Raw genomic sequence first — 72089 nt, forward strand, 5'->3', positions numbered from 1 at the left:
GAACATTGATAATAAGATAGACTAGCAACGTATATTTCTATTGTTTTTATCTTCTAGGAACACACAGACTTTTAATAATTGTGATTTTTACCAAGTGTGATGTTGTTCATCTTTGCAGTAACCACACAAAGCAAATAAATGGTAGAAATTAAAATCAAAATAAGCACAGTTTAAAAAAAATTTAAAGGCCAAATAAGAGATTCTAGAATCATTTGTCACATAATCTAGGGATTTTCTTTCTTATTAGATATATAGATGCCTAGGGAAGAGACCAGGTAGAAACAAAATCCATAGAAACAGGTGATGCACACACACATGCACATCCAAGGACATTTTTAAGTTTTCATCTAAAACTAAAAAATGTAATTTACATATTTTTCTAACATGTATTATATTAAACATCTCCAGTATGATCATTTTAGTAACAAATAAAGCAAATCACCATGCATTTTACACATTTAAACTATCAAAAGGTCTCACACATATAGATATCATTATAATAACATTACTCTTATAAAATTTCTTAACTGCTCGTTCGGAAAATTTTAGTTATATTTGATGCTTCAAAATTATTGGAAGTCTGTATTTTTACTATTATTCCTATGAATGTCCTTTTCTGAACGACCCTTTGTGAAAAATTATGCTATTTTACCTAATCACACAATGGTAGCCACATTTGTTTTATTAAATACTTAACATTTGTTGTACATTCATGAAATGAAAAATACGTCATATACATCTCAGAAATAATTTATAACTAAATAGTAACCCATATCAGAGAAGTCTATGAAAAATATTTTTTTAAAGTTCTGATTGTGATTATCTTTCTTTGGTTTGAAAATCTTAAAGCCTTTATTCTAGATGTTTTTAAAACAAATATGACTTTTCTGCCTTTCAAAACAAAATAAAATCCTATAATGATATGTTTGTAGTTCACATGTTAAAGTACTATAAAATATAATCTTGTTGAGGGAAATTTTCTGTTGGTTAGCAGAATCAAATTATTAAAACCTTTGAATTTCTCCTACGGCCAAAACTTTCTTCCCTAAATTTAAGCCATTGAGCCAAGCCCCTCTCTGCTCTACTGGATGTTAGGAGGAAATAAGTTATCAAAGAAAAGAACTCTACTTTTAATGTGATGGACCTGAGCCAAAGCCACATGGAGAGCTACCCTGCTCTGAAGGACAGCGGTGTTGGGACTCTGGTGAAGCCACTATCTGTCCAGGGCTGGCATTGACATAGAGCACAACTCCTTCTGTCCAAGATGGTTTAAGAGCCATCAAGAATCCGTGTCTTTTTCCTCATAAAAATGAGCCAAGTAATAAACAAAAGTGGAAGCCCAGCATAGCCACGGCCTACGGAGGTGTCCCTAGTATTTGTGCCTGAGAAAAAACATCCAGTCTACAGGACTCTTTTACTATGGGGTTTGGTGTGAGGATTACAAGAAGGAGTAATTAGTTCCATTTGCTTTATTTCATTTTCCTTTAGGTTACTTCCATGAAACTGCTTGGTATTTTAAAAATAGTGTTAACTAGATTGAAGTATGTGGTGAATGTGTGTAAGTTAAGCTCATCTGGAAACCATTCTTTAATCAGGATCAGATTAGGATTTATCAATACAAATACAATATATGTCATTGTGATTGAGCCAGCCACATTTCACATGTGTGAAATGCAAATGCACTGGAAAATTTCAGAAGCACTTTTACCAACCAATGCACCAACAACAGAGTTTGCCTTGGTATTACAATTACAAGCAGTTTGATATTACTTGCTGCAAACATCAACTCACATTTTATCTTTGGCCATCAAATATAGACTTGACAATAAATGGCTTCTAAGTGTTCACATGTTGAGGAAGATATTAAAGATGGCTTTTCTTATTCCACATCATTTTACTTTTCTTATCCGAACACTCCTGATTTTGCTACATTATACCCGACAGCAGGCTAATCTGACAGGTGGAAAACCTGGTGTGGCTCATGGGGTTTCAGTCTCTAGCCCCATGGTTCCACAACACTTGTAAGACTCTATATCTTTCATTTCTCATAGTCTGACCATTTGTTCTACTGCCTGATTGGACATCATTGGCCCAGTTCCTGAAGTTCTGGTTTTCCTTATTTTGTTTTGTTTTTGTTTTGTTTTTATATTCATTGTCAGACGAATCCTAGAAGCTGGCTCAATATATAGCTAATATTGGCTCTCAAACATATTTGAAGAATACATACATGAATTAATCTAGCAAGATCCTGAAATATCTAACTCATACTCAAGGCACATTATCAGTACCACTGACAAGCAAAGAAACTAATTAATGACGTATGGGGCACAGGCCTAATTTACGTACCTCCAGTGATTTCCTTCAGCAATAGTTATAAAAATCATTCTCTATGTCATTTTTCTGAGATTGCATCAAATATAAATCTCTAAAACGGAAAAACAGGCGTAAAGATGCAGCACACACATGAACATTTGTTAGAGTTGCAGACTACTAAACAGACCTGCTCATAATAAATGCATCCATTTGACATTTTGTTTGATTGGCCTCTCCAAAACTCACACCTCCGATTTTTGTTTTGCCTCTTTCTGAATATCTTCTAAAGGGAGGGGATCATATCCTATTTTTGCACTTTTTCTCTTCATAAAATTAAGTTACATCTTTGTGTTGACATTTCATTTTCCCCAAGGTGAATAACTGAAAATGGTAAAAAGCATGTATGATCAGGAAGCTCGTGAATTTTTTATAGTGTTCTGCACTGTTCTTTCTGTCTGTCCGAGTTTTTGAGTTCAGACCGACAGGAATTAAATATGGTTTATTTTCTGTGAGGAATAAAGTTCCCCTGACAATCACTTCCAACCAGAAGAGGAAACATGGTATAAGAATGGAAGTGAGGATTTTACTTTTGTTTCCTCTAGAAACCTTGTCTCCTAAAGGGCAAAAATACATTTCTGAGGAAACATTAAGAAAAATGATGTTTTGTTTGGTGCCATGAACTCAAAGTAGATGAATGTTGATCTTCAGTATTTGTATACACATACTGTCTTTAAATATAATCTGAAGTATAAAATCTCTCTATTCTAAAATATTTCACTGCGTGCCAAGAAATGTACTCAGATTTATCACTGTAAAGAGAAAGCTGAATATTTTCAAGAGGTTGTTATTTTGATTTGGCATCTGACTTTCCCTATCTGCGAAATGGGTAAATAATACCTTCTTTATAAAATGTTTGTGGCGACTTCATGAGAAAATAAATGTCAATTTAATGTGATATGTAGATTAAAAATGCCTAGAACCGGTCTTCAAAATGAGAAATTGTCCCACAAATTTTATTTTCATCTTTCCAGCTTTTTTCATTTTGAATTTAGTTCATTATTATTTTCTTTTTTAAATTCTACTTCATTTTTAACCTTTTGATTTTTCCTCTAGTCCCTGGGAAAACAAAAAGCATTAGAGATGTCACCAACTGTAAATCCGAAAGACAGAGAAAAGAACCTCCTACCAAGGTTGAGCTGCCAAGTGAGAAAGTGGTCAGTTAGGACAATGAGCCAAACTGACAGTAACAATCAAGCCTTTCTTCACTTATTGTGATCAAATAATTGAGAGGCAAAGATAGGCACCAGCTCCCTTGTGTTTCAATTTCCTGAGGGAACCGCACTGGTCGAGGGTCACATGACATGCAGTGTAGGAGCAAGAAATTGTCCCACTCTTCAGATGCAGTAAACAAAAGCCTGCTTTTGTTTTTTCTTTTTTTCCTTCTCTCTCTCTCTCTCTCTTTTTTAATGGACCCAGGGCATTAGTTCAGGGAAGAGGGGAAGTAAGAACAGGGGTATGGTGTAGGAGTGGAAAAAAAAGAGTAGACAACGGGGTGGGGGAGAGGTACTGAGTCCTTAACTGAGTCCAGAAGACATTAATACACTGGCTGTGCACCAAGTTTGGTGTGGGGAGAACAGCTTTCTCTAATGAGACCTGCCAGGCAAAACTTTATAATTGCCTATGGTCAGGTCTGAAAAATCGCACAAGGGATTTTTTCCTGAAGTCAAACTCCTCAGTTACCTNAAATCAAAAAGTACCTATAAATGACCTCAGGAAAAAAAACAACCCATGAACATGTCTAGTATTGTAACAATAGTTAAGTAAATTGTAGTATATCTGCATGGTGACATATTAAGTAGTGGCAATAAATAGTGTTTTCAAGAAATATTTAATGGTATGAGAAAACATTTGCAGTGTAACATAAGTAAAGAGCATAGAGTACCACATTTGATGTAGAACAAGATACTCCAATTTGTAGATATATCTGTGTGCATGTGTGTACATGTATGTGTGTGCATGTGTATGTAACCTTGAGAAAGCATATCTAATGTTAAGAATAGTTTTTTTAGGGGTGCCTGGGTGGCTCAGTTGGTTAAGCCTCTGACTTTGGCTCAGGTCATGATCTCACATTTTCTGGGTTTGGGGCCCATGTTGGGCTCTGTGCTGACAGCTCAGAGCTTGGAGCCTGCTTCAGATTCTGTGTGTGTCTCTCTCTGTGCCCTTCCTTCACTTGCATGCTTTTTCTCTCTCTCTTTCTCAAAAATAAACATTAAAAAAATAGAGTTTCTAGACAACTTGATTATGAAATGAATTTTGTAACTTTATGAGATTGGACAAATTCTCAGTTGTGAGCATATATAACTTTTATAGTTATAAAATATACAATTATGCAGACAAATAAAAATATTTCAAAGATGTGGTATATAAGCAAAAGGAAAATTGTTGTGAGGAGCCTACCTCAAGTACACTGGTCACTAACCTCAGCACAGGCAGATGGAGCGGAGAAAAGGAGATGTCCAATGGTAGAAAGGAAGTCATAGAAATCTGCCTCCCTGCGCTTCGTTAAGATTTTCGATTACCCTTTTTTTCTTTGAAAATATTATATATACAAATAATACTTTAGTAAGTCTAATGTTAATTAATTGATACTAAATAAATGCACAGTGATGTTTGTAAGGACCTGGGTGGAAGAGGGACACTTTTTGAGCTAAGAAGAGGAATTATAAGCATTAGTGATAGATCCACCACTTCTTTACTCATTCCTCATTTTCTCCTGGGCCTTTCACTGCCTCCGTTTTTAGTCACATGTGCCCTGCTGAGTAGCCTCCTGTTTCTCTGGGTGCACAGCTAAAAGACTTGCCCACACTGTCTCCCTGCAAATGTCACCTCTGTCATTTCAATTGTGATACATGCTATTGACAAGCAAGGAGATAGGAGAACATCACGGCACTTTTTCTATTTTACATCATCTTGACAACTTAAAACCTTACCAAACAGCACGATCCTTTCAGAATTCTACGTTACCTTTTGATTTTATAGGGATTTGTTTTAGAGGATTAAGGATGCTTCACCTTGGCCTCACCTCTTCCTAATCATGGTCTTTATCCTGACATTCAAACTTTATTTTCCTCATGAAATTCAAAGGCTGAATCACTGCCATTTAGCAAAGCAAGAGGAGCAGATCCTGAAATGAAGGAGGACAAAAAGCAGATTTTTTTCTGAAATATTGATGTAGAAACGGTGCCATTAATTCTTGTGTTTCTTTCTGAAATGATTCTTTGTTTACAGGGCTGTTTCCTTCCAATTCAAAATAATCCAAAGCAGAAGCAAGTAAGTTTGAGATTTATTGGAAAGCTCAGCCTCTAATTACCGAGCAAGTTAATCAAGAGAACACATTTATAACAATATGAATATAAATTTTTAACAAATTCCGTGTATAATAAATATGGACAAACAGGTACTCATTGACAAAGGCCAGAAGGTTGGATAGTTTCTTTTCTTTTTTTTTTTTTATTGCCTTTAATCTTACTAGTCACTGTTTATTCATCCTGATCAATACATAAGAATGGAACTTTTAATATTTTAATAGCTTTGATTACATATCTCTTTTCAGTCAACCATAGGGAGAAATTGGTGCTCCCCTCCAGGTATTTTAAAGGAAAAGTCCATCTCATAGATATAAAGACAAAATGGAGTCCTAGGCTATAAAGACAGGTGGAAGTGTGATATATTCGGTGAAAAGAAATAAAGGACTTATATACATACATAAAATAAGCAGCCCGTGTTCTTTGGTTTCTTTCTTTAATTTATCTCAAACCCCATTCTCTCGTGTAGACTCTGGTAGGTCGTATTTGGTTTTTGCTTTTGTTTTTGTTTTTGTTTTAATTTCAATTTTTTATTTAAATGTTAGTTAGTTAACATATATAATGTAATATTAGTTTCAGGAGTAGAATTTAGTTATTCATCACTTACATATAACACCCAGTGCACATCACAAGTGCCCTCCCTAATACCCATCACCCATTTTTGTCCCATCCCTCAACCCATCTCATCTCCAGCATGGTAGGTCATATTTGGAGCAAGCTTCTACTCTGGTTGAAGCACCCTTGCTTTTGGAAAGCCACATAGGACCAAGGATGGGGACTGAGATAGGTAAGAAACTGCGTGCCCATCTGTCCTGACTCCACTCTAAGCCAAGAGGGAAAAATATTTCTTAGACTCTTCGGTGTGGGATCAAGCCAATTTGGGGGATATTTTTTGTTTTTGTTTTGTGTTTATTTGTTTGTAGGGTGTGTGTGTGTGTGTGTGTGTGTGTGTGTGTGTGTATTTGAGGGAGTAAGCGGGGGAGTGGCAGCGGGAAAAGGAGTGAGGGAATCTTAAGCAGACTCCACACCCAGCTCCGAACCTGACTCGGGAGTCAATCTCAAGACCATGAGATCATGACCTGAGTTGAAATCAAGAGCTGGGGTGCTTAACCAACTGAGCTACCCAAGGGCCCCAAGCCAGTTTTCTTAAAGAAAAGATGAGCTAGAATTTAGAAGGCGAAAGCCACCTATCAATTGATCAATTTCTTAGCTTTCTAATTTGTTAGTTGGAAGGTGAATGAGTTCATACCCTGACTCTGCCACTTGTTAGTAGTGTGATGTGGGCAAGCTTTTAACAATTCTGGTCATCGAGTGTTTCATCTATAAAATGAGGCAATTACTTAGTACTTCCCACGTATTGTTGTTGAGATATTAAATGGGTCAACACATGCAAAGCTGGCTCTGACTCATACTGCGCACTGGATATGTATTTATCTTCTATCATTCCCTTTTTCTTTTTAGCTGTTTGAATAATCTGGTTCCTGACCATTTCTTGACTTGAAGAAGTGATAAACGGTTTTAAAATGTCAAGCAAATTGTCTCATCTAAGTCACTGTTATTTTACATTCAACTTGGGTCTTGTCTTTAGCTAATAGAAATGACATAGCCCCATAGACATTCTGTGGAGTTATCAAAATGCAGAGCAGTTGGCTCTCTGATCTCCCACAGATCAAATTTAAAACAATTAAGTGAGCATGATAGCACATTGACTGATTTAAAATCTTTTACTATATGAGGTTTCAGTCCATGAGTGTTATTTTTTATTATTTTTAATAATGCTATTGTTTTGTTATAGTTTATCTCAGACACACAAAGTTGTTCAAGGTGCACTATAGTCTTGGTCTGCGTAAACCTTAGCCCTCATGTTATTATTAATCATTTCAGCCTCCATTTTCTGTCTCCTTAGTTTCCCTCTTCTGTAAATGCCCTACATTAGTCTCAGATCCAACAGACCTGCTCTTCCCTCTGCCCTCCCCCTGGTCTGCTCTTCTCATCTTCTGTGAAATACACATACAGGCTCCCTTCATCTGCCGTCCAGTGAGGCTGAATCAATAGGAGGCACTGATGGAAGGAAGCAAGAAAGGAGATGTGGGGAAACCCAGGTTTCTGGGTTACTCCTGTCTCCCTGCTCTCAGCAGTGTTGGCTGTGATCCCAGATTCTGCTGAACAGCTGCCCCTGCATGGTTTTTGTTCTCACTGGCCCAGAGGCCCAGCGAGGGCCAGCTTCACGGGTATGAGGCTCACGCGGTTGCAAGTGCCTTGCACACAGAAGGGCCCCACCCTTGGTTTAATGCTGTGCTGTCACCATCTTAGAATTCTTAAATTTTAAACAAAGGGTCACATGTTTCCCTTTTGCTCTAAGCTCTGCAAATTACACAGCTGGTCTGTTCCAGCACCACTGGGGGAACCCCCTTCACATTTGCAGCTGCCGTCTCCTTAGGCTCCGTGAAAATACCTCTGAGTGCCTTTTCTTCTAAAGTTCCAGCTTCCCTATGTGGCCTGGCTCCTTGGCTCTGTACTTCCATCATGTCTGACATCCTAGGAGTAGCGGGAGTTTTTGCAGTGATTTCATTTTCTTCAGCGTTAAGTTCCTCCCTCTGACAACTACATTACCAGTCTGTGAATTCCTGTATTACATTATCTGACATGGATCCCATTCACTTGACTGGAGTCTGGCTTTATATGCACCAAAGCTACAGTATCTAAAATATATTTGAACTTATGCATGCATTTTTGACAAATATATTCTGATACATGTGGGTTTTCAAAATTTATATTAATAGTGTTGTGGGGGAGTCTGGGTAGCTCAGTCGGTTGAGCATCCAACTCTTGATCTTGGCTCAGGTCATAATTTCACCAGTTCCTGAGTTCAGGCCCACATCAGGCTATGCACTGCTTGGGATTCTTTCTTTCTCTCTCTCTCTCTGTCCCTCCCCTGCGAGCTTTCTCTGTCTCTCTCAGAATAAATAAATAAGATGAAAAAAATAGTGTTGTGCTGTACATCTTTGTCAGCTGCCGACATTAAACTTAATACTGTTCTTAAACTTTACTCATGGTGCTGTATACATTTTACTTTTGCTGGCTTTCTAGTATTCCCTCTTTTCCCAACACAGAATTTGTATTGTCATTTTCCCCTAGTAAGCGACATCTAAGCTTCCTTCAGCTCCCCACTACACATTGTGATTGCAGGAAATTCCCTATTCTTCATCCTAAGGCAATGCCTCAAAAGTCTTGGTACTCACAGACAGGGTAGGCTTTTGCTTTTTCAAAATGAGGATGTTCCTTTACTCCTTATTTTTGCTGTTTTATATGAGAGATTAGGATCAAACCTTATCAAATACCTTTTTAGTGCCGATTGAAATGATCATGCCATTTTTCTCCTTTAGTCCATTAATAGGACAATTTACATAGATGGATTTTCTGTTTCAACTACCGTTCCATCCCAGAGATAAAACCTACATAATGAGGTAGTATGTACTTTGTGTCTTATTATGTGCTTTTACAGCTGATTAATAAAAGTACTTCTTCGTAGGTAAATCCTATTCTGCTTCCAACTTTAGATGGACAAGCTTCCACATAAATCTTGATTTTCTACTTTTAGCCTTGTTAGTCATTCCTTATTATTTCTCTCCTTCTTGTCGCTTTCCTCATAGTTTCTTAAGTTGCACAAATATTTTCTTCAAAGTGTTAGCTATATCCCACATTTGTTAATTTAAATTACTTCATTTATTCATTATTTCATTAAGTATGTCTTCTTCAATGAAGTATTATTTAATATAATTTTTCCAATGTGTGAAATTTTTAACAGTCTTTGTTTTTATATTTGTTGATTTCTAATATTATTGCATTAAAATAATGTGTGTGTGTGAGTGTATGTGCGGGGTAGAGTATATGTGGTATATTTTGTGACCCTCTGCAGATTCAGTTTTTGAAAATGTTCCATCTTGGCTTCATATATTATTGCTCAATATTTACATTTTTGATAGATTAGCTTCCAGGTACTAATAGTATTACAATCTCTGAATTTGAACAGATATTGGTTTATTTATGATTTTATTAATAGCTTTATATATATTCATATTTTTAATAATCTCTTTTCTATTATTCCTTTAACCAGTGTAGCATTCCCCTTATTTTCTCTTTTTATGTTTTTTTACCTAAAATTATATTTTATCTAATATTAAAATTGCCGTCATGACTGACCCATGTATGGTTTATACAACCTGAGAGGCTTTATCTTCTTATTTTATAGTCTAGCCATTTTATATTTATTATAATCACTGTTACATTAGGACTTCTGCTTCTGTATACCACATTTTCTCTATAACATACAGATTTCTGACTCTCTAGTTACTACGTGTTCATTCTTTCCAAACTACATTGAATAATTAAAATTTTCTTTCTCTGATTTGAAAGTTTTTGTTTCTTTGATTTTTACTCTTGGAGACTCACACACATGTACAGCTTAATGTAAATGTATATGCATTTTTTCCCATGTCTTTTTTAAGGATTCCGATATCCATTTCTTTCTTCTCTCTTTTCTCTAACTGCTAAACCCTCAACCTTACCAACTCTTTCCTTAATTTGAGGACGCTGTTTATTTAGACCACTATATATATTTTTTAATGTTTATTATTTTTGAGAGAGACAGAGACAGAGAGCAAGCAGGGGAAGGGCAGAGAAAGAGGGAGACACAGAATGAGAAGCAGGCTCTAGGCTCTGAGCTGACAGTACAGAGCCCAACGTGCGGCTCGAACTCACAGACCGCGAGATTGTGACCTGAGCTGAAGTTGGCCGCTTAACCCACTGAGCCACCCAGGAGCCCCTATTTAGACCACTATAAAGCTTTGTTGACCTGCTTCTTCAATGTTATCTCCTAAATCTTGTTTCTTCTTGAATCCACTTCTATTTCTGTTTGATACATTCTCCAAGAGTGTTTTCAAGGAAAATTTTGCATAGTAAATTTTATGAAGCCTCATATGCCTGAGAATATGAGAATATTTTGCCCTCACATTTAAATTATAGCTTTACTGGATAAAAATATATGTTCACATTTCTCTTCCATCAACACATAAATATTATTTCATTACCTTCTGGTATGCAGTGTAGCCACTGAGGAATCTGATTTCAATCTGAAACTTGTACTTTTGTAGGCTATCTGCATTTTTCTCTTGAGGAGCTTTTAAAACGTCCCCTGTACTAGACTGTCTCAATTATTATAACAATATATACAGTGTGGGCACTTAACTTTCTGTTTAATACTACATATGCATTTTTCATCTTTTAAACTAAAGATATTTAGGGGCATCTGGGTGGCTCAGTCGGTTAAGTGTCCAACTCATAACTTTGGCTCAGGTCATGATCTCATGGTTTGTGGGTTCGAGCAGGGCTCGAACTGACAGTGCGAAGCCTGCTTGGGATTCTCTCTCTCCCTCTCCTCCTCTTTTTTTGCCCCTCTCCCCTCAAAATAAATAAATAAAATTTTAAAAAGATTGCCTTTAAAACTGAAGACTTTTTAAATTAATGTTTCAAATATTTCTTCCTTCCTATTTATTTTTTCTCTTCTTCTGGTATATGTCTGCTATAATAGGTAATGACACTTCTATGTTTATACTCCTTATCTCTAGATTTATCCCTTATTTTACCTTTCTTTCAATCTTCATGTGTGCCTTCTTTAAAGTGTTATTGACCTTATCCTCCAGTTACTATTTTCTTCTTCATCCTAGTTTAAGTTCTTTATTTCATATTTTATATTATTCATACCAGTATCTTCACAGGGTTCTTTCTCCTTTATACAGCTTCTGTGTCTGTTACCAACTTTATGCCTTATCTGTAAGAATATATATTCTGTTCTTAGTTTAAGTTCAAAATTTTCATGGTTCATTATTATTTACATTTCCTTTTTTTTTTCATAAGTTATTTGTCCTCTTCCATCTTTCTCAGATCTTGAGCTTCCAAATGTCTTGTCATTTTCTCCTGTGACTTCTTATTCTCTTGAGGTGTCAGCCCTCTTGGATTTATTATCAATCTGGAGAAAGGGTGGAAGCCGCAGTCCTACATTATATATGTCAGAGTGAGTTTAAAAAGAGTCTTCGGGACAAGAATTCAGGCCCAGGAACTTCTGGTGTTGCCATTGGGTCTCAGCTCTACTTCTGACAGGTGGCCTTACCCGTCAGAGAACAGCAGTACCTGTGCTCCTATTTCCCCAGTGCTCCTTCCTAAGATTGTCCTAAGACATCATGTAGCTCCCAGGGGTTGGGCTTGGAGGAGGCAGGACCCCTCAGAGCAATCCGTGGGTTCTCTCTCCCTGGCTGGACTGAACTGATGAATGCTGCCACTTCTTCCCCCTGTTCGCTTGCCATTGATGGGTTCCTGCCGCATGGGCCACAGGGAAACAAAGATCCAGCTAGCTTGCATGAAGAAAGAATCGAGCCCATGAGAAATCTCTTCCACAGCCCGTTTTCTCATTCAGCTCCTGGACTAGCTCCACCTTGGGTCCCCATTTTCTTCCTTCATGATGACCCTACCAATTTCCAGTTCCCCAAAGACATTTCACAATTTTTGTCTTATGTTCTGGGTTCCCTCAGCCTCCTGCTAACTTCTGTCATATATTTAAAGTTAGATTCTTTTAGATGTGGTTTATCTATACCATGGAATACTACATGGCAATGAGAAACAATGAAATTGGGCCATGTGTAGCAACATGGATGGACCTTGAGGATGTTATGCTGAGCGAAATAAGTCAGGCAGAGNTATATAATAATTTTATATTTTTATATAAATATAAAAAGATAAATATATATATAAATATAAAATATATACCATATATATATGTTTACTTATTTATTTTGAGAGAGGCAGAGACAGTGTGAGGGGGAGAGGGGCAGAGGGAGGGAGAAAAGAGAGAATTCCAAGCAGGCTCTCCACTGTCCGAGATGGGGCTTGAACTCATGAAATCATGAGCTCACGACCTGAGCTGAAACCCAGATTCAGGCGTTTAATGGACTGAGACACCCAGGTGCCTCTGTCTCTGGTACATATTGATAATATTTAGTTATGTGCCATATTCGTTTCCTAGAAAACTGGACATACATTACTGCAGACCAGAGCTCTGAAATTGAAATGATTTGTTTTTATATGAGGTACAGATTTATATCTAAAGTTGAATGATTCTGTGGTATTCAATATTTTCATTTTCTCCCTTTTTTCACGTTCTGAGTGTTTATAATTTGGAAGCTATTCAGATGAAACTTCAGAGCCCTGTTGACTTGTTGTTGGTAATTTATTGACAATAGCTCACTGGCTGTGCTCAGTAGCAGAGGAGAGTATACTAAGATACTCTGACAGTCTGAAAATAACTAATATTTGTTTTGCGTTTTGCAAGCATTATCTTAGAGACTGATAAAACAAAACTGTAAAACAAGCTTTATTATCGGTCTGATTTTATGGATGAGGAAAGCAGGGTTTAAGAAAAGCCCTTTGACTTTTTCAATATCACTCAGCCAAGAATGAAAGTCAGGTAACCAGCATACAGAAAATCATGGAACGTGGGATGCCACAAATGCTGAAATACGCAGGCACAGATACCAAGTATACCAGGAATAAGCCAAGCCAGCAAAAGGGAGCAAACGTGAGGAATAGATACCTACTTATGAATGCAAAACCTGAAAAGCAGTAGGGTGGTATGGCTGCCAGATTAGTCCTAGCTATACCTACCTATAACTCTGCTAAATAAAGGAATAACAACTAGAAACGTTAAGACAAAGAACATAAGCCTAGTTTCAAATGTGGGAAAGCAGTGGGTGGAAGGGAGTGGGCAGAGAGAGAGGATCTACTCAGGTGACTTCTTTACAACTTTCCAGAAGGGAAGAAGTTTTGGTTACTACACTTCTTTAAAAATTATGTCAAAATAATGGCAGTTCCATTCTCTCCATGCTACTCTGTTTTCTGTTTCTCTGCCTCTGCATTTCTTCCCTTCTACCTCTCCACTTCTTGATTCCAGACATTTCTTTGCAAAGATGTCTCTCATTTTTGCCTCTATCTTGTCTCTCGTCATTTTCTTATCCTCCTCCCTTCTCCCTCCCTTTTTCTCCCTAATTCTGTCTATGTCTCCATCATAATTATTATGCAATGTTATATCAGGATCACCAACAGCATAAAATTTATTTCTAGAAAAGGGAAGCTTCACAGTGTTTGGATATTTGAGTAAATTTGATATTTTTGTGTTATTCTTTCCAGGACTTAGATATTTTATTACTTTCTAAATAATACGGCATTATCTGACAGATTCTGAATGAAAGTCATGAAAAGGGACATCTTTATCTTCCCCTGCAATTTGACAAAAAGGCATATATTGGTTGTTCTGGGTTTGTTATAAATATCTAAAACTTAGAAATTGTCCTCCTATCCTTAGCTCAATAAGTCTTGTGAATTTTATTTAGCTGTAAGTTGGAAACAGGTAGATTTTTAATTCTTTCTTTATCATCTGTTAAGATAATAGTCTTTTAAAAATTTAATCTTGAGCATAGTAACTCATGTAAATAAATGTTTCATTCTTGAAGAAGAGCCTACTTGGTACTATTTGTAAATATCATATTTAAAAGTTCAGCTTCAGGGTACTGAGTGGCTAAGTTTGTTAAGCATGTGACTTTGACTCAGGTCTGATCTTGCAGCTTGTGGATTCCAGTCCAGCATCGGGCTCTCTTCTGTCAGGGCCAAGCCTGCTTCAGATCCTCTCTCTGTACCCCACTCTGTCTGCCCCTCCCCTGCTCATGCTCGTTCTCTCTCTCAAAAATAAATAAATATATAGAAAAATGAAAATAAAAGTTCAGCTTCTATGTTTATAATTTAGATTGATTTGCCGATTTTCCAATCAGTGCACTTTTTGCTCAGATTTGATTTCAGGTTTGCTTTAGCCTTTTGGAATAACTTGAAATTTTTTTTAAATTTCTGTTTTACTACGTTGTTTCTAACATTGATTCTATCTCTGTTGAAGTTTTGGTAAAACTCATTTAAAAATGGTCTAAAACTGGTCTATGTTAGAGGTAAGTTGTTTTGTTGTTAATTTTTTCCCCAAATTCTATGGGGATTGGTTTATTCAGGTATATTAACTCTCATTGCATTTATTATGTGTTGGTTAAAGTATATTGCATCAAAAATATTCATTTAACTGAAATTTACTGGCACTAATTTGCCTGTAGCATTCTCTTGTTTTTGATTACTGTTCTATATTTATACTTATGCCTTTTCCTCATTTCCAATTTTGTTGTTGTTTGTTTGCTTTGATCTTCCATTTTTCTTTATCAGATATCTTCATGGCTTGTCTATTTTGCTAATCTTATAAAATAAGTTCTTTTTATATTAAGCAGGTCTATACGTTTTAATTATATTTTTCATATGTTTATAATTATTATGTTATTTCCATTTTAACATGTATTTTGGTTTTTTTATCTTCTTAAGTTGAAATTTTAGTTGCTATATTTTTTATCTTTCTGGTTTTCTATTACATATGTGGAAAGCTCTACATTTTCTGAGTGCTATCCTGGGTGCTGCCAGGTTTAAATATGTAGTGATCTCACTGCCATTCACTTTAAAGTACTTTCTGATTTTTATTTCATTTCTTCTTTAGCCCAAGAAAAATTTAGTAGCATGTTTTATACTTTACATACTCATAAAGTTGGGAGGAAGGGCCAAAAACGAAATGTTCTTCTTTTGTGCAAATTTCCAATTTTTCTCATAATGTTCAGGAAAATGGCCTACATGTTTTCTGCTTTGGGAAAATTGTTCAATTTCTTTAATACCCAATATGTGATCTGGTTTATTGAGTGGTCTAAATTTACTTGAATATAAATTTATTTCTAGCATTTTGGATACTCATTTATATGTATCTATAAGCTGGTTAATTGCTTTAGTAAAATCTACTCTATAATTTCTTTTAAAATTTATTTTCTCTCCGTCTCAGAGGGAGATGAATTAAAGGAATCTCATTATAATAATGGATGGTCAATTAATTTTTGAACCATCCAAAAATTTTTAATGTATTTCACCCCTATTTTGTTAGGACCAGAGAGACTTTATCATTACTATCATTACTATTTATCTTGATAAATTAAAACTTTGATGGATACTGAATGATACCTGATATTTACTGAGCTTCCCAAACAGGAGGCAGTGTTTGAGTACTTGGCAGCTCTAGTTGGTTAATAGTGTTACTGGTGTCATTAGTATGAAAGTTTTCCATTGTAAATAGTGAATATCCAGTTACTCTCAGCGGACGAGCAAAGGAGCTGGCATGGCCAGAAACCCACATGGACTGGCTTTAGAGCCATGAGCCTTAAGGACCACTCCATATGACTTATCATCAACACCGTTCATAATTTTCTCTTTTTCTCAAATCCTATTATCCTTCCTTCATACAGGGTTTGGCCTCTATTTTCTCATTCTTCTGTTTTCAACTGCTCAGCACCGTGTTTCTTTTAGGCCCAATACTTGTTAATATCATTTAAAGCCTACTTGATAGTCCTTCCTTAAATCCACAACATAATTCCCCCCTCCACTCACACACATGCATTTTAATTATAGCTAGTTTTATTTGTATTTATATTATTTTCTTATTTATCATATTCTCATTAGTTCCTTATATTTTTTCTCTTATAAGTTTTCTTTACTAATTCTTTATTATTATTTTCACTTATATTAATTTTCTTTGTGACTTTATTTACTTGGGAGTCATCCACTCTCTCCCTAGTTGTCTAATGGTTATCCTTAGCATTTTATTGTATGTTTCTCTGAAAAGTCTAAAAGAAAATCAGCTTTCATTTCTTCCTCTGTACTAAGACAAGAAATTTAAAATGACTATTCCTACCATCATCCACTAGGGGAATTTCATGCCAGAGTTATAACTTTTTTTTTAAAGTATTGAATATTATCAATAATTTGTACATAATTTAAAATATTTCTTCTCACCCAGGTTTCTTGTGTATCAATTATATTTTTAGAGCTTTGTTCCTGTAGTGCTAGTTTAAAAATCTGAATGATTTCTGTGCAGCAAACTTTCTCACTTTTAACTATGAAGTTCACTTATTTTACTGCCCATATACTTGTTAGATAATATTTTCACATGAAAATTTTCAAGTTTTCACAAGCTTATATGTTACTATATCTCTTCGAAAAAGTAGATATAAGACTAATAACATTTTCTTATGTCATTTCTTAGATAACTGCTTCTCTTCTATCTGTCCTGTTCTACTCTGGGACTTCTAGTATATAATACTACATTACTTATGTTAGTTCTTCAACTCTGTCATCTTAAGGGCAGCATGTTTTAAATCTTTATTGAATTCTTTTTAATTTCAAGGAAAAGATATTGATATAATATCTACATTTCTAAATTGTTGCTCAGTTTCTTGATGACATTTTAAATTGTTGTCTTTAATCTCCAAGCAATTCACTTGTTCTTTCATGACTTCTGACTGCAGATAATATATAAATCTTTTTTTTTATGTTTTAGAGACTTTCTAAATTTTTACTTGTGTTGGGGCGCCTGGGTGGCTTAGTCGGTTAAGCGTCCGACTTTCGCTTGGGTCATGATCTCGCGGTTCGTGGTTTCGAGCCCCGCATCGGGCTCTGTGCTGACTGCCAGCTCAGAGCCTGGAACCTGTTTCAGAGTCTGTGACTCCCTCTCTCTCTGACCCTCCCCCTGCTCATGCTGTCTCTCTCGCTCTCCTAGAAATAAATAAAACATTTAAAAAAATTTTTTTACTTGTGTTTTTGAGTTAAGTCTTATTGGTAAGGGACTCATTCTTCCAATTGACCTCCTCTGACTTAGTATATCTTTTTATATGTCCAGTGTTTGTGTGTGTGTGTTCTTTTATTTTATATCATATGCATAATATATATATGATTTACATGTATGACTAAATGTATATATGATTTTACTAGTAAGAAGACTCAGCTGACTCTTTACCTAGATAGTGTGAACATTCAGTTCTTTCACATCCAGATCACACATGGGCTCTGAAAGAGAGAGATCTTTTGTTAATGACTGAGAATATGAATTGGAGAATGTGATAGGTAAGAGAGAGAGGAAAGAGGTCTGCAATACTCTGCATGTCATGAGGAAGGGCTATTTTGCATTTCTGGGCAATTGTGGCAATGTTTAGGGATATTTTGCTTGTCCCAACTGTAGTGAGGTACCATTTTCTAGTGGATAGGCCATGGATGCTGTGAAGCCACCTAAAATCCAATCAACAGTTCTCCACACAAAGATTTAACCAGTTTAAGATGTTAATAGTTTTGAATGTGAGAGATTCTGGTTCTAGAAATGCAAAGGAACTCTTGGTTTAGGCAAGTCAAGCAACAAAGTGGTCAAAGAAGGGTCAGTAAGAGAGAACAGAGTTAATATTACTGTCCCAACAAGGGTAAATATTGGAAATGATGTGTATAGGCAATTTTAAAGTTCTCCAATAGAGAGTAAAATATGATCCCCTTTTCATCTCTTCAGGAACATTTAGCAAAAGTCTGTATTGCTCAGCCTACTCTAAGTGTTGCATTTCTGTTATTTATTTGGCTTTACAACCGTGTACTAAGAATGACTCCCCAACAGGGGAAGCAGAAGCTACCAAGGAGTTGCTGTAACATTATTGTTACATCTAGACTGTAGTTACACTTAACCGTATCAGAACTTTCCTTGCCTGTGAGAAATAGCTGTGAAGCAATAGCTAGATAATATGGTAAATTAACTAAATTTCCATGTCTCAATAAAAAATAAGTGAATTTTTATTTAGAAACAGCACAGGTCAGCAAGAGGCTTCCTTTCCGTGACAACTTAAAGACTTGGGATCCATTTATTTTTGGATGGACCATATCAGAGTCTTCCACATCTAACCAGCAGGTAGAAGAGGAAAGAGAAAAGAGGAAACATATCCTTCTTAAATACCTAGACCCAGAGTTGAGATATGTTATATTTTTTCACAGTTCACTGGAGAGCACCAGTCACATGACACCACCTAGATACAATAAAAAATGTGGGTAATATAATTCTAATCTGGGCACACTTACCAGCAATAGCTCTATATATTAAATAGGGAGCATGCATTTTGGTGAACAGTTGGATGTTTTTGATACACATCTTGACACACAAGAAAAATTTTTCATGACTTTGATCTTATTTATCTTTTTATATTAGCTGATAGCTGGATACTTAATTAGAAAAATCCAGTTATTCTTTTATTGACATACTTCTGGCCTTATTAGAAGCAAACCGTGTCAATATTTTTTCTTTACTTAATATGCTCTGTTTGTATCAATAAGAGCATGGTCAGATGCTGAAAAGGATTGTCTTTTTTATCAGGCTTATGTTAAATTTCTCTCCAAGTAGAGGAAGTCTGAGAATTTTTACTTCTAGAGAGATTTTTTTTAACTCACTGTGCAAATAGGAATAATGTGTATGAGTTGTGAGATTTTTTATCCTGGTCTCAATCTTACCTTACTTACATTATAATCTCTAGAACCTCAAACACATTTAGAATATATTGATTATAACTTTCTCTAGTTTCTATGAAATATAAACTTAAAAAAATTCTAATATACATTATTTTAATAAAATTTTGGAAGAAAATGACATAAATTAAGGTATGTAATGATCACTGAAAGAACTACTTCTAATAACTGACTTTTATTAGCCCCACACATGAAATCAAAATGTCAATCATTATTGCATGCGTAAATATAGGGATTCTGAAATAAAGCCTGGAAAGCCTGATCACATTAAGATATTTGTTGATTTCTTCATAATTTCTACTAGAAATGAAACGAATTTAGTTATAATGTTTATGAAAGGACACATTCTCATTGTGAGCATCAATTTCAAGTTGTGAGGAGACCACTAGCAGTGGTTTATAATGAGCAGGATACTTAATACAGTCTGTTTTTTTTTAATTTCTGTTGTATGTATTCCAATAAAAGTGTTTGATAGAAGATGTATGGGAAAAATAAACATGTCCATAACACTGTCATAAGGAGGAAATGTCTGAATCAAATAGCTATTGCCTGTCTTTTTAGAAATGTAAAACATTCCTTTGAGTTAAAACCACATTATTTGAAGATCATAGGATCATACAAAAAAAAAAAAAGCATAAGAAAAGTACTTCAAATTTCCTCACTGAAGACACAGAGAGTATTTGCACATTTATCAGAACATCACATCAACTCATGAAGCATAAAGGGCAGAGGGCTGGCCTGTCCTGGAAGTCCAGCTAAGCACAATTCTAGAATTTTACTGGTCTTAGCAAATATGTGTTAAGTTTAAGGTAAGTAACAGAAACAAAGGAATAGGCAGTAGTGTAATCTTAGAGAGAAAGTTAGAGGGCAGAGTCTTAGAGATCACAAAATTAGAAAATGGCTTTATCAAGCAGAGTTAATCCATTTTAATACAGTAAGGCTTCCTCTGGGTTATGTTCTCTTTGGCTTTTGACTTTTTGTGCTTGGAGTTAATAACTGCAACTAAACAGAATTTAGGGTAATCCTACTCATGATTGACTAAGGAAAAGAAAGATATGCCAATTAGATTTCACATAAATGAATCTTAATGAGGCCATAAGATTCACTGACAAGCGTTAGATCTCAATTCTATGCACAGAAGATATGTTTATTCAGCATCTATCATGGTCAGCACTATAGAAAGGAAACAATAATCTGCAAGCATATGCAGACTTTGAGAAACTTACAGACTGGAGCAGAATAGATATTGTATCTATACCAATAACTACACTCTATGGTAGAAATTAATAACTGCCATAAGATATGTGAAGATGAAGTGATTTCAGTAATTCAGAAAACAGGGACACCACTTGCATAGTGTGAAAGCATCCAGTGTATCATGGAAAAGGGTGTATTTGAGGAGAACTTAAAATAAGAGTAGGATTTGGATGTGTAGTGATTATATAGGAACATTTTAAGTAGATTTATTTTTTTGATATGACAATTGGAAAGTATATGCATCTACTTGTATGTGGAGGAAGGGAAGGAGAAACAAGTTGGAAGAACTATACTCAAGGTGTATTAGCAGAGACCCTCAGATGCTAGATTGAAGAGTTGAGACTCTAATGCCCAACTGACAACCATTGCTGATATTCTGAGAAGAGGGGGAAGGGTGGCCCACTTTAGGTAGGTGCATTTAGCAATATTGTAGCTGTCATTGGAGAAAGGGAGATCAAATTGGGAAGGACTTCATGTAGGTTTTTGCAGCATTATGGTCTGACTGTAGTAGCTGCAGTAAAATGGATGAGAAAAGTGAGTAATAATGATGTAACCAGGCACTTGGCAGAAGGTGATCATCATTGTGGGTGAGTACCAGGGAATGGCAGCACTAATGTTTCAAATCTGGACATCTGGAAGGACAATGAATATTCTTAGTTTGAATAAGGAATATACAAAGAAAATACAGTTAGGAGTAGATGTAATTTTAAGTACTAAATAAGTACTGAAGATATTAAGCAATTATCTTGATATTTTGATACACAAAAAAATAAATATTTAGCACAACTTTCTGAAGATTAAAATAATATAGCAATGACCAAAGTAATATTTTTAAAGGAAAGTGATGGCTGATTGATAGAACTTCCAGTTCCATCCATTATGTGTTTCAGCACCTGATAATGTTTGAATTAATCATCTCATTGGTATATTCTGCATTTTACTCAGTTGAGAAGATTTATCCTTAAGGAGGCCAAAGGACTTCAGTTATGTGAATATTAATGGCTAAGTTGGCTTGTTAAGTTATTTTTGTGAAGTTACCTTTGGCTTTTAATAACCATTAACAGTGAAAACAATGATCATGCACTTTGCAGATATACAGAGTTTTCTGTAACCTTCTCCTGTATAATAGGAATAAAACAGACTGAGGGGAAACTAGCATATATGATTAGAAGAACTTTAGAAGGCAAAGAAAAACAATCATGCTGTCTACATCAGTTTGAGAGCAAACTTTTCAGCCAAAGAATCCTCCATGCCAGAGAAGAGTTAAACACAGACTGGAGGAACTAAAAAGTGAAAGCTAATAGGAGATTGGTCCAATAAATTGTTTTTTCTTGTAAAAGTAAGACAGAGAAACTGAAGAAAATTTTCAAAAATATAAAAAACACCCATGCACAAGTAACCTCTCCACAATTAGCATTTCAGTGCATAGAAATGCACTGAAATACCAAGCTTTTCTAAGCACACATATGCAGATATTTAAATCATTCATTCATTATAAAGATATAACTGTCCAATTTACTGATCGAAATCAGTGGCTCTCAAGTGGAGGCAATTTTGCTCCCCCAAAGACATCTGGAATCATCTGGAAATATTTTTGGTTGTCATAATTTAAGGAAGAAGTACTATTGACATCTAGTCAGCCAAGCCAGGGATGTTGCTAAACATCCTATAGTGCACAGAAAAGATTCCCACATCAAAGAATTATCAAGTCCCCAGTTTCAGTAGTGCTGAAGTTGAAAAACCCTAATCTGGATTCTAGGGACTCAGTTGCTTATAAAACAAAACACTAGCTTTCATGGATATGTCCAATATTTGTTAGAGTACCACAAACAAACAAATATATAAGATGGAAATAAAATAACTCATGAAAGCCATTAGGGAGTGATGGTAAGTGGTGTCATTTTTTTATAGAGTGGTCATGGAAATTTCCCTAAAATAGGTTATCTTCTGAACAGATATACATAATGTGAGGAAGCTAATCGTATGGGTATCTTGGCAAAGAGTCTATTGGCAGAGGGTCAATAGGCACAAATATCCTGAGAAGATAATGAGTCTAGTGTGTTTAAAAGGAGAGCAAGAAGGCTGTGTGCCTAGAACATAGTGAAAAGGTGATGGGTAGGAAATTAGGTCAATGGTCATTAATGGTTGCTGATAGTGTAATGCCTTGATAAACATGACAAAGATTTTGGGCCTTTACTCAAAATAACAGTGCAAGTTAGTGGGAGATTTTAAACAAATGAGAGACATGATCTGGTTTGCATTTTTAAAAATCACTAACTATCTTCCATGTGAGTACAGAAGAAAGGGGATTGTGTAGGTCATTGAGATTGTCCAGCCAAGAAATTATTGTGGTTTGGGCCACAATCATAGTCATGGAGACAGTAAGAGATTTTGAAAGTAGAGCTAAAGCATTCTGTCTTTGAAGACTAAGAAGTCCAAATCAGTAGAGTTCAGGGTTTCCAGGATCAGAGCAAAAATTCTACAAGTGGATTCCTGAGTACGTTAGCGAAGAAGACACTTCTACCCTGTGACCCATTTATTCCTGGGTCCACGTATTCTGTATAAGGAAAAGTGCCATATAATGTTTCTGATTCAAAACACATACATTATGTAAACCCATCTTTTTAGGGTGTTGTCTCCCATCTGGAGCTGTAATTGAGTCATTGATAAACCATTCCACCTTTCAGTAGCTTAGCTCCTTCCTGTTGGTAGGGAATGCGGCAGTTCAGATAATTCTATGAGTAAGAACCCAGTGTTGCACTTCCTTTGTTGTAAAATGAGTTCTTGTTGGAAGCTAGATTATGGGGAATGTTCTGGGAATGCATGGATTGTGGTGTTGGTGGGAGCATTGGAGCAATGAAAATGACTCCCTTTCTAGACTGTAAGTCTATTGCAGTGAGATTTCATCTCTGCTTCATTGTAATCAAACTACTGGCTAGAATGGCCCAGGAAATCGTGCCTTATCAGGAGTAGCTGATCTCTGCTGTTGACAGATTAGTCTCTTAGAAGTAGTCACAGCTAGGTCATCCTTGGTGAGGAGAAGACTATATTGTTGAGCCCAATCCCTAACTTCTAACCTTGTCAGTGGTATTTTGGGCCATTTGAAAGGTCTGAGCATCAAATCAAAATCAGTAATCTGGACATTTCTTTTTCTCCAACATACAGCCATTCTAGTAAATGGACTTTTTTGGAAAAGGTGTAGAGAAAAATTTATTTTGGTGGGTACTTTTGGCAATAGTTCAAGTACCTTCCTCAAAATACCTAGCCTTCAACAAAGGGCCTCTGAATTGACTTAGAACAGGAAACTGAATGAGAAGCTGGGAGTCTCCATGGTAATTATTCAAATCAGATTTTTGTCTACCAGACAGAGTTTCCTGTCACATTCATCAAACAATACTGCAATGGGCTGCCCAACTATTATATTACTAGAGACTTCATGATCAAATATCCATTGCCAAATAATTCTATGGGGTAAGGCTTTCTGATCACCTGTATACCCCAGCTGCCTTTGTCAGTCATTGTGCTCCTCCTATCTTGGTTAAGTGCTGCCAGGTGGCTTCTGCAACTCTCAAATAATTCATCATCCCTTTGAAACAAAGAAGCCCATCTTAATGGTGGGACCTATGATCATACCTGATCTGCTGGAAATCCACACCTTGAAGTACCTGCCTGCAAGCTGTTGGCAACTGTGTACTGCTAGCTATAGTGTATTACAAAAGCCTGGCCGGAGAAGTGAACCAGAATCAGAACTCTCTTCCTCCTCAACTGCCCATCTAGTGGTCTCTATTGACTAAGTTAACATTGTATTGACTGACAAAGAAGAAATACTTACAAGGTGCAAGTCTTTTATCATAGAAGGGTGATTTGAATTTGAAGGAAGATCTATTGATTATTAGTACAACCTCTATTGTAAAAACCCATGCATACTAATTTGGAGACTTATCTGGAACTCCACAAATTTGAGGAACCTGCATCCATTTACCTTTTTGTTTTTCCCTTCACCTGGTTGAAGGTATTTTAAGACCACATCCAAATGCCAGGAAGCAAGATGGAAGAAGAAAGAGAAGAATGCCTCCTTCCTTTAAAGCAGTGACTTAGAATTTGCACTTACCACCTCCACATTCATACCATATGTTACAGGGACACAGCTACTTATAAAGGAGGCTGGATTATACAGTCTTTACCTGGGTAGCCTGTGGGAGTCAATTCATTTACTGCCTCAGTTATATTACGTTTGGAATAGCTATTAAATATTCAGATATCTGTCTCATGTCCCATTCCTAAACTGAAATTACAGATTACCTGTTTCATAATCTAATTTTTCTACTTAAAGTGTATTTCCATAGTGATAAGCACACCTCAGCACACTCTGAGATTTAGTGTTGCATCATGCTTTGTGTTACTAAAAACCCCATAATGTATTTGATCTGTCCCTTATTCCCAGACATTTTTGCTGCTTTCAATTCTCAGTAGTAAAAATAAAGCTCCATGTAGATATGACTCTGCCCACATGCTTGATTTTTTAATTTAAAATACATTCTGAAAAACTGTATTATCCAGTAAATATGTACATGATTTTTTTTTCAATATTATGTGTTGACAAAATAGTCTTCAGAATGATATGAACAATCTAAAATAGTGTGTGAGGGTTCCCATTTCATCACACCTTCACCATACAATTTTCATTTTGTGTTTATTATTTGTCCATTTGAGTTATTTGCAATTCTTCTTATCTATATCTCCTTAAAGTAGTAAATAAAATATACTGTAATTATCTTGATCAATGATGTAGACATATAAGTATGGTTTGTCTCCATTATATTTTTGAATGGGATATGTTTAGTAGATGGGAAATACTAATTTTATATATTCACTTATTTTTTTCTGGACAAATTACTTGCCCCTTTATGATCCTCCCTGGTTTTCTAGTTATAAACTTGTATCATCTAAAAATAATAATCAGATTGCCATCACTGTAATACTTCAAATTTCTTTTTCTCTTCTGTTTTATCAGCTAAGACATCTAAAACACTATTAAATAAAAGTGGTGATACTTGTTGGCCTTGTCTAATTTCTCAATATAATTAGAATGTCCATACTGTTTCACCACTAAGTATGATAATACCATGGACTTGTTACTGTTTCATAGTCATTGAGAAGCATCGCTCTATTACCAGACTGTCATGACTCCACTGGCCAAACTCTCATGTAGTTTTTCCTAATCAGGGAACTCCACATCAGCTGTGCTTCAGCTAAGACTGGGCTTTGCACATAGTAAGGTCTTATAAAGTTATGGTGACAGTGTAGTGTGTTAGCAAAGCTTACTCGTAAGTGAAGGAATTATAGTTAACTTATTACCTGGTTATTTGGGCTTTAAAATTTGGAAGCACTGATTTGACACAGGCATACCTAAACTTATAGAGGCTTTGAGGAGAATGAAGTTCGAGTCAAGTAAAAAAAAGCCAATCTCAGCCACACGATCAATTCAGGAAATTTTAACTTCTGTTGCTCTAATATATGTCTTACACATCTTTCTTAACTCTAAGTGAGAGCTTTGCACTCAGTAACATAGCTGATGAACGTGAAGATTATATATTTAAATGTCTATTTATTTATTTTGAGAGAGAAAGAGAGTATGAATGGAAAGGGGCAGAGAGGGAGAGGCAGAGAGAGAATCCCAAGCAGACCCTGTGCCTTCAGCATGGAGCCCAGTGTGGGCCTCAATCCCATGACCATGAGATCATGACCTGAGCAAAAATCAAGAGTCAGAGGCTTAACTGGCTGAGCCACCCAAGCATCCCTGGAAATCATACTTTTAAGAATGTTTTGTAACGCACAGCACATAACTCATTTGTAACATTTATTAGAAAGAAAATTGAGGCAAAGCATTGTTCTTAGATTAAACATGGTTAGAAAAGAAAATTTGGCTTTCCTTTCTTCAAAAATAACACACAATAGAAGAAAATAGTAAAATACTCAAAGAAGATGAAGACTCAAGGGAACGCTTTAGAGCCCATACACTTCTAGTTTTTATTTTTTTCTTTCTGTACCAAGAGCCAGGCCATGTTCCAAATATGACTTATGGCTTGGTTGTCTGACCTTTTAATTAATATTTAGCATGGTTATTATACATTTTTTGAATGCTCTTTTATGTCATAATTTCATTTTTTAATGTATTAGAATGTTTTCAGCAATTTTGAAGAAAGTAAAATTCATAGCTCTTTATAAATGTCTCTGAAACATGAGTGCTGTTTTCTCTTACAAAGCCTTGAGTGCTCACCCATACAACCAAATGACCTGTCCTACTTCAGGGCAGTAATTCAGGTATAATGTCAAAGAAACATATTGTCCACCTTGAAGCTTTTAGCAGTCACCCTGCCTGCCAAAGCAAGGCTCCTTTGAGAGACAGCCTTTTTGAGCATAAAGTCAAAAAGTTCTACACATCACAGGCATTTTGCTATCCCCACCATCTGTGACTAGAGATAAAGTCCATGCCCTTATCCCTTAATAATCTTCTGACATTGATAACTATAGCTAAAGAGAAACAGACTTCACATGCAAGCCCATCTTAATAGAGCTTAAATTAGCTGAGCTAAAATTAGACACTTTAACATATACCTGATGGTCAGAGTAAGAGATAATAAGTGGTTTCTGTGGCGCTAGGTGGGTAGATAAACTTTGATGTCTGAACTACACTTGTATAAGTTCCAGATACTATAAAGTGTAAATGATTTCAACTGTGATCATGGCTCAGACCACAGCATGGGAGCAATCCAGAGGACATTAGCACTGATATAAATATAATATTCAGCAAGAGACCCATTTCTGGCATATTTCTGAACTATTTCTTTTATAAAAATATGTATATAGAATGTATTTGTGTTATATTGCTACTAGTCCCTAATTTAAACAATTTATAATTATATTTTACTTGAATAGTGGGTATCAGGAGAATGGTGAATGAAACATTCAAGAAGCCAGGAAAAAAATATTAATAAGATTTGTGGAAGATTTCAAATTAATATTCTTGCTATGCAGAATAAATTTTCAAATCAAAAATTAAAAAATGAGCATCCAAATAAAAAGATAACACATGGGTTGGCATATTGACACACACAAAAGTAAGTAGAAGAAACAGAAGATACACATTTTTTAAAAGATACCATTTTTCTCAACTCTTACAATAGAAGAGTTGTATTTATTTCTTCGAAGTTTTTATTTATTTTGAGAGAGAAAGAGCCCATATATCTGGGGGAGGAGCACAGAGAGAGGGAGAGAGAGAATCCAAGCATAGAGCACCATGCAGGGCTCAAACTTATGAACCGTGAGATCATGACTTGAGCTGGAATCAAGAGCTTGGCACTTAACCAACGGAGTCTCCCAAGCACCCCATTAGCAGAATTTTAAAAGATAACCATCTACAATGAACTAAGAACTTTCATACTATGCAGGTAACTGAAATAACATTATGCAAACAATTAATATACATATTAATTGAGGAGCATATGGATGGCTCAGTCAGTTAAGCATCCAACTCTGGATTTCAGCTAGGTCATGATTTCATAAATCATGAGATCAGGATATCCGTGCAGTCAGCATGGAGGCTGCTTAGGATTCTCTCTCCCCCTCTCTTTTTCTGCCTCTCTCTCACTCATTCTGTCTGCCTCTCTTTCTCAAAAATGAATAAACTTAAAAAAAAGAATTTAAGCAACTTGTCTAGAAATTTATAAGTACATGAAGAATCTGAAAATAAGTCTAAAAGCTCAACTCAAATATATATAAAAAATATATTTCAGTCTAAAAGCTCCAAACTTTCATAAAAATAACAAAGTTACTATGCACTTGCTATATGCCAACACTGTTATGAGGTCTTCACATATATCATTTCATTTATGATGATAGCTCTGTAAGATAATACTATTATATGTAAGTTTGTCGGGTGAGGAAATTATGGTACAGAGTGATAAAATAATTCACCCCGGTTCTTCACCTAGAAGGTTTAATCCAAGATTAAAAATAGGCAGTCTGATTCTGAAGAATAAACTCTTAACTTTGAGGTACAGGTGAAATGCTTAATTAAAACCCATTATTGGAGTGCTTGGCTAGCTTAGTTCGTGGGGCATGTGACTCTTGATATTGGGGTTGTGAGTTCGAGCCCCTATTGGGTATAGAGATTACTTAAAAATAACATTTTAAAAAATTCCCATTATTGAAAATTATTTAAAATTCTATTCAATTATTTCTCATTGATGAATTATATGACTCAAAATATATCATTGATAATATAACATAGCTCTTGTTTTTCACCAAATCACAGACCACCTAATAATTATATGAACTATTATAAAAATACAGAAATTTACAAAATGAAATCTAACAAATACAAAGAAGAAATAAATAAATGAATCCATTACAAGAAAACTTTCTTGGAAAGATGAGTGTTCTCAACTTAAAACTGCTGCTCAAATACCCACTAAAATGAATTAAAGGATACATTGTTGACCTACATGAAATGTAATTGTATTTCTAAATTTCAAAAATAGAGACAAAAATATTTAAATTTATTCAGATAGAAAAATACAGGTGACATGAATATGTAGAAAGTATGCATTTAATTAGGTCTAATTTTCCCAAATAATAAATGTTGAAAGACAATGGAACAACATCTTAAAATTTAGTGTAAATTTGTACCCAGCCAAGCTACAGTTCATATGTGACCTTTATGGAAAGATAGTATGGGCGAATTGTTGAATCAAATAGTTGACCACAAAATATACTGTTTTCTAGGAAGTAAATTCTTGAGAAAATGCTCCACCCAATCAAGAAATCAAAATACACACACACATATACACACACACATCAAAAATAAAGAAGACATGATATAAAATTAAAAGCTGAAACTAATGAAAATAATAAAATGAACATTTACATATAAAGAATTACTGATAACGTTTTACTAAATAATGAACTATACAATGAAATTTTTGAAAGAGAAAATACATCATGCTGTATAAAACAATTAATTAATAAGTTGGGCCAAAGAAGTAAGTTGGGCCTAAAATCACAGATTATTTCAATAGATTTGGAGCTCAGGATTGCTGAGAAAAATTGAAGACTGGCTAAATTTCTTAACCTACTCAGAGAGATCTTTTAGAGCCTTTACATTTTTTATATTAATGAAGGTTTAATTACAATCATAGAAGAAAGTAAAATAAATTCATAAAGATAAAAAGCAGAAATATTTTAAAAGAAAAGAGCAAGAACTTGTAACATATATTATGCATAACACAGAGAAATGAAAAGCAAATGGATGGGGAGACACATTCTATACATAAACAATAGGAAATGTGGATGGAGTCAAGATATTGTTAGACAAGATGTAGTTTAAAAAAAGAATATGTAGGGGTGCCTGGGTGGCTCGGTTAAGCAGCCGACTTCCACTCAGTTCATGATCTCACAGTTCATGAGTTCAAGCCCCCGCCCATCAGGGTCTGTGCTGACAGCTCAGAGCCTGGAGCCTACTTCCAATTCTGTGTCTCCTCTCTCTGACCTTCTCCTGCTTACGCTGTGTCTCTTTGTCTCTCAAAAAATGAATAAATGTTAAAAAAAATTTTTTTAAAGAATATGTAAATAAGAATAGAAGTCCTTATATATCATTCTGTATGTTATATAAGCTATATATGTTATATAACATGTTTATATGCCATGTTTATATTTATGGTCACATATTTATAGTCATATATTCATGTATTTATAAATATTTATAAAGACATTTATATTAAGTACATAATATTTATAGATAAGTATATTATTACCACAAAATATAAAATTCAGTTATAAAACTTTTGGATGTATAAACACGCAGAGAAGAGCATTAAAATAAAACAAAATGGCTGCAATACAAAAGATCATTTGATATACAATAACATCAGTGGGGGACATGAACATATGGTTAAGGCTTTGGCCACCCATGTGAACAACAAACACACACACACAGATTCAGATTGATTAGATAGATACGTAATTGGTTGATGGAAAATGTGTTTCAGATAATTGAAAGATTTAATGACATTCACATATAACATCATTTATGTATACCTATATCACAAACCTATGTATAGCCAACATTTCTTCTATAAAAATGAATAAACTTTTGCTTTATATATATCCTTAGAAGAAGATAAACTTTGATTATGTATTAGGCACTTAAAGAATTGCAGGATATTGTCAATTAAGAAATTCAATCCACCATTTTCTTCAGCTTTAATCAATAGAAGTATACCTTAACTATGATAATTATTTATTGAGCATATATTATCTTCAAAGCATTGCAATTAACCAGAAACCAATAGAATTTTTGAATAAACAATAATGAAGAGAATCTAACCACTTTGAAGTTAATAAAATATGTCTCCTTGGATCAAAGAATTAGTCAAAACTGCAAATTGCATTTCAAAGAAATTACAAGTTATTATCAATGAGAATAGCATTTACAAAACTAACAAGATATTGGCAACACTGTACTGACAAGAATATCTAATAGGCTTTTCTTTTAAAAAAAAAACAAGAAAAAATAAGAAGGAAGTAAAATATGATAAATGGAATAAATGTAGTAGGAAGTAATTAATGATGATAAAGATGCAATCAGCATGTAATTTATTCAATAATATAAAAAAGAATTGACAAAGTGAAGACCTAATTTTATTAAATAATATCAATAAAATAGACAAACTCAGATAAAGCCCCTCATGACACAGAATGAAAGCAAAATCTCAATACAGTTTGTGTGAGAAAAGGAATATATCAGTATTGATATGTATGACAGTGATTTTTAAAATATAATTCTAAAATGCTAATTTTAAAATTACAAAAAGCAAGATTTTTGGAGAAATTTATAATTTTTAAAATATTGCTCAAGAGCAGGTAGAATAACCTAATAACTAATAGTAATAGCTAAAAATAATGTGAGAAACCAAAAGAGTTGTCAAAAAAATAGACAGAAAAGTTATCTCATTCAAATGGTTTTAATGCTAGGGTTCTTGAAGATTCATTTATATTCCTACTGCTCAGGGAATTTAAAAACATTTATTAAAGGAATATACATTCACAGAATAATTTATGAATGATGTCAGTTATGCATGTGGATTTTATTTTATTTTTTATTTAGTTTTTAATTTTTTTAATGTTTTTATTTATTTCTGAGAGAGAGAGAGACAGCATGAGCAGGGGAGGGTCAGAAAGAGAGGCAGACACAGAATCTGAAGCAGGCTCCCGGCTCTCGGACAGCTGTCAGCACAGAGCCCGTGGGGGCTTGAACCCACAAACTGTGAGATCATGACCAGAGCCAAAGTCGGACACTTAACCGACTGAGCCACCCAGGTGCCCCTGGATTTTAAAATTCTAAATATATTAGCAAAAAAACCAAACTATATAATCAAGCAAGATTTATTCTGGGAATGGAAAGATGGTTGCATATTTGGAAATATGTTAATAGAAATTCTTGTATAAATTATATTGTTCGGAGAAGAGAGACCATGTCTCTTTTTATAATCTACTTAATCCCCAGTGATTATAACAATGCCTATTTTATATTAATTGCTCAATAATTATTAGCTAAATGATTCTTCATCATCAATAAGCAAAGGAAAAAACTAAATGTATTATAACACCAGATAGTATTATATTGATTGCTTACTTTTTACCAGATATTGTTCTAAGTGTTTTGTTTACTTAACCTAGTTAATTTCCACACCTACTTGTGAAATGGGTGCCAAAAATACAAGAGCAGAGGAAGGTAAAGAATAAATACATTACAAAGTCTTCTGCTGGAGCTGGGGTTCAATGAAGATAGTCCACCTCTAGAGTCCCAGAAACTGTATTACCTGACTTTTATGATTAATATACCAGAAGGGCTTTTGATGGAGTTCAATATTCATTACTGATTTAAAAAAAATATTTAAAACACAGAGATAACATTACATCATCATATCTACTGCCAAAATAAAATAGATGTGAAAATTGAATGCAATGGAATATCACAAATAAAATTAAAGCTCTTCTCCTGAAATACACTGAACATTGCCTATGCCCCATTTCCAGGTTTACTGCTACCATCGTGAAATTGCTATGAGCATTTCCCACACATGCTTTTAGTATATTCCTACTTAAATGTGTATCTTATCAACAATGTATAATATGATTTAAATGTGTTGTAACTTACATAAGTGTATTTGTCGGGTTTTTTATGTAAAGTCCTTTTCATAGCAATATATTTTTTGATAATTTAGGGATCTAATTCATTAATTTAATTTTTTAATTTTTATTTTTTTAATGTTTATTTATTTTTGAAGGGTAGGGAGACAGAGCATGAGCTGGGGAGGGGCAGAGAGCAAGGGAGATACAGAATCTGAAACAGGCTACAGGGTCTGAGCTGTCAGCACAGAGCCCAATTCAGGGCTCAAACTCACGAGCTGAAGTCAGATGCTTAACTGACTGAGCCACCAAGGCACCCCAAATTCATTAATTTTAAGTACTAAAACTATACTTTACCATGTAATTACACCACAAATGATTTATGATTCTTTTACAAAGGGACAATGAAAAATAATCATCTTTGCATGGGTCTCTCTTATAGACATACACAAGAATTTTTCGAGAGTTGCCTCCTAGATGTGAAATGTCACACTTGGACAACATGTACAACTAGAGCAAGTTTCCTAGAGCATTAGACAAGACAACATCAATTGGTCAGGAGGTGGGGGATTTCCTCATAATGCTAAAAGGTCCTATTTTCTAGGGTGAGGTGGACGAGCCATGCTGGGTTGCAGGATTGTGTTTGGTGCATGTTATTTCCTTGAGGGGTGTGTCTCCTAAACTCAGACTGACTTGGATTTGGATTTATGATGTGGGCTGGGCCACTGGGGCAGTCTCCATTTTGTGGGTCCCCTAGACAAATTTACTGTATCTAAACTGTCTTCTCTTATCATTTTTAACACCTTCTATAATTCACCGACAGCAAAGTCTACTCATTTTGAACATACCATTTAATAATTTTTGACAATCAAGGTACACGAATGTCCATCATGCCATAAAATGTCCTGTTTTCCCTTTCTACTGAATCTCTCCCTTCTCAACTCCAAGCTTTCTGTCACTATAGATTAGATTTATATCCACAAACTTTTTGGTCTCTGTAGGTAATTCCTTTTTTCTCTAGTTGCCTTTACAAATGTGCTTAGTTCTGTTATGTATCTAAGTTTGGATATATTTTATTTTTTTCTTTTTTCTTTTTTTAATATTTTATTTATTTCTAGCAGAGAGAGAGAGAGAGACAGCGTGAGCAGGGGAGGGTCAGAGAGAGAGGGAGTCACAGACTCTGAAACAGGCTCCAGGCTCTGAGCTGGCAGTCAGCACAGAGCCCGACGCGGGGCTCGAACCCACGAACCGCGAGATCATGACCTAAGCGAAAGTCAGACGCTCAACCGACTAAGCCACCCAGGTGCCCCAAAGTTTGGATATATTTTAAATTATTCTGCTTAAGAATTATTTTTCTTGAAAAGTTCACCATCTCGGAGAATTCTCAGCCATCATCAAATCTATTGTTTCCTTTCCCCCAATTTCTTTATTATCTCTTTCTCTAAATCCTAATCTTTACATGTAGTATTTTCTTAGTTTATCTTTAAATCTCATGTTTTATTGCATTTTTATTGCTTTATGCTTTATAATCTCCTCAGCTCTAACTTGAACTTGGTAAGTTCTGTCTCTAGACTTGTCCAAACTATTATACAACCCATCTAAGGGGGGTTAAAATTCATTTATATATTTAAATATTTTAGACATTTTGTTTAAAATGTTTTTCAAATCCAACCCTTTTTTAGTTGTGATTCAATCATTTTTGTTCTTAATCACTATGAAAAGAACTCTATATTTTCTTTGTGATATTTTCCCCATTATCTGAAATTTATGTTTTCTATTATTGCTCTTATTTCTTATCACTGTTAATGTTTACATGTTTACCCTTGCCTTGTGTGTTTTGTAATTTCTGATGCTTAATTCATATTTGCCTTCTGTTTTTTTCTTTTTGAATTCCTCATGCCTTAGGTTGTCAAAGTGTCTTTACAGAGTGATTCTGATTGGTTTCTGACAGGAACAAAATGCATATGAATGGTTCAATACCACTATCCATATTAATTTCTCAGGTAGAAAGTTCAATAGCATATACTGAAAGACTAAACTTGGGTAAATTGTATACCACTAATTTTAAATTCTCAGGGCAGACTTTTCTGTTCAGGGTTCTAGCAAAGAGACACAGCATTTTCAGTTATCTCTGATTACTTTAAAATATATTTTTTTTAATTTACTTTCATTTATTTTGAGAGAGAGAGAGAGCATGAACAGAGAGGGCAACAGAGAGAGGGAGAGAGAGAATCACAAACAGGGTCCCAACTGTCAGCACAGAACCTGACGCAGGGCTTGATCTCACTAACCCACTAATGGTGAGATCATGTCCAGAGCTGAAATCAAGCCAGGTGCTAAACCAACTGAGCCACCCAGGTGCTCCAGATTTTAATATTTATGTTTATTTATAAAAGTGAATGGAATTTCTGGACCAAGGCAGATTACTATTATTATAGATGACATCAGTTACTCTTTTTCTCAACTCTGGCCTCTTCTGAAATTCTGCAGACAGAAACAGGAACTTGAAATAGGAATTTGGGAGCTATTACCAGCCAGCCAGCACAGGAGCCTCCTCCTCTCCAGGAGGGGAAAGAAAATTTTGTTTTTACTGTAAACAAATCCTTTGTGATGTTAATGATAGCTCCAGATATAATCTCCCTTTGAAATGTAAACAAATATCTCTAGGGAGGTAAATCTCTGCTCCAGAGAGATCTAAATCATCTTTTAATTTCCAAGGCCTAGTCTTTTAATCCAGGTTTCAGGTTTCTATGTTTAGAAAGCCCTAACCATGCAGAAACATCAAAATATTTTCTCTACAGTCCCACTGTCTCTCACTGTGGGTAAGTGAACTTTTTGAATGTTCTCTTTTCAGGAAGGGTGTTTTCAGGCTTTTGAATAGTCCTAACAAAATACTGGGTCTTCTTGCCAAGCCCACAAGTCACTCAGTGTGAAGGCATCATTTGTTTGAGCTGCATGGATAGTAGAACTCAGGGCTTAAATTGCCACAATGAATACTTGGCTAATGTAATTCCACTTTAATGCAATTATAGTAATTTTCAGTTCTTTTTATTTCTGGCACCTGCAGATTTTCCTTTGTTTCTCACAAGTCCTTCTATGCATTATTTATTTATTTATTTACTTACTTACTTACTTATTTATTTTTAAGAATCTCCTACAGTCTCTTTCAAGTGTTTGTATCTGAAAGATATTCAAGTTGCGTTTGTCACATTGTCAGAAACAAGCAACTGACTGGACTTTATAGTAACAGGTCAGTCAGGTGACTGGATAAAACATAAATTCAACAGAAGTTCTATATGCCAGGGATCATCAGATAAACAATAGTGATGAAATCACAAACTAAATAGTAGCAAACATATACCCAAGGTTATTCAGGATTTTATAGAGAAAAGTTGGGAAAGGGGCACGCACTCCTGACTGGAAAGCAAATTTGGCACTCCTCTGTATCAATTTGCTGATGGTCATTAAATATCCTGGCAATATTTATACTTTCTGCCCTATTAATTCATACTCTAGAAACTATTCAAAGAAAATTATGAAGGAGATGGGCAAAGAGGTTTATAAAAAGATGTTTGTAAAAATGTTTTATAGAGATAAATAGACATGATTGAGAAAATGGAAACAATTTAAAATGCTCAACAATAGGGTATTAGGTAAATTTTGGTATGCAGAATTAAGTAGCATGCAGAATTTAAAATTATATTCTGAAAGGACATTAACATGAGAAATATTCACAATATAACAATTCATGGAAAAGCAAGGCCTTGAAGTGTATATAGAGTTCAACATGATTTTTGATAAAAATATACAAGAATGATTAGAAAATTTACTGAAAAGATATACAAAAACTTGAAACAGCATTTCTCTCTGAATGATGGATTTCTCTTGAATATTTTACTCGTGTAAATATTGTTTCTTCTGTTCAGTATCAGAGGTTGGTGATTTTTATAATTACAGTATTGATTTTTCTGGCTTAATAATTCCACTTTAAAGAATACATCAAATAAACTTGTAATAGTTAGTCACCAGCAACTACCTAAATGTCCAGCTTTATAATATGATTAAAAAAATTATGATCTCTCCAAGTAAAGAAATAGTATACAAATATTAACACCCTCTTAAAGAATATGTAAAGGGTTGAGAAAAAATGAAACAGTATAAGATTATGTTAAAAAAAACAAGCAATTGAAGATCATAACATGATCTTGATTTGTGTTCATTTTCTTGGATAAAACTTTATAAGTAGTCTTCAAGATATCAGAAGGTAGCTGGAGTTATCATGAAATATGCTCCTTTTTGTTTTACTTATCCATGTTCGGTGAGATGTCATAGGACTCTAATATTCCAGAAGCAGTCGGTGTTCTCCTTTCCTTCTTTAGAAGGTATTTTGTCTGCTTAATAGAACACATTCTTGTAAGTCTTTGAAATTTAATCACTTAGTCAACTGCATGGCTTGTGCTCCATACCATATTGTTGCCACTAGCCACATGTGGCTACTTAAATTTAAATTAATTAAAATGAAATCAGATTAAAATATGAGTTCGTTACTCACACTAGTCACATTTCAAGTGGTCAGTAGTCACATGGGACTAGTGGTTAGTTACCATAATAGCAGTTTGCATAATAGCATATGTGAAGTTTAGAATATTTCTATCATCAGACAAAGTTTGACTGGAGCGTGCTACACACAGACTTTTCAGAATAATTCCCCACTTTCTAAGGAAATATAAAATTAAAGAAAAAAACAGTTAGTGCTTCACATTTAAGAGAAACAATTTTTTTTTTTTTTTTTTACAATACTAGTTATATGCTGACTCAAAGACTAGTAAGGAAAATACAAACCACCTTGGACATTTCAACAAGAAGAGATTTTATACAGAAAATCAGCACATATGGATGTTAAAAGTTTGAATGCATTATCCTATGAACCAGCAATTGCGCTACTGGGCATTGACCTAAAGAATACAAAAACACTAATTTGAAGGGATATATGCACCCCTATGTTTATTGCAGCAATATTTACAATAGTCAAATTATGGAAGCTGCCTAAGTATCCATGAGTAGATGAATGGATAAGGAATATGTGTCATCTTAAACAATGGAATATTATTCAGCCATAAGAAAGGATGAAATCTTGCCATTTCCAACAGTATGGATGGATCTAGTGAGTATAATGCTAAGCAAAATAAGTCAGAGAAAGACTGGGGCCAGGAGTACCAAAATGACATGGAAGAAAACATTGTTAACTGTCATCTGAAGCCAAAGTGATACTAACATGAACTATAAAATAAAAGGAATGTCTGTTCTCCCCTCATCCTTTCCTGTCTTTCTCTAATAGAGCTAAAAGGACATTGGTTGGTATCAATTATAGTTTGTAGATCTCTATAAGTATTCCAGAGCCAAGTGTTGAAAAGGGGATATGAAGCTAAGATATAATAGGTGACTCACCTGTATATACTTACACACACACACACACACACACACATACACAAACACAAAATCCTAAAATCATCTCATTAGTTATGGTTCTCCAAAGGAAATAATCACATTTAAATAAAACATATATTTATCTACATGTAGCCATCTATAACATATATAAAAATGTATATACACAGAAACATATATATATTATCTAAAGCATATTTCATGTAGTAGTTTTATTATTATTTCTATTGGTAATATTTATGATTATATATTTAATATAAATGTTAAAACATTAATTATTAATAGCACTACTTATGTGTCATGTATTATCTTATTTACTTAATACAAAAATCCTATAGAGTATTATTTTATGCATTTAATACATGTGAAAACTAAACATTGGTAACACATCCAGGGATTCATACTCAGGAGGAAGAAGGCTGATACAAAAATTGAGAAATTAGCCTCCAAGGCTCTCTGACCATAAGGGAACTATTTGTGGCTGTATGCTCCTGTCACTCTTTTAATATGTGATATCTTGACTAATTATTGTTTAAGAAATGAGGCAAACCAAAACATAGCAGCAGATCCTTACCAAAGACTCATGTAACTGCACACTAATTTTGACTTTTCTTAAAGCCTTCGAATATTTTAGGGCACTCTTTAGTCAATCTATGAATATTGCATTTAAAACAGTTTCCCCTGTTATTTTTATTTCCCATAATTAATCCATTTCCCTATAATGTTAGAATCATTCTCCCATGAACCACCCAGGGAAATCATCATTTTGGAGATCATTGCAACTGATTTTTATTGTTATTTTTATTCTGCCTAGAGATTGTGTGTGTGTCAACAAGGACAAAGAATAATGTATCAAAAGGTAAAAACAAGTTCCCAGTACCATATTATTCTATCTAGGACTGTGAGTTTTGTATAGAACAAAAGTTGAGAATCTGGAAGGGAGAAGAATAGGAAAATGAAAGAGAATTATATTTTATTGCATTATCATTTATTGGCAAGTGTTCTGAATATGTGTTTTCTATTAGTCATCAAAGTAAGTCTTTGAGGGGTGCCTGGGTGGCTTCATTGGTTAAACGACCAGCTCTTGATCTGGGCGCAGATCTTGATCTCATGGGTCATGACGTGGAGCCCCACATCAGGCTCTGTGCTGACAGTAAGGAGCCTGCTTGGGACTGTCTGTCTCCATCACTTTCTGCCCCTTCCCTGCTCACGATCTCTCTCTCTCTCTTTCAAAAGTAAATAAACATAAAAAAATGTAAGTCTTTGAGAAAAAACATTATTTTATCTTTGATAGGTGAGAAAACTAAGGTTCAGAGGGTGGGATGGATCCTTCTGGCAAAGCCAGAAGTAGGAATGCAAACCAGCTTGATCTCATGAGCAGTATCCTCTCCTCAAAACTGCGTTGAATTCTGGCTATTTATTTGCTTCAGCTTTCACTCCCATTCACCAACTGAACATAGTTTTAAGAAGCTAACATATTTGCTAGGCACTCTCTTGGTAGTGAGAAATGCTGAAAACAATAAGTGTCACCAACAAAAAATGCTCTGAGACAATGGGCAGAGATCAGATATGTAATCAGACAATTGCATCCCAGTAAGATCATTACTCATGAGGATGTTTCACATCCTGAAGAGGAGATAGAAGTCCAGCTTTGCTTTGTGTTTGGGAAAGCTTTCTTAAGGACATGGTAGAGATTTAAGGCATAGAAGAGTGTTGTCTATTAATAGATGTGGAAGGCTTTCTACCTAGTAGTCTCCTAAAAGATAGCTGCACATTCTGACCACGCTCCTCTGCACTGGGTCCTTTTAAAGCATGCAGAAAATCCCACACGGGAATAACGTAAATTTAAAGTAACATATGTATTTGATTTTCAGAATATCATATCTCCCTTGGAGATTTCTCAATTATAATTATCCCTGGTAATATCAAAGATTTGAAGAAATATAAAATACATCTTATGTTTCCTCTCTCACTCCCAATCTGATACAAAGCCCTATTAATAAAACCCTTTTTTTGCCCTGATTATTTTTTCAACATTCAAAAAATTAAAACCTAGATAAGCCCTGATATAAACATATATGTAATACAGTTTCTAATTAGATGATTAATAAGTAAATAGAAAACTTCACGAATATCTTTTTAAATGCCATCTCAGGGTAAGCTAGTTTATAGCATAGTCAACTCTGTTATTTAACCTCAAATATGTTTCCAAATAAGACCCATCTTTTTACATTCACACTTACACATGAACAAAATCAAATTCAGCACCATTTCTCCTTTTGTACTCCAGACCCTGGCTTTTTTGTGTCAAGAGTTACTAAAGGCATAAGAATGGAGGAATGCTACACATCTTCTTCAGTTGCACCCAATGGGTCAATCCAATTGTCCAATCAATTGTATTTCTTCCTCTACATGTCTATAACAATTACCATCAATTGAATCCTCATCATTTATTTTATATTTGCTCACTAAAGGGTCAATAAGATAGATTAATCCTACCTATAAGTACCTTAGCTCAAATCCTCATCATTTCCTCTCTGAATTTTTATAATCACTCCCTGATTAGACTCCATATTTAGGTCTACCTTGTTACCAATGCAAATCTAGTCACTTGTCATCTACTGAAACAGTCCTATATACAGCCCTTATTTATGAAATTAGTTTTATATGACAGCGCAACACACAAATTTCTTTATAATCTATCCCAGTTGTAATTTTCCCATTACATTTTCCATTTATGAACATCACTCATGCTTCCAAAATTTAACCCATACTGAAATTGCTGAGTGAGCCCATACTGAAATTTCTGAATGAGCCCTCCTCTCTTGTGTCTTCATATCATTTCCTTTGCACTTACTATTTCTCTGCTTGTTATTCTCTTTCCATTCCTCAACTCTTCAGCACTTCAGATGTACTGTCAGTGATTTCTTCTCTGGTTAAGCTCTTCTACTCCCCCAAATGAATTCAAGTATTTGTTGTTTCATGTGAATGTTCTAGACTGTATTTGTTTGTGTGAGTCCTGCTTATTTATTTATTTTTCCCTAACAGCTCAGCATTTTAAATAAGGCCACATAACAACAATGGCTACTATTTTTTTATTTCCAACCTCTATTATTGGAACTCAAACCTATTGCTGACCTCTTATTACTCTGCTTGTCCTCAGTTAGATCACATCTGCCTTGACAAATAAGGCTGTTCAGCTAAAATATATTTAAAAATAAAAAACTGCTATGACCCGTGTGATTTATTAAAGTTGATAGCACAGGCAAAACTATTGTCAGTCTTCTACCTTTACACAGCTGGGTCCTGATGTTTTTCATTCCAACTTAGTACGACCTCAGTTTCTAAGCAAATCTTTACTCAAGTGGCCAGCGTAAAAACACAATGCAAGAGAGCTTAAATATAAGCTTTCCAACCAGATGGCGATTTAGGTTTCCTTGCATGAATGTCAAGCTCATTCATTGCTCCCGAGAGTTTCTACGCTTTATAGTTCAACTTTGGACACTGTGTAGCTAGGAAAATCTTTATGCCCATGCTCATTAAACAACATCCTTGCATACCAACTATGTCCACAGGTTGTAGTCTCTTTTACCTGATTTGAATTTTTATATACATTATAAGCCAGATAACTGTTAAAAGACAAATTATGTATATATTAATCAGTGTGGGGTGAGCAGTGCTATTTTACAGCAGTAAGATTAGCCTCACTTTGCTAATTTCTCACCCATGGCCAACTTGGCTGATTCCCAGATTTGATCCCCCCGTGTCTCCTACTCCCAGCTTTCTCTTTCCCCACATTTCATGCCATCTCCCATTAACTTTGGGATAATCCAACTTTAGGGACTCTTTGACCTCTATTTCCAGCATCACAAACTGAACCCATCATTGTCTTGTTATTAGCTGGTCCTAGCCATTAACAATCTTCCTTCAATTTTCACTCTCAGCTTTCTGTTTATGTTCCAAATTACAATAAAATTGGAGACAGGAAAGTACTGGAAAGGAAGACCTAAGTAGACTATTTTATTAGTGGCAGACATAGTTTCCCATTATAAAAGAATAGATTATAGATCATCTGTCCCAATCTTAACTCATTACAATCAAAACTCTTCAACCCTCCAGTTTGGGGAAACTGCCTCGATGTTATCAAAGTCATTAAGAAAACAAACAAACAAACAAACACAACGTATGATAAAAATTAACTTTTAATTTTTTATTAGCTTATTTGCTATTATAAATTTTATATATTTTTTATATAATAAATAAATTTATATTTCTTTATATTACAAAACCAAATTTTAGTTGTTCTTTTCGTTTAAAAAATCCTTTGGTGCCCCATATAATTAAGAACACTGTAAGTCTAAATATAGTTTAGAAATTATCTCTCTACTACTTCCTAGTAGAGTCTTGGGTTGTAATGAGTTAAGATGGGGACAGATGATCTATAAGCTGTCTATTCGTTTACAATGGCAGACTCTGTCTCCCGCTAATAAAATAATCTATTTCAGACTTCCTTTGCAGTACTTTCCTGTCTCCAAGTTTATTGTAATTTAGAACATAGACAGAAGGCTGAGAGTGAAAATTGAAGGAAGATAGTTAATGGTTAGTATCAGCCAATAATAAGATGATGATGGGCTCAGTTTGTGATGCTGGAAATAGAGGTTGAATGGTCCCCAAAGTTGGATTATCCCATAGTTCATGGCAAATACCATGAATTTAGGAATAGAATTTTATATATTGCCATATATAATGTTTCATGTTTGCAGTCATGAAAATTAGCACTAGATCCAAAATATATATATGGAAATTGAACTCTACATGCAGAGAAATATCTTAAATTTGATCACCCATCATTACTCCCAGATTACTTCCTTTCTAAGCCATCAAGTTGACCTTCAGATCCTGGAATATCTCCAATGGCTTCAGACCACTGAAGACACTAGTCTACCTTTTAGAACAGCATGGTTTGAGCTGTTTTCTTTCCTTTAGAAGGCCTATGGATATAAATTGCCGAGAAAAGGCAAACCATTTGTCCTAATACAGAATATGCCCTTTAGCACAAATTTCTTTCTTTCTTGAACTAGTCTCCAGAAAGAAATTTTTACTTTAACAGTGAACTACACCATCTAAACCAGAGCCAGAAAAAATATCTCACACAGTTATTGCCATTGCTACTTGGCTTTCTTGTAAGCTACTCATTTTAAAGTATGGGGATTTTATTAGCCAACTTCCCAGTCTTTCTCTGTTTATCAAGCTGAGCTTGGTAAGATGTGGGAGAAGCTTGCTAGTTTATAGGTTGTCCATGACACACTCCATGCCTCATAATTACATTAAATTAAAAATGACTCTTGGATAGCTTAGGAAACATCTGATAAGGCACAAATAGGTTAATTTTATTTACTGACATGTGATCTTTAATCCAGTTTCTTAAATTACTTTTATAATAACACATGTTTTAGATTTTCTAGAGATTTGCAAAATTTGTGTCAAATTTTGACTCTTAGGCAGCAAGTCCAGGCTATTTGGATTTTCATACTGTGTTACATTTTAGGGGACACAGTAACATGACCATATCAGAAGGTCACAATTTAAATGTTTCTCAGACACCATGAAGGCTCAGTGATTGCTTTTCAGTGTTATTAGAGCAGAGAATGCAGAAAAGGTTATCTTCATTTGCTTATTTTTCTCTTTACTTTCAAGTGGAAACTTGTCACATCAGGCACACTAATCAATCAACTGATTCCTTATTTAGGGTTTATTTCAAAATTATTGCACAGGATTGTTGATCAAGAGAAAGTGTAAGGCATGTTCTCAGTGAGTTCAAAATCAAAACAGAGATTAAAACCATGTCTTGAAAAATTAATACATAGTAGAAGCTAAGGACTAAATTAGGTGAAATGATATTGGTAACCAAAGGGTTCTTGAAAATGTTAGAAATTATGGAGAGCTATGAAGACCAAATGAAAAGGAGAGCATAGTAGGTGATTTCTATTCTCAAAGTCAAAGGCTCTTAGAACCCCTCAAAACCTTATGTCATTATTATGTCAGTTCAATGCACTGTTCGATATTCGGCTGAGAGAGAATTGAAATTCTCATGATTGCTTGACTATATATCTTTAGTAGTTTTAATAATGTAAATTAAAGTATTTTTTATAGATTTCTTTCTATTACACACACACATATTTAATTTTTAAATATATATACACTTCCCTCACTTTGTTTCCTGTCATTTGCTGTTCAGATTTTCTTTCTTTTGTTATTCTCTCAAGTTATTTGATTAGGGAGACCCCAGAAGTAATTTGGTGACAGATGTGTTTTCTTGGTCCATTGATGTTTTTAGATTTGGATTTAATCCCTTTGTATAGAACATCCTGTCTCCAGATATTGAAATCCCCAATAGATCTTAGTGTTTTACCGCAGTGTCTCTATCTCCTGAAGGGGTCTTTATTCTCCTGCTCTATGTCTTTAAATTCTAACAGCAATTAATTTTAAGAGTTTGAAAATATTATAGGTCTTATATTTTCTTAACTTTAAAATTAAAGATGAAATATCATTTAGCAGGTAACTCTTCTGATAAATGACTAAACAAAATTTCTTCATTTCATTACCCCAATCTCTACCTGTAGCCTGTTTTTTTAAATAACCTGTGATCTTTAACTGAAATTATTATTATTTTTTGACATAAATATATTGTCATGCAAGAACTACTTACACATTCTTTAATATCCATATTTGGAAATGGTTTAGTGTATTTATGTAATTTAATGTAATTTAGTGCCTGATGTTTCCTTTCGTGTATTATTTATTTTTATTTATCATCAGTCCATGGATAGTACTTACTTAAGCATGAATACAGTCATTTGCTTTTGTTTCTATTGTCCTTGTCCTTCAAGAATGCCAGCATCAATATACTTGAGGCCCATTGTCTCTCCTCGTTGTCTATTGTATTTTAATGGTCTTTCCCCCTCTTTTCATCCTTTTCTGTATCTTCTTGTAGAATGTCGGTTATTTGTACCCCCGTGCTTGATTACATTCTTTGTTAATTTCTATTCTCTGCTTCAAATAAAATGTTTGCTTTTGTTAGCTTCAGTTTATTGAAGACTTTCTTTACTTCACACAGTTCTTGTATATCTCTCTTTTCTTTCTGCTTTCTTCTCATTATGTTCTTTGCCTGTTTTATCCCACGTTTTACCTTTTGCTTCATAGACTATCTGTTGCATTGAATTTTACTGTGAGTGAAAACTATGCTATTTTTTTCCTCTTGTTGGCTTTATAGTTATCTCTTTCTTTTGGGCAGCAAAATATTCTGTAGGTGTGAGTCTTGGTTTTATTTTTAGGTTCCAAAGACTTTATTCTTCCTTTAGGAGAGATATTTTGTGGATTGTTTTGTGCTACAAAAGAGTACAGTGCATTTTCTTTGATTTCTCCCGATGACAATTGACCTCTTTGTATATATACTAAACCAAATAGTGGTTGATAGATCAGTTAAGAATAAGAAAAATCAAATATCTTACTTGACCTTCTGTTATTCCTTTTCTAATGCTCTCCTTTTCTTCATGCAGATCCAAGTTTCTGACTTAAGACATTTTCCTTCTTTTTAAAATAATTTATCTTAATATTTCTTGCAAGCAGGTCCACTGGTGACAAGTTCCCTCAGTTTCTGTTTTTCTGGGGAAGTTTCTATTTTCCTTTTCTATTTCAGGGTAATGTCACTAGATACAGACTTTTAGACTGTTGGGTCTTTTCTTTTTAACACTTTAAATTATTTCAACCCACTCTCTTCTTGTTTGCATAGTTTCTGAAGAGACTTCTGATGTAATTCTTATCTATGCTCCATTATAGATAATCTTTTTTCCTCTAACATCTTTCAAAGTTTTTTTTGAAAGTTTTCTTTGAAATTTTCTGTTTCTTTTATTTTTTGCAGTTTGGATATTATATACCCAGGTATAGACTTATCTTTCCTTCTTTTTTCTTTCCCCTTCCTTCCTTCCTTCCTTTCTTTCTTTCTTTCTTTCTTTCTTCTTTCTTTCTTTCTCTTTCTAGCATTTATCTTATTTAGTGTTTTCTGAGCTCCTGAATTTGTGGTTTGGTGTCTATCATTAATTTTGGCAAATTCTCAGTCATGATTGCTTCAAATATTTCTTCTCCTTTCTCTCTTTCTTCTCCTTGTTACCCTCCCATTACTCATATGTTATATATTTTGTAGTTTTTCTATACATTTTGGATATTTTGGGGTTTTTAAAAGTCTTTTTTCCCTTTTTTAGTTTTTTAAATGTTTATTTAATTTGGGGGGGGAGAGAGAGAGAGAGAGAGAGAGAGAGAACAATCAGGGAAAGGCAGAGATAGAGGGAGAGAGAGAAAATATCAAGTAGACTCCTTACTGTCAGTGCAGAGCCCAATGTGGGGCTCAAACCCATGAACTGTGAGATCATGACCTGAGCCAAAACCAAGAATCAGATGCTTAATCGACTGAGCCACCAAAGTGCCCTTCTCTTTTTTAGTTTTTGAAGTTTCTATTGACATATCCTCAAGCTGACTGATTTTTTGTTAGCTGTGCCCAGTCTGTGAATGAGCCCATCAAAGCCATTTTTTGTTCTTGTTATAGTTTTGGTTTCTTATATTTCCTTTTGATTAATTCTTAGAGTTTCCATCTGTCTGCTTACATTACCCATCTGTTCTTGCATGGTATGTATTTTTTCCATTAGAACCCTTAGCATATTAATCCTATTTGCTTAAAATATGTTGTCTGGTAATTCCAACATTTTTGCCATATTGGTGTCAGTCTGATGCTTGCCCTGGCTCTTCAAGCTGATTTTTTTTGTCTTTCAATATGCCTTGACATTTCTTGGTGAAAGCTAGGCATGATGTACTGAGTAAAAGGATTGGAGGTAAATAGGCCTTTCTGTGAGGTTTTATGTTAACCTGGCTAAGAGTTTGGCTGTGTTTACTGTTGCTGTGGCTGTGGGTGTCAGAGGCTAAAATTTTAGCTGGTGTCCTTGCTTTTATATCCCCTGTTGTCTTTAGAGTTCCCTAGAGACCTTGTTAAATAAAGTTAGATATGCAATTCCTTCGGTTGTAATTCCTTATTATTACACAGGAGCCCTGTTGATGCAGTGGCAAGAGGAAAACAATATGTAGTCCTGTGATTCCTTTCAGTCGTTTAGTGAGCCTGTATCTGTGGCTGTGACCTTGATACATGATATGAGTCTTCCCTTCTCCCTTAGTTGTGGTAGAAAGGTTAGAGGGGCCTGGAGGTGGTATTTTCTTTCCCCCACATGGAAGGATAGTGGGAATTGAAGATAGTATTTTTCATCCTCCATATACAAGGATAAAGCAAGCTGCAGGTGGGCCTTCCCCTTCCTTCAAGTTGGGCAAAATCTTTGTCTATTTCATCAGAACTATTTCATCATTTCATCAGTTTCTTTTGACGGCAAGTCTTGGTTAGAACAGAATTCTCTGGCTATATTTCAAATTGGTAATCTTTCCCCTTCCCACACTGGAATCTGGATGGGATTTTGCATTCATCTTCAGTGTGAGAACCTGGTAGGACTTCTGAAGGTAAAACTCAGAAGGACCCCACTAAGGGCTCCACTAAATGGGGGACCCATTAAGACTGGGCATGTCCCCTTGGAGTTCTAAATTCTCAAACTTGTCCACATGCAGTCTCCAGCAATCTGTACAGCTTAGGTTTTTCTATCCTGGTACTGGTTCCTGTGGAGGTGTTCTTTCTTGTTGATAATGATTCTCTGTATCTGCCTGTTTATCTCTCTAATTTTTGAGGTAGCAGTTTGACCTGTGACTTCAATTAAAAAAAATACACTAGGGACAACCATCCCACTGGAGCCATTTTTTGTTTATTGGTATTCTTTTGAATGTCTTTTAGAATCCTAGGTCATCTATTTCTGAATAATATCTAATCTCAGCCAACTTGGTTGAAGCTTGGTACTCCCTCTGTGTCCCATTGGGCAATATTCCAAATTGCAGTGTATGAGTGGTATTCTTCCAGGATTATTTTTCATAATTATATGCAGCTTTTTTGGTTAGGGATTTGTAAGTCAACCTTCATATTTCTTCAATATCACTATACTGGATCTCATCAAAACTATTCTGGTTTTTGCCATTCAATTAGTGCCCTGTCTGAGTTTTCATGCTTAAGAGGCCCACACTATCAACACACAGACTCTTTCATCTATCTATCTATCTACCTACCTATTATCTTTCTAAACATAAATAGATATACATATAAACATATATACATATATAGCTCTACACACAGCAGGCCTAAATACTTCCATGAATTTCAGCTGTGTAAGATAGGATATATGGCAAGGTAAACACCTGTGCTCAAGTTAGCATCTTTTCTAGGTGACCGCAAATCTTTTCCACAGCATTAAGTAGGTGACTGGGAGTTTCCAGAATACCTTGAGAACATTAGTTATACAGAACGGAACTCCCAATATGGTAGCATTTACTAGAGGACAGTGTCATCCCATTGGGCCATGCCTTCAGGAAAATCATGGGATGATGCACATTGTGAATCGTCACACCTCTGCCAAGATATAGGACAAAGGCACTGTCAAGTAGATTTACTCATTGAGTCACCTAAGGGTACTCATGCATAGGACAACATGGCACACCTACTTGATAAAAATTATTGTGATTAATGCCGCGATGGAGGAAGGTTTTTTTCAGGTGAGTTGGCTTTTTTCCTGCTCATAGGGAGGAAGTAGTACACAGGGCCATGTAGTTTTAAGTAGTAACTTTGCATGTAAAAGAAGCAAAAAAATAATCCTTTCTTGGGATGTGATGGTAACCAGTACTCTCAAACCCAAAAATAAAGAAAGAATTGCACAGGCTCTGGAGGTAAGTCTGCAATTGCACTTATTACCATAATCTCCCAAGAGGCGCAAAACTAACATAACATGTTGCAAGCAGATTCTTGTCATCTGCTGTGAACACAGGCCATAATCATAAATGGTGTAACATGTTTTCAAACAGGTTGGAGTAATACTTAACAGACATTCGTTAGCAGCTCAAGTTCCTAAACACTGAAAAAAGAGAATTATGGGCAAAGACTGGCAGTTGAACACTTGGGTCCATGTTATGATATTTACTGGGCTGCTCTTGAAGGCGTTAGCTGTGCACATTTGGCTGATTACATAAATAGTTGCTGCTATTCTGACTACAACCATATTTGATATTTATGAGGCTTTATTAAATATTATAGTCAATTGGTCGGGCTGGGCAATAGGTGGTAGCATATTATTCCAATGCTTACTGACCCACCAGAATGAAAGAACTTATAGGTTAGGTTTTGCAATGAGATACATATTCTTACTAAGTATTTGAATCAAGTAATTAATGGAATTGGCTAAAAATAGCAAAAAAGCCACATTAGTCTGAGAAAGAAGTTCTATACTTCACTTCTACGTCTAACTCTAGGACTCTTCTTAGTTGGGTCTCATGTTGCCATTCACAAGTAAGAAGTTGTATTATATAATCTCTTTTAAAAATTTCAATCTTGATATCTTACAAAAATATTTGGTAAGATTTTCATAAAACTAGGGATACTTAGTTTCCATCTACACCAATGGGAATGGATTGTGACTAACAAGGCATTAGTATCCACCAGTTTCCTAACCATATGGTACACCTCAAGAGAATAAGGACTAAACCTCCATAGAACTTAAAGCAACTACCTAGGGTAACGATGATGACAAAAGGAAACAGTGAAACCCTAGGTAGAAAAAAGGGTATGGGAAATTTAAGGCAATCTCAGACATTTTAAATGCCCCAAAGCAATTTTGATTTGAGAAACCAAGGTCGGGGTGCATTTCAGAGTACTGAAATTAGGAGTCTTCAAAGTGTGATGCAGTCCAGGTGACTGATCAAGATCATCAATTTATGCAAGATAGGGGAAGTCAATGGGAAGTGTACAACCCTGGGATAGAGCTGGAAAGTCCTAAAACAACAGGAGAGATTCTAATTAGATGGCTGGTGGACAGGGCTTGACATCCCTGGAGGGTAGGTAGGAAGTCTCCATTAGAGTTCCCCACATTGAAACCCTGTAGTCAGGAAGCTGTGTGGGGATGAGGAGGAGGAAGTGTTAGATTTAGGAAAACATTTTCTAAATTAGTTCTAAAGGGCCAGAGGGAGGACTTTACTTAGGTTTGGTGTTACAGCCCTAGAGCAAGAAAGTTTCTAAACTATTATTTACCACAGCAACAATTTATTTCTTTCCAACCTCTCACATCATGAAATCTAGTTAAATATTTTTCAATTATCTCCCCTCATTTAAATCCTCACTTGCTTGCCCTAGTTCAGATCCTTATTATTTCTAGCCTGAATAAGTGCCCCGACTTTCTCCTTGGGTCTGCTCTGTCCACTCTCTCCCTCTTGCAACCAAGTTCATCCTCTGCATTCACTAGGGTATTTTTTATACAAATATGAAATGTGGCTTAAAACTTTCAGCTATTACCTGTCACTGGCAAGACAAATATTCTCTGCAATGTGTGGCTGGTCCTTTACCATCAGCCTGTTTCTCAAGACTCTTTTGCTCGAACCCTGCATAAGTGCCCAGTTCTACTCAGGCATATCGACTTGACCATTTTCTTTTTAGTAATCCATGTTGACATGGGAAATGGAGTGTGAAAAAGATGATCCCCCAAACTGGAACGGAGAAACCAAGGCTACTAGGGATTGAAAATACAGATACCAGGTGTAACTGGGTCAGTCCTTTCCCTGTGTTATAGTACAAGGCTTTCCCTAAATATCCACAACTCCCTTAGAGCCAGGGTGCCCTTCAGGCTCCTGTTTGGTTGGGTTTTAGTGACTAGTTATAGCACTTCTGACTCTATCTGTCTCTTCTAAAGGATAAGAAGAGAGGATTTTGTTGAGTTCACCAAGTCTAATAGCCTACCTGCCTTCTACAACCAATCCCCAAGTTCTCTCCTGAAGAGAAGACTCTTTTTCCAAACCTCCACTTCATAAAAGATTATTTGCACTGTGGGGTGCCTGGGTGGCTCCGTCAGTTAAGCATCTGACTTCACCTCAGGTCATGATCTCGCAGTTCATGGGTTCAAGCCCCGCATCATGACAGCTCAGAGCCTGGAGCCTGCTTCAGATTCTGTTTCCCTCTCTCTCTCCCCCTTCCCCACTTGGGCTCTCAAAAATAAATAAACATTAAAAAAAAAAAGATTCATTATTTGCATTGAATAGGAAAGGTAGGATTCTCTGAATTACTGACTTCGTCAATCTGTATTGATCCTAACTCCTACAGAAGGCACAAAGAATTCTGCTCCCTCGGGAGGAGGCATTAAGTGTCAGCCATGCTGTCTCAGCACAAAGTGAGGATCTCAGATGCAGAGATATGGAGGTGTGAGGTGGAAAGATATGGGAAATAGTCAACGAAAAATTTTATATTAATGCCTACTTTATTTATGTGTGTAGTTTTCTTTTTCCTCATGGTCTTATTAGGCAAATAAAAATTGACAAATATGTCCATCACTTTCCTTTTCCCTCAATGTACTGCTCTATGATATTTGTATCATCATCTATTTGACTCCATTCAATATTTCTTATTAAATCAAAACTCAGAAGTGGGGACAGAACTACAATTTATTGGCTTTCTAAATTCAGATATTGAAGGAAAACTTATAATGTGTATCAGAATTTGTACACTGACTTATAACATATTTCGTTTCTAAATGGAAAAAGAAAACTCCTATCTGATTATGTCACTTTTCCTTTCACCATCTATGGAAATACAACACTGATGGGGAGACCCTTTGTGTATTATTTGGTAGTTTTATTAAAAATAGGCCACTAACAAATTGGTACTCTGGTTGTCTGTTATTTTATGTGTTTCCCTGGTTATACCCAGCCTCTTCTGTGATCATCTTTCAGAATGTCCCTCAGATTTACATGTATTTTGAATAGTTTTAATAGAATTTAATAGTGTAATAAAGATAAAAACTAAATCATTATGCATTATTCACTTTAAGAGCTGCATTTGCTTAAATGCTTTACTCTTTCTATTATTTAGATATGAAAGTCCAAGATTTATTTCATTTTCTGGTGATAATTGTTAACAGATATGTAGCACTCTTGCATGTATTCCTAATTTTGATCCTCAAAAGGATGTTATGAAAGTAGCAAAGCAGATGTCAGCCCCATTTTACAGATGAACAGACTAATATGTAGATGGGGTTGAAGATTTGCCTGAAGTCACTGTAAATGGTAGAGCCAGTGAAAACCAAGTCTTACAAGACTGAGGTTAGGCCATCAGAGTACCTGTATGTATTAGTTAAGACTTAGGGTTTGCAAATTCTTAAGAGGGTTTTTTAGGCAGTTGACATGACTTAGACATTTACTATGAATGAACTGAGGATGTGTCACAGGTCTTTGATGGGAGAATGTATAAGAATTTTACATTTTGAAAGGATTATTCTGGCTGCTTTTCTGAGAATAGACTGTAGAGGGTTAAAGATGGAAGCAAGGATACCTGTTATATCGCCATTGCAACAACCCAGGGATGGATAATGGGAGCTTGGATCAGGAAAGTAAGCAGTAAAGATGGAACTTTATTTCCTGACTCCAAAGGAATTTTAAAAAATGTTTTTAATGTTTATTTATCTGAGAGAGAGAGAGAGGGAGAGAGAGAGAGAATGAGTGGGGAAAGGCAGAGAGAGAGGGAGACACGAAATCGAAAGCAGTCTCCAGGCTTTGAGCTATTAGCACAGAGCCTGATGCAGGGCTCCAACTCATGAATGGTGAGATCATGACCTGAGCTGAAGTTGGATGCTTAACTGACTGAGCCACTCAGGGGCCCCCAAGTGAATTTTAAAGAGTCAATAGGATTTGCTGATAATGATGGAACATGAGATAAAAGAGGAGCAAAAACTCAGTTTTTGTGTGTGAGATGCACAAAGTGTATAGTGAATGGGATAATGCAGGTAGAGAAACTTAAAGGAAAAATTAGAATTGCAGGCTTAGAAATGTTATGTTAGAAACATTTTTGGACCTCTTATGCCAGAATATTAGGTAGACAGCTTTCTACCTAAACCTGGAGTTCGGGAGAGAGGTTTAAGTGGAAATATAAGTTTAGGAGTCATATCTGCTTTATTCTTCTCTCTTTGCAGTGAACTTTCTCTGCTCTTCAGTTCACAGAAGGAATCATGTACCTTTTTCATTTAAGAGGCAGCATTGACAGACTAAAATTATTTGGTCCCAAATCCAATTTATTGAAAAGAAAACCTGATTGGCTCAGCATTACTCAGGGGTCTACATCTTGGCCAATTAGCATAGCCAGGACGAAGGATTGCAAAGCAGACGCGTGGTCTAGCCCTGTAGGAGTGGTGAGTGGTTCCTTGACAGGAGACAAACAGACCAACCTATGGTTAACCACAGTACACAACCAAGAGTTTGCTTGTTTTTTTAACGTTTATTTATTTATTTTGAGAGAGACAGACAGACAGACAGACAGACAAAGATGGAAAGAGAAAGAGAGAGGGAAAAGAGGAGGGTGCAGAGAGAGAGAGGGAGAGCGAGAATCCCAAGCAGGCTCTGTGCTGTCAGTGCAGAGTCCAACCTGGGGCTAAAACCCATGAACAGTGAGATTGTGACCTGAATTGATACCAAGAATTAGACACTTAACCAACTGACCAACCCAGGTGCCCCCACAACTAAGAGCTTTTAATAGGTGTCAGAGCTTAATATATTTCTTAGTTGTAAGAAAACTGAATGTAACCAACCTTGATAGGATAGAGAGAAATATCTATTAAAGGACTGTGACAGAATACAGACAGGTATATTAACCTTGATTTAAAACAAATCAAGTAATTCAAGAAAAATTGCAGAGAAAAAGTCCAATCACCCATCACAAATATTAGAACAGGCAGAACAGTACCCTGATAGAAGATCTTTGTTATATTCAAAGTTGAGAGCCAAACTCAAATTCACATTTCATCTCATGATAATTCTGAGACTCATTAATGGCTGCTATATTCCAATTTAATATTTAAATAGTTAAACTCGACATTTCACCAGATCACTAAATTTTCATTACATTTTACATAAAATAGACTTCTGGAATCCTTATTATAATAAATTATAAAATTTCTTTTTTCTCCTATGCCTTACACCTCTTTTGTCTTGATTGTATTTGTGATTTATGTAAAAGATGCCTTTAACATTTATAAAAAATAAAATCAAATGATTCATTACTATGTATGATACATTACTATGTATACAATTACTGATTAAAACTCTTTATTTCATTTTGTTAAAGGCTTACATACTTAATTTATATTAATGATGGATAACAAAAGATGATTATTATTACTGACATGAACCCCAAAACTATCTTNTTGTTCCTTTCCAAAAGTAAACATAAAGATTTCTTTATAACATCTCTTCTTATAGTGTGGACCTGACAATTCACTTGTGCTAAAAGTGCACAGATCTCTGATGTGAGACCTGGTGGGAAATTTGTGTTTTTAACAAGCTCTCCAAAGTAACACTTATATGTACTATAGTTTAAAAAACATGCTGAAAGTCAATAGAACTGAATTTATTTATGAGTTTGATATAAGAAAGAAATGAAAAAGAAAGGAAGGGAAGGGAAAGGAAAGGAAAGGAAGGGAAGGGAAGGGAAGGGAAGGGAAGGGAAGGGAAAGCCAAACAGGGAATCAGATGACAGGATGTATTTCACAACCTTAAATTTTAGTAGGGAAAGGAGGACATTCATTCTGACTGAAGTGGGCAAAAAGCCAAGGTCATTAAAATTCTGACTGACTCCCTGCCTGATTTCTTAGTGACCTGGTCATATTTTAAGCAATTCATCAATCAAGAATAAATATTTAGTGAGAATGTATGGCATGCTCAAGGTGTGGTGTGATTTCTTTTGGTCCCTGGACATATGGACAATATGTTCTATTTGTGTGATTGATCATGTATGATATCTCAGTATTTCTCCACTCCATTGGCATGATGTAATCATGACCACACCCAAATTATCCTCAACAGGCTACTTATGAAGGAGAGAAAAAAACCCAAACTAAATAAATAAGGCAGGTTTAGATATTAGGCAAATCCAATAGGACCATTCTGAATGTGGCTGAGGTTTCAAATACATTCTGTGATGTACACAGACAGCCTGAGCTTTAACAGCATTCTCTGAGGTTGTATCACATTGACAAAACCATATATTTCAAATTACATTGATTTTTAAAAAGTATTTAGTTTATAGACTAAGCTGAAGTTTAAAAAGCAAAGAATTTAGAATCCAATAATCTGTTCAAGTTTGACTGAGTTTCTCTTACATGTCCTACTTAAAATATGGATAATTATGGGTTCATTACAGGACTGCTTGAGCAATGGGAAGCAAATGCATTATTATATCAGAGAACATCCTGATGCTATAAAGGGCTATACAAATATTGTTTGAAACAATCAACTGTTCATTTCAGGTAAACCCATGACAGAACTAAAGTTTAAAGCTTGTCACTTGCACTAGGATTTTGATAAGATGCCTTGTAAAAACCATAGGAAGTTAGAAATTGACAGGATTTTTGGCTCAATGTGTAAGGATTTTCTGAGGAAAGACATAGGGCTAAGATCCAATTAGGCTAGAAAATACCCAGCAAACAACAGGCGAGTGCAATGCTAGAAATATCTCATGGCGTTTCATCACCCTTAGCTGCCATATGTCCGTGATCATTAATTATAGTGATTTCATCCATCATTCTTGGGGTATTCTCTTGAATTCTCTATATTTCTTTGTTGGGTGCTCCAAGATACTGTGCTGAGCAATTCACCTGCATTAGCTTATTTAGTCTTCACAGTATCAATCTGAGGAACAAATGACATTGGCCCCATTTTATGATGAAAGTAAACTCCATAACCAGAAGAAGCTTGTCTGTGGTTACACAGAAAGGAAGAGATGAAATCTGAATTTAAAACAAGACCATTTTTACTCCAGAACTCTCACTGTGAAGTGCCTCATTATAATTCCTCCTAGGGTTTTTAATTATTTTGAATGACATATTAAAAGATGTGTTAATTATGTTCTTTGTTGTCATTTTCATAAGTTTCATGTATTTTAATCTTTTTCTATTGAAATATTTTGAACAATTTAATTGGATTCCTTACACATTAGGTTCTAAGCTCTAGAATTGGTTCTCAGAAATAGTTCGTCTGCCTTTAACATAGAATAAATGCATGATACAGTTTACATCTTATAATATTGATATTTTCAACACTTAAAACATTTTCAATAATACATCTACCAGGGTTAATGACTCTGGAGATTAACCTTCTGTCTGAGCTTTAACCTGTCCCCCAAAATAGCCAGATGAAGCATAGGGAATATAATCAATGATATTTTAATAGCATTGTATGATGACAGATGGTAGTTAAACTCATGATGAGTATAGCATTAATACATAAAGAAACTGAATCACTAGGTTGTACACCTGAAACCAATGTTAACATGGAGTATCAACTATACTGAAATTTTTAAAAAATGGAAAAGAAAAAGCCATATAAAGAAGAAAAAATTGTGAGAAATTTGTTTATCTGACAAGTCAAGGGAAACTAATGATCCAAGATAGGTTAAGGGCCAGGCAAAGAGGAACAAGGGAACAATTTGGGGGTGAGCTCTGCTTGTCACAATGTTATAGACTCCAAGGATTAGTAGACCACAGGTAGCCCTGGCCTTTTAAGATTAAGCATATATGCCCAGCCTGCAGGATCTCAGCCACCCTGTTAAAGCCAGTGGGTAGAATGGACAAACATGATTTAGTGTGCTGGGAAAGAAATGATATATCTAAATATATCACAGTATATATCCTAAATATTCTTTTTACAATATGACTATTGATTTGAATCCTGGTTCTGTCATTTACTCACTGAATGATCTTAAGAGGAATACTTATTATCTATACCTCAGTTTCCTCATGAGTAAAATGGGGGCTCATAATAATGCCTACTTTATTAGGTTATTGAGAGGAGCACATGAGTTAATGCGTGCCAAATATTTGAACAGAAAGCTGCCTGTCTCATAATAAGCACTCAGTAAGTCATTGCTAGCCCTTGTTTTTATTACCTATTTTTGTCTTTTCTGGTTCAAACCAGACTGCATGGAAAGATAATGCTTGGCACAAAGATGGCGCTCAGTAGATATCATTGAATTACATAATACATTTAAAATTTCCTCCATGAAATTACTGAACTATTCATGAAATAGTAAATTCTCCATTATTGTAAGACATTGCATGCAGTTAAAAAGAATTCATATCTAATCCTGTTCTTATTGGGTACTGCTGTAAATGTTTCTTTTGTTAAAGTCAAAGCTAACACTGACTATTATATATTTTCAGGAAAATACCAATCTGATGCTCTTCCAAGATATATGAATCTTTAGATTTCCAATAAAAGAGCTCTGATTAGAAGGAGAGATTTGGCTTTGGACTGCTCTCTTCTAAGAGAATTCTGAGCTCCTTGCCTGACAAATCATTACTAACAGAAGTGCTTGGTTAAGACATGATTTGTTGTCACTAATAGGACTGTCTTTCAAAGCAGGTCTTGTAGATTTTAAGCCACCAAATCATGCTCAAGAAAAAGTTTGTGTTTAATTGCCTTCTTTTTCCCTTCCCCAAACCACACTTTCTCATATAAATTGTATCCTACATTGCTCTTCTAGAGGGATACAAAATAAAATCTCTAAGAACTTAGAGGACAGCAAACTTGATCTCATAATATCCCGTCCAATTTTACAGAAGTTTAGACAAATGTGATACATTTGGAGTAACCCTTACCTCACAGTCCAAACCTTGAGAAATGCACCCAGCACTTCTCTTTGTTATGTAAATACCATCCCCCTCTACCTGAAAGACACAGCTTGAGTTTACTTGAATCCACCAGCTCTCCTGTAAGTGCTAAGGAACAGGGCAAGGCTTGCATATGCTCAGTACCATTCACTGGAGCTGTGAATACCGACAGGCTGGCAGCCCCTTCCTTCCCCCTGTTACCAGCAGAATTGCTGCTGCCAGTGTCTGTTGCTGTTTCACAAGCCTGCCTTACGCTCCTTCTTTTTCCAGAAAGGCATCGTATTTCATGAAAGAAGCCTGGTCTGGCAACTAGGGACAAGAAAGTAGAAGGCGAAAATAACAGTGCTCCAGCTTATTAGAAATAAGAAAAGAGGTACAGTAGTGGCAGCGGAAAGCACACTGTAGCCCAGGACTGAGCTATGCAACTTCCTCTACTATCAAATTTCCAGTCCCTTGTGCCGAGGCAAGATCTCATCTATTAAGTTCAGATATTAGATTAGGTGACTCCTTAAGTCTTTTCTCGTTCAAAAATACACTAATATGGAAATGAAATCAAACACTGGAGTTTTCAATGAGGAAAGGTGTTGGATATGTCCACAGTCCTTCGTGGAATTTACTAGTTAGACCAACATATGAAAATTTAGTTAAATAATTTCATTTTGGAAAGAAAACTGAAATCCAAAAACGTTACACAGGATGGATTCAGGATTCAAACTTCAAAAACCCAACTTCCAATCTAGTGTTCTTTCCATAAGACTTCATCAAAATTTCTGGTGGAATATTTCCAAGCATCATCTGGTAGCTTGTGGAGGGGACAATTTAAGATTAAAAATATTAATAATAAATTAAAACGAGAGAGAGAGAGAGTCCTTTCAGAAAGCACAGAAATCAGCTTGCATTGCTTGTGTAACTCATCCTGTATTTAGCTTTTAAAAACCAGTAAGTGCAGGCTTTTGTAGGATTTATTTCACTGTATATAACAATGCTTGTGTGAGAGGGGATGGAATGAAGATGTCCAATTCCACAGGTAAGAAGTATTATACAGGTCTCTTAAGATAAAGTCTGGATAAATTTTACCTCTGGATAGTATTTTAAGTAAAGCTGATGATTATATTTTGAAACAGATTGCCTGTGTATTTGCCTCCAAATTTTAAGAATCTATTTAAAATATTTACTTGTGTGATTTTATCCCACAGTGTATTCACTTTTACATTTTGACTCTCAGAGATTTTTCTCTAGTGCTTCAAATAGGGAATCTAAAATGATACCTTCCTTTCAAACTTCCATCTTTGGCCATCTGGATTGAACTAAAATCCCTCATTTGAATGGAGCCCCTGGAGATAATAATTGTGGCCTTACACAAGACTTCCTTCTCCAAGTTTTCTCATGTGTCATGAAGTCCAGACAAGGAGGCAGTTTTTATAAATTGTACCCAGTTTAGAGTTAGAGATCATTGATAGGTAGGGCATTTTATCGTTAGCTGTGCACATATAAAGAATGAATATGGGATATATACATGTTTGAAATGGATTTGGTCAAAAGTAATGACGTATCAAGTAAGAAGGTGACAAGACCAAATAAATAAAATTATCAGAAAAAGAGTAATACTCAAATTTATTCTTATTCCCTCAGCATGGGGTAAACAATTACCTAAATAGATGAACTATATCTGTCAGTTTAAGCTAAATTATGATGCTGTAACAGACAATGCTAAAATCTCAGGAACTCACAACAAAGTCGTATTTCTCTTGGAAGTTATATGTCTATCACAAACTGGCTCTGACTCTGTTTCATGTCTTACTCTGGTATTCAGGCTTACAGGGGAGACCTAATTTAGAACATTACCAATCTCATGTAGAAAATGTAAATCAGAGCTAGCACAGAAAGAATTTATGGAAAATACGTGTTGATATTTTCTCTTAAACCTCACTAATACTTGATTGTCCAGAGTAAGTTTTGTGCTCAGGCTTGAGACCAAGAGATCTGGGATGATATTGCAAAGGGAGGGCCACTTCAAAGAAGGATGCTCACAGATGAGCAACAAGTATGTTGAACCATGATGCAACTCATAACATTGATCTGTATGTCAGAAGGGGGATCCCTTATAGTTGATTATGTCATGCAGCTTCATATCACCTCCCAATAAAAATGATTATGAAAATATATACCTTTCCTCAAAAAAAAAAAAAAAAATCAAGAGTGACCACCAATCACATGCCAGACTCTTGTTTAGAGTGAGGAGTAAACAGACAATCAAATGTGTGTAGTGTGACCATGTGTCCCAGTTTCCCAGAGATAATCTCCTTTCACTTTCAAAAAGTGTCCTGAGGTTACATGTTTAACAATTTTTATGATGAAATATTGACCAAAAAATGTGTCACAGATTGATGGTCAACTAGATCGTCACTCTTAGGGATAGGTAATACCTCTCTCCACATATTTATGTCTCAGAAATACTGGCCCTAAAACCATCAGGCAGTAGAGAACCAAAAGCTTATTCTGAGATGATGTCTATAACAGTCTGGAAAGGCTCTTTCTCCACACAAGCATGCTCTAGGAACTTTCTGCATTTGGGTAGAAATAATTAAACAGAAATGAATTGCCACTATTAAACCAAGCAGAAGTAAGAGAGAAGGAATCTAAATTGACACTGTAAGTCCAAGTGAATACAGAAGGTATCTGAGGAAATTGTGATTTTTTTTATGTCCCTCCTCAAGTGTGAGTACAACAGAGCCAGGTGGTGGGCTGGTAAAAGAGTGAAAAATAAGATCTTTGCAGAAAAGATGAGTAAAGTGGCACAACTCCTTTCAAAGCACAATTTGTTGATATTAATTCAAATTCTAAATAATGTACATGTTACTTATTTCAGCTATTTTGCTTCTAGAAACTCATGCTAAGGAAATAATCATAGCTATAAGCAAAGAAGTATGGAGGCAATTATTTTCACTACCATTTTTAGAACACTTACAATACCTAAGTACAGAACTAAGCACTTTGCACACATTTTTAAATTTAATACTGTCAAAAATGGAAAAAAGGTCTGAATGATCATTCCCCTTTTTCCAGGAAATAAGGCTGTGGTCTAAAGATTAAAAACAAAAAACTTATCCCTTAAACAGAATGGAAGAGTGAACATTTGAATCCAGATATGTTAATCTGGATAGGATAGAGAGCTTTCCCATGCTGTTTTCAAAAAATTAGAAACTACTTAAATAAGGAGAAATTAACCACCTATTACTTACACTGTAGTTCATATATTCATTGGAGAGAAATTGCAGTTATCAAAAAGAATAGTTTAGATGAGGACATCAGCAAAACTGGCACAGTAGGTAGCTCTAAGAGTCCATACATCTGCAAGAACATTGAAAATTCAAGCAAAAACTGTCAGAATCAACTGTGTCAGAACTGTGGAAAATAGCCCAAGGCTTACAGCAATCAAATCAACACTGAATCAAGAAGAGCATAACTTAGAAACAGTAAAAATAGTTGTGGTGTTTTTGCTTCCATTTGTACCATCCCTTCCTTGGTGGTGGCAGTCTTGAACGTGGCAGCCTACTTCCCAACATGCAATCCTCTGTGATTCCACAGTGGGCAGAAATACCTTATTCTCAAAGAATTGTATTTATGTGTTCTAACATGTCTGGGGGCTACCTGAAGACTGACACAAAGTGTATGACTTTATTTTGCCTAACAGAACTCACACAACGTGGAAAAGTGGTAGGCATTCCACGAAGACATTGTAATACAAATGAAAAACTTGCTGTGGCCTGTGGCTAAAGATTATAGTTATGACAAACAGTAACACATATAAATCCTAGGAGTAGAAGCTTGGGAGAGAGGTGTTTTTGTTTTGTTTTAATTCCAAAGTATGCATGTATATTATAGAATTTTACAGGCATGTATATTCTAGGTCAAGATACATGTTAATGAAAGACCAGAGAAGACCCTAAGTTTTCACCATAAAGCACTGCTGAAAGAAATTAAAGACATAAGTAAATAGGAACACATCCCATGTTCATAGATTGGAAGATTAATATTGTCAAAATGTTGATGCTGCACAAAGAGATTTACAGAATCAATGTAATCCCTGTCTAAATCCAATGATACATTTTGTTTGTTTGTTTTGCAGAAATAGAAAAACTCATCCTAAAATTGATATGAAACCTCAATGGACCCTGAATAGCCAAAACAATCTTGAAAAGAAAAAAACAAAGCTGGAGGACTCCTACTTCTTGCCAACACTTACTACAAAGCTAAGGTAATAAAAACTGTGTGATACTGACATAAAGACAGACATACAGGAAAATTTAATAGAAGAGAAAGCCTAGAAATAAACATGCATGTATGGCCAAATGGTATTTGATAAGGGCATCAAGACCATTTAGTGGGAGAAAGGACAGTCTTTTTAACAAATGGTACTAAGAAAACTGGATATCCATAAGCAAAAGATGAAGTTAGACCTTATCTAATATATATACAAAAATTAATTTTATTTTATTTTTTATTTATTTCTAGGAGAGAGACAGCNGCGAGATCATGACCTAAGCGAAAGTCGGACGCTTAACCGACTAAGCCACCTAGGCGCCCCACAAAAATTAATTTGAAATAAATCAAAGATCTAAAGCTAAGAACTAAAACTATAAATGTTTAGAAGGAACCATAGGGCAAAAACTTCACAACATTGGATTTAACAGCGATTTTTGGATATGGCATCAAAGACCCAGGCAGCAACAGGAAAATAGACAATTTGGAATTCATGAAACTTTTAAAATTTTGTGCATCAGCAGACAGTATCAGGGGTGCCTGAGTGGCTCAGGTGGGTAAGCAGGCAACTCTGGCTCAGGTCATGATCTCGCAGTCCATTCTGTGACCTGGAGCCCTGTGTCAGGCCGGTGCTGACAGCTCAGATCCTGGAGCCTACTTCAGATTGTGTGTGTGTCTCTCTCTGCCCTCCCCTGCTCACGCTCTGTCTCAAATATAAATAAACATTAATTTTTTTAAACACAGTATCAACAGAGTAAAAAGGCAACCCACAGAATACGAGAAAATATTTACAAATCATGTATCTGATAAGGGATTAATATCTATAATATGTAGAGAACTCCTAAAACTCAAAAGTAAAACAAACCACTCAATTAAAAAATGATCAAAAGACTTGAATATACATTTCTCCAAAAAAGATAGACAAATGTCCAATAAGCACATGAAAACATGCTCAAAATCACATTAGGAAAATGCAAATCAAAAGGAAATGCAAATCAGAACTATAATGAAATATTACCTCCTACCCATTGTGATGGTTACTATAAAGAATAATAAAATAAAATAACAAATGTTGGCAAGGGTGTACAGAATTTGAAATCCTTGGTACTGTTGACAGAAATGTAAAATAGTATAGTCACTATAGAAAACAATATGACAGTTATTTCAAAAATTAAAAATAGAATTACCATATGATCTAAAAATTACCTTCTGGGCATATGCCCAAAAGAATTAAATGCAGGGTCTTGAGTAGATATTTGTACAAACATGTTCATAGCAGCATTAGTCACAGTAGCTAAAACATGGAAGCAACTCATATACCCATTGATGGATGAATGGATAAATAAATGTGAGATATATATCTCACATATCTCATATATATATATATCTCACATTTATATATATTATATTTATATTATATATATTTATTATTTATATATTTATATAATTTATATATTTATATATAACNTGACATGCTACACCATGGGTGAGACTTGAGGACATTATGCTAAGTGAAAGAAGCTAATCACAAAAAGACAAACACAGTATGATTTCACTTAGACTCCCCACAATCATAGAGATAACTAATGGAATGAGAAGGAGATCATGGAGAGTTATTTTTTAAAGGATATGCAGTTTAGTTTGATAAGATGGAAGAGTGACTTGGATGGTGGTGATTATTGTACAATGTTATGAAAGTGCTTAATACCACTAAACTGTACATTTAAAAATGATTAGGATGGTTAATTTTATGTTATATGTATTTTACTATAATAAACATTTTTTTAAAAAAGGAACCAGATAGAAATTCTGGAAATGAAACCTATAATAACTGAAATAAACGACTCACGAGGTGGTTATAATAGCAGATTTGACCAAGTAGAAGAAAGTGTCAGCAAACTTGAAAACAGGTCAATTGAAAATATCTAGCCTAAGTAATAGATGGAAAAAAAAGAATAAAGAAAAATGAACAGAGCCTAACGAGACCTGTGGAACATAATCAATCATCCTAACATATATGTAATGGCAGTCCCAAAAAGAGAGGAGAGAGAAAGAGGCAGAGAGAATATTTGAAGAAATAATGACTGAAAACTCCCCATATTTGATAACTCTCACATCACAGAAGCTCAACAAATCCCAACAAGAATAAACCAAGAAAGGTCTACACTGAAACACATCAAAATCAGCTTGTCAAAAGATAAAGACAAAACAAGAATCCTGAAAGCAGCAGGAGAGAAGTGACTCATCACAGCCAAGTGGCCCTCTGTAAGATTAACAGAAGAAAGTGATCCGGCAGTCTTAACTGCTGAAAGAATATACTGTCAGACAAGATTTCTATATCCAGCAAAACTCCCCTTCAGAAAATGAAGGGAATAGTAAGAGTTTCCAAGATAAATAAGAATAAAGTTGGATTCCTACTTTCAGCATATACAAAAAATTCTTTCAAAATGGATTAAATACAGAAATGTAAGAGCTAAAACTGTAAAACTCTTAGAAGAGAACATAGTGTTAAATCTTCATGTCCTTGGATTTGGCAACGGATTCTTAGACAAGATGTCAAAGCCTGGGCGACAAAAGAAAAAAAAATGGACTTCATCAAAATTTTAAATTTTTATGCATCAAACAACTTTGTCAAGAAAGTGAAAAGACAGCCAACAGAATGGGAGGAAATATTTGCAAATCACACATCTGATAAAGGTCTAGTATCTGGAGTACAAAATGAACTCTTATAATTCAACAACAAAAAAGATAATCAGCTAAAAAAAATGGCAAAAGACTTACATAGACATTTCTCCAAAGAAGATATACAATAGCCAGTAACACATGAAAAATGTTCAATATTAGTCATCAATAGGGGAATGCAATCAAATCACAACAAGATATTGCTTCAGTCACTAGGATAACTATAATTTTTTAAATTGAAAATAACAAGTGTTCACAAGGATAGAGAGAGATCAAAAGCTTTGTACATTGCTGCTGGTGGTATATAAAATAGTGCAGCCACTAACAAAACAGTTCGGCAGTTCCTCAAAAAGGTACATATAGATTTACTCTATTAGCCAGCAATTCTCCTCCTAGATATATATCCCTAAAAATAAAATAGGTACTCAAATGTTTGCTTGCACATAAATATTCATAGCAGCATTATTTACAGTAACTAAAAAGTGGAAACAACATAAATGCCCATTATCTATTGAATAGATAAACAAACTGTGATATATACATACAATGGAATGTTTTCAGCACAAAAAAAATGAAGTAACATGTGTTAATACTTGGATGTACTTCAAAAGTATTATGCTGTTTGGAAACAGAGAAGTCAGACACAGAAGTCACATATTGTATAATTTCATTATATAAAATTTTAAAAGTATTCAGAAATATCGAGACAGAAAATAAATGTTTTCCAGGCACAAAGGGGTGGCGAATAGGAAATGACTGCTTGACTGATAGAAGGATTTACTTTTTGAGGTGATGAAAACTCTTTAGAACAGGACCGAGGTGGTGGTTACACAATACTGTGAATCTATCAAGCACCACTGAATCTTACGCTCCTCACTTCTTGATTTCCCAGGTGCTTGTATTTCACTTGAATTTTAAAAACACAATGTTTTAAAAATTTTGTGACATGAAAAATGCTGAACATGCATGTTGTTAACAGAATATATATTAGGAGGTTATGTGTGTGTATTTGTTTATCTGTTTCATAAATACATTTTATATCCTATAAAGGACAGAGGTTTTTGTTTGTTTGTTTGTTTTTAATCTATTTTGTTCACTAGTATTGCCAGGACCTGAACCTGGCATTAGTGTGCACTCTAAACATTTGTTGAATGAATGAATAAGTCTATGGTTAGGTGACGGATAGAGAGAGACCAAAATGTTACTTCTTGCTATCAATCAGAGAATTGTGGATGATTTTTATTTTCTTCAATTTGCTTATTTGCATTTTTTCTGATTTAGTTCTTTTACTTTTTTAATGTCTGTTTATTTTTGAGAGAGAGAGAGAGAGGGAGACAGCATGAGCAGAGGAGGGGCAGAGAGAGAGGGAGACACAGAATCCAAAGCAGGCTCCAGGCTCTGAGCTGTCAGCACAGAGCCCAACACACGGCTTGAACCCACAAACTGTGAGATCATGATGTGAGCCGAAATTGGATGCTTAACCAACTGAGCCACCCAGGAGCCCCACTGATTTAGTTCTTTTAAATAAATATGTGTAATTTTGTAATAAAAGCTAACAACAACAAAAGGAATGAGATGGCTTTTAAATTCGGTATTCTTACAATTGACCTCCTTATTCCAGCTAAAACAAAAGAAAATAAAACCAACCAACCAACCAACCAAACAAACAAAACAAACATATTCCAGGTAAACATTTCATCAGAGCATGATACAAGCAAGCCACTAAATCCTTGGAGAAAGATATTGAAAATAATTTTCTTAAGGCACTACTAAAAATGTCTTAGTGCTCCAAATAAGAAACTGGCATTTCTTTTTAGAAAAATGAAAGAAAAAAATCAAGTGATGAATAGTAAACATTTTTCCCAGTAAAGAGATCTCTGATATAAAAACAATAACAGAATGTGATGACCATGTCATCCTTGTGGGTGCAAATTGCTGAAAATATACAACAGGAAGTGCAAGGTCAACAGATATTAACATACTATTTTTCAGAGCCCCAAGCAAGCAGATTAATATGCTACTTAATAAAGTGCAGGCTTTTCAGAGGTGGCTGTTTAATGAACAATTATAGCACTCCAGATGTTAAAGAAGGAATTGAAGACAGCATAGTATTTTGGAACTCATAATGAGTCTGGCTATAATGAAATCTACTTCAGTAATGAGACGACAATAGACCTAAAACATGGATCCCTGAAGCAGTGATGAGTTAACCTTTAAAAATCATTGTGAAATCTAGTTAAGAGAAAGAGGTGAAAGCTCAGATTCTTTAATCTCATTAATTGGAAACTTTCACTGCACACTGCACACACTAAAAATCAGTTTCATTATAACAGAAAGCCTCAACTATGTAAGAATAAAAATGATTTTCACTGGGATATTATTTGAAACTAAACTGGGGAATTTAAATTAAGGGGGAAAGAGCCTTAAACACTTATGGTCACTGGAAAAAAAAAACAGAATAAAGCAACTGTCTGAGTGGTTTCATTTTATCAGAATTGACTTTTCAACTTTAGCTGGAGGCTGTCATATTTCTCTAGAGAATTCATTAATGATGTATTTGGAATTCCAATAAAAATTCAAAGTTAGAAAATAACAGGAGCTTCCTGTCCATGATGAAAATCAGAGTCTATGTGCTGAATATGATATCATCTTGCCGAATATGATATCATCTTGCCTCATCTGTACTGAAATGACCAACTACAATAGGGAAATCCAACAAATCATCCACAGTTTGTAATTGCAAGCAATAGACAAACCTTGAGTTTATGGAAATGATATTAAGCCACACACACAGAATGACCGAGCATCCTTGAGATCGCACTTGGGAAACAGCTGGAATCAAGGGCAACTATACACTATGAGGTCTATCCGTCACCATTGTTACTGATTGCTGGCTCTTCTAGTTTGCTACCTTGATGCCAATGTTCAGAATATAGGATACCTGTGTACTGCTGCCTCTGGAAGACTGATATTGCTGCCAACACCACCATCACCAAAACGGAGTCTATAATGTTCCCACTTCTATGTATTACTAACTCCCATTCCAAGATCAGACTGTGTGGGCTTAAATGTTAGGGCTTAAATCCTTATCCTTTATTTGCCCTTTTGTTGCAAGGGACACTGACTTCTCAGTTCCAATAGGAAACAGAGGATTTTGGTTCCTATGAAGACAAACAAAGGGGCAGTTCCCAAGTAGGCAATGATATTTCAATAATGGGCTGGTAAAAATTATTACCTACGATCTAAAAATTTGGTTGTGCAACATCAATATATATGTTTCTTGCATTTTGAAACAATGTTCTTGCCTATCATAATGCAACTATCATATATTGCAAGCAAAAGTCTCGCCTCATAACCTTGTAAGGAGACCTCCAAAGTCACGTTATGTACTATATCAACATGATCTATTGATAATAGTGTTTACTTCTGCCTGAATGCCATCTGTATATAGGCAAACTACTAAGTCATAAAAGTAGCCAAATCTATTATACTCAACAATGGGTAAAGGGAGAGAAAATAAAAAGAAATATTCTATCCCCCAACACACACACACACACACACAGACACACACACATCTATACATGTCCATGGGAAGGAAGAAATTATGATTCTTTGACTTAGTTCTTCAAGTAGCTATAAAATGGATTTACTATTTCCCTTCTCTAGTAACAGCTAAAGGTTACTTTTATTTTCATCCAGTGCTTCAAATGGTCAGCAGTCTGCTCACCGCAGGATGATACACACACCTCAGTTCTAATAGATCTGAACCTGTGATTCAACATTTTGGAGGCCTGTGCAGGCTTCTAGTGGTTTTCTAACTTGTTACTCTTTTTAAAAAATTTATCTTTTCAAAAGGTTTATTTACTTGTGGGAGAGGGACAGAGAGAGAGAGACAGAGAATTCCAGGCAGGCTACACACTGTCATCATGGAGCCTGATATGGCACTTGAACTCATAAACTGTGAGATCATGACCCGAGCTGAAAGCAAGAGTCAGAGGTTTAACCAACTGAGCCACCCAGGTGCCCCATTACTGTTACTCTTGAACTTAGTAGTAAAAACATGTATCTTAGAGAATCCCAAGGGTGTCATTTGTATTCCTCCTTGACCCCAGCATTGCAGCCTAACAGAAATCCAATTACCCCTTGATATTTCAGCTCTATTACCTGGACAACATCATAATACCTTTGGTGGGGGGATATATTTATCAACTGATATGAAAAGAACAAAATGTCCTGCTGACAGTCTTATTCAGCTTTCAATTCAGGGGAAATATTATTATTTCCTTAGTGGCAATATTTCTTCAGTAAGCTCTAAAATCTCTAAATAGAGTTCTGAATGGAAGTAAATACTTTGCCAATAGACCTTGAAGGCTAATCATGAAGTGTCCTACTCTGTAGATAACAGCCTTCCCCAGAAAGTCCCTCCCAAATCCAGTAGATCTCAGGCTGGTAAAAATATTTTGATTTTTCCTTTAATCTCAGATGAAAAAGAATATATGCATGCAACACAAGTACCCACATAACTTCCAGTATGAGAGAGACACAGGACTATGTTGATAACACCAGTGTTCAAATGAGACATTCCTGAGTTAATTTTAGCCAAGCCAGTACTGGCACTATGTTCTTTAGCAAGCCACTTAATATCCTTAAGCTTTAGTTTTCCCATCTGTAAAATGGAGATAACCAACTACACAGAGATGTTGATTTTTTTCTTCTAAAAAGATAATATATAGTTAAAGTGCATAGCACATTCCCTACTAATGTGAATGCTTGCTTCATAAAATCGGGGTTAATATTTAAAGTATTCTGTGGGGCACCTGGGTGGCTCAGTCGATTAAGCATCCAACTTCAGCTCAGGTCATGATCTCACAGTTCATGGGTTCAAGCCCCGCGTTAGGCTCTGTGCTGGCAGCTAGCTCAGAGCCTGGAGCCTATTTCAGATTCTGTCTGTCTCTCTCTGACTCTCCCGTGCTCACGCTGTCTCTCTCAAGAATAAATAAAACATTAAAAACATAAAAAAATAAAGTATTTTGTAATCAGCACATCATAGTCCCCAATCATTCAGAAAAGATTCATACTTTGATGATACAGTAGGATCTTGGAGGCCTGGTATTGGCCTTTGTGATGGTGGAGACTGAGACAGTTCAGGAGAGGGGCTAGGGTGTCAGGAGCCATGTGGGGGGGCTCCAGGGCAGCTGTGTTTCAGCAAACCAGGTAGGAGTATTTCAGTCATGTAACAACTGGCACAACTAATGTGTAAGAGCTGCTTACCAGCCTGCCATAGAAACAAGGAGGCGCCATGGAGGTGGTGAGGGTAATGATGTTAGTTGTGATAAAACATTCCCTTAGTAAGGATAAACAGAAAGAGATAAATTATCCAACCCATGAGAAGACTCAGACTGAGAAGTAAAGTAAAAAAAAAAAAAAGAAAAGAAACACCCCATTCATAATGGGAATAGGATGAAAAAGAAGAAAGTCATAAATTGAATATAAATGATGTTCTTGAAATTTCAAAACACTACCGTTGTTCAGTAGCTTTTAACAGAATAAAAATGTGACTCATTATTCTTGGAAATAAGAACACTCCATAATGTTTAGGTTTTCTTTATGAAACAATTAATTTTTAAAGGAAATTTAATTTTGTTTGTCAGTATTTTCTCCCGGCCAAATGGAAAACTCTTATCGAGAGTTAATTATATTTCATTTTCTAGAATTTGTGAGAAAAGAAAAGAGGAAAAAAATCAGCTTCTGAGACATATATTTTGCTGCACAGAAGAAAACAACACTCATAATTGACTTTCAGTTTTCCTTTATCTATGTTTATATTTTAGAACAATAGCTATAATTAAAGTTGTAGTCTCCTTTTGAGAAACTATATTTATTTGAAGTCAGATTTATTGAGTGTCTAACATTTACTAGGTGGGCAACAGTACACTTTGATTGACAGAGCATGGTATTTGGGAGGGAAACAACATTTAACTTCAATGCTGTCCTACACGATAGACAAGGCTTCGTGAGCTCTTGTCAGTGTCCTCCTGTTCCCTGTGCCCCAGAAAGACAAGCTTCTTTTCCAGTCCCTAGAGGAGGCCAAGCATAGATTTCCCTTCATTTGTTGTTTTTTTGTTTTTATTTGTTTTTGTTTTTGTTTTTGGTTTGCATTTACTCTATCCTCTCTCTGGAATACTCTTGGCATGACTGCCTTCCTTTCAACATTTACCCTAAGTGCCACCTTCTCAGAGAGGCCTCATATGACAATCTTAGCTAAAATAGCAACACCCCACTGATCACTTTCTAAACTCATTTTATGATTATTTTATTATTTTAGAGATACTCATTATCCAAAATGTGGTACTTATGATCTAGCCTCTAAGTACAAACTGAACCAGACCAATACTTTGGTGTGGTCATCACAATATCTTTAGTGATAAAAAACAATTCTTGGCATACAAAGAGGACTCAAAAATAATTATTTGATAAAAGTAATAACACAAGGTAAAACCAACTCACTTGATTTTCAAAAAGTAGGAATACAAAGCAAAGCTGAATCATTGATTTTCTACCATATAGATTCTGGAATTGCTAGAACTCTACACTGCATTTGAAAAAGGCTATTATATATATATATCGCATATTTGAGGAAATAAACATAAAGCTATTTGGAAATGGTATATAAGCCTATTCCATGTGGGTTCTTTGGCTATGCTACTATATCTCAGTAGTAGATGGGGTTGGGGCTTATATTAAAACAATTAAACTGAAGCCTAAAATAATGTGTTTTAAAATTTTCAACATTTTAGAGACCTGTTCTTAAGGCCCTGAACTAATTTGTACTTATCTATTAAATATGGTGTCTCTCATCCAGTCCCATGCTGTGAGGTTGTACTAATAATGGTTTATCTAATTTTTAAATCCAATGTTCAAAGGGGAAACAGAATTTTTTCCTCTGGTTCCATGTGGAGAGATAAAATGGCTCTAGGAATGAAAGAACAATAGATCAAATATGAAACCACACATCTAAAGCCTGAGGAAGAGAGCAGAAAAGGAGATGGCCAGATACCAACTTTTAAGGGAAAAGATGTGCATATTGGAGAAAGATAAAAGAAAAAGAAGGAGAAAGGGTTTTACTATATGAACTTTCCCACAGCTCAGAAAAACATGAAAAGTCCAGTCGCTTCAATATTTAGCTGGCATATCATTGTCGTCTGACTGCTGACAGATAACTTTAAAAGATTGTGCACCCAATAAC

This window comes from Crocuta crocuta, unplaced genomic scaffold, assembly GCF_008692635.1.
Source record: "Crocuta crocuta isolate KB4526 unplaced genomic scaffold, BGI_CrCroc_1.0 scaffold263, whole genome shotgun sequence".
Lineage (NCBI taxonomy): Eukaryota > Metazoa > Chordata > Mammalia > Carnivora > Hyaenidae > Crocuta > Crocuta crocuta.